The sequence below is a fragment of the Siphateles boraxobius genome, unplaced genomic scaffold (assembly GCF_051911475.1).
Source record: "Siphateles boraxobius isolate OS27281-9 unplaced genomic scaffold, OSU_SipBor_1 6, whole genome shotgun sequence".
In the NCBI taxonomy this organism is placed as follows: Eukaryota; Metazoa; Chordata; class Actinopteri; order Cypriniformes; family Leuciscidae; genus Siphateles; species Siphateles boraxobius.
Window position 1 is genome coordinate 11,343,844 of NW_027509186.1, and position 61,157 is coordinate 11,405,000.

Sequence of the window (61,157 nt, forward strand, 5' to 3'; positions counted from 1 at the left end):
AATTGGTTGGGTTCAATGTTTAAAATTAAACTGATATTGAAGTTTTCCAGGTATAAATGATTGTCCTGGCCCAGAGACGGGGTCATGTGATACATGTTATTTTTCTCAGCACTGGCCAGAATGGACCAATCTCATTTGCAGTTAATCAGTAGGCCTACTTGAGAGGTAGGTAGTATTTCCAATTGTTGGTCATGTACCAATTTATTGAGTAATATATTATTTAATATATTGGTTTTAGTGTTAGAATATCTCAAATAAAGAAAACATTTTAATTCGGTTTTTGAAACGGCAGGTGCTCCCTAGTCTCAGATTTAAAAAAAAAAAGATTTTTTTTAATTATTATTGTTTTTTTTACTTACAGAGAATTCACAACAACAACAAAATATTTATTTTATATTTAATGGTCAGTGGCTCGTAACTTTAAAATGGGTGCGTCAAACTAGTTGATGATCGACGTGCGCGTTCTCGTCTTTTAAAATAAGACGACGTGCTCGCGCTCCAGACACAGACAGTACACACTAACCGGAACGTCACTAACGAACTTCGCGTAATTCGAAACACCAAAAGTGTGTTCATCCAAAAAACGACCATAAAATGAAGAGCTGAAAGTCTTTTCCCAATGTCTTTATTTGTTCGGGAAGGATTATTGATCAATACAGCGTTTTCAACATCTGCGGCTGCGGTTTTCGAGCGCCTTCGTTTCATTTGAGGTAAGTTTAATAACGTAACGTTAGCTCTCGACAGAATAAAGAGAGCAAGTTAGGTCTGAAACAAACTCTGCTCTCGTTCACTTAACGTTATACTCACACTAATATAACTCTTGAAAGTTTTGAACGATGTAACATAAACGTTTTCCCTGTACTTTACGCGATTCAACTTTTAGTCTTGTTTTATGCGCTCGTGACCGCTTGTGAATGTGTCGCATGATACTCCCAGTCTATGATGATACTTCAAAAAATATAAAACTAGTCTAAAGTTCAGATTACTAACGTTATACTAATACTGTGACTTGGTGAAAGTTTGTTTTAGTCACTATAGCTTGAACTATAATCCTGATTATATTAATAAGTATACACACTTTGAGTAAGTGTATAAAGACTACTATATCATTCTAATACTCTACGTAACGTTATTGTGAAAATGTTTATACGCTCTTTATACTTTTCTACGGCACCATTTGGTCTTGGTGAACAATTGCTTTCCTGTTTTAAAGAGGAAGCTTCAGAGAGATCTGACACACGGATGTTTGAGGTTGCGAAGTCATTGTGTGAGCTTTGAGTTGCGACGTAGATTTGCAAACAGAGAGGAAGGTGTGATCCATATTCTCCATTGCTTCTTGCGTAAAAGGAGAATGTGTACCAGCAAATCCAGTAAATGTTACTCATAAACGTGTTACTGTGCTGTTTCCTTTTCTCTTTATAGATGGCAACGGCTTGGATTATATATCATTGAACGTCACAGTATACACTTCACTTACTCCTTTTCAAGGTATGAACAGTAATTCAACGTTTACTGATGCTGTTTTATCCTAAAAGTACATTAAAAGTGCTATTCATACATGCAATTACTTTAATAGACCTTTTTGTTTAAAAGACAATGGTTTTATTCGCTGAATTAAAATAATATATTTTTCCAAGAGCATAGTGTACAAAAAATAAACTCAGGGTTGTACAGTTGTCCTGAAATCATAATGAATGGGGGAAAAGCCTCATTAAACTTACTAAACTAATGAAATTCTTCAAAAGAAAACCAAATGGCATACTATTTTATGATGATTTATTATATTATATACAGACAAATTGGAAATGCAATCATGCTATCGGCGCCTCATTACTGTAATTTTTTTAAATATCAGAAAATTTGACCTTTATATGAAAAGGCAAGTTTAGTTCAAGCCAAGGTATAAAATCCCTTAAAATGGGTTGACTCCTCAAAAACATAATTGTGTTTATGAATTAATAATTTATGATATTTAAAAATATATACTTTTGTTGAAAAATAATACTTTTTGAAAACGGTGAGATGATGTTTTGTTCATGGCTGATTCCTTTTTTTTTTTTTTACAAGCAAATTGGCCGAATACCAGTTGCCATTTTTTCCTTTAAGCAAAAGTTGTTGTTTATTTGCTCTACAGGCCAAACTGACCTAAATATATTTAACCATTTGAAATTGACCCTTCGCAGGGAGCTTGATTGACAGGTGATCTGACCAATCATACTTCGCCGTCCGCCATTTTGTCCGACAAAGCAGTCAGGAGAGTTAGTAGATTAACATGGGAGGATTTGAACTTGAAAAACTGAATATACTGACGCCTTTCCGCGGTTAAAACAACATTCCTTCTTATGTTCATTCATGTTTATTTGATGCTATAAATTAACTAGAAGGAAGAGATTATCGGTTCACGAGCATCTTTAACTGAGGCTCTACAGCGATCTGTCACGACACATTAAAGAGCCACAAAACGGTATTTATTGTTTAAATTTCTTTTTAAAAATGACCAAATTTGAAAGGTGAGACTTTGTTTATTATGTTTCATATCAAAAGTAACCGAAAAGTAACCTGGTCTTTCCTGTCTGTCAGCGTATTATCAGTATCCGCTCTGATCCGTGATGTATTTTTCACTGCGTGAGAACATGGTGTGTGCGTGAGAGCGGCGTAGCTTGTCGGACATAGCGACAGTAACTAAGGGGGGCGGGTCTTTGCGAAGGGTCAATTGGAGGCAAACACTGAATTGAATCATGATCCAAACAAAGATGCTACACGTGTATGATTTAAAGGGTCATGAAACCCTAAAACACATTTTTGAGATGTGAACAGCTGCAGTATGTAAGGCTACAGCCTGCACATCACTGAAAACACTAAAGCCTGGAACACGCCAAGCTGTCGGGCAGTTTTTGTGCGTCGGCCGACTAAGTTTTCTCAGTTTGTTCCCCACCGTTGGCTGAAATTGGTATTCGTCGGCTTTGTTTCGGGCCGATTCGACATGTTGAATCGCCGTCGGGGAAAGAGGGAACTCTGATTGGCTGTTCCGCTTATTGAACGAGTCAGTGCACGAGAATAATAGCAAAACAGCGAGCAAAGAAGTCAAAACGCTACAGATAAAAGGCTGTTCTTATGTTACATCTTACCTAGTGTTCCTTGGCAAATATTTAAATATTAACATGAGCGGAGTGGAATAAAGAAAGTGTTTAGCAGGATTGATATTCAAAACGGTAAGCACACACTGCTTTGTTTACGGTATGTGTATCTGCAGCCTGCATCTTCGGTTTCCCTTTTTGAATGACGAATATAGACCCATATATCTGCAGAAATAGACAGTTGTCTCATTTACACACAGGCGCAGAACGCGCATTCTAATCAACAGTCGGCAGTAGTTCTCTTGGTGTGTTCAAGTACAGCTTTTTACCGCAACGCGAGGCGACAACACAGTCGGCTTTCATCAGCGATAGTTGGTCGGCGTCGGTTTGGTGTGTTCCAGCCTTAAAAGCATAAATTTGATCAACAAATTGAAATTGGTTATTTTTGCATTTTTCAGAGCAATTTCGTTCTTCCGATTTATCAATGTCACAGAATGTAAGTGATTGGCTGCTGGTGTTACGAGATTTTTGGATTTTGAGATTTTCGGTTTCAGTGGGCGGAGCTTACATGAATATTCATGAGTTTCCCAGTAGGGGTGGGAATCTCTAGGCACCTCACGATTCGATTCAATGCTAAACCGATTATCGATTATCTGAGTGTGTGTGTGTGTGTGTGTGTTTGTGTGAATATAAATACTTTGCTTTAAAAGTACAAAGTAATGACCCATAAAGAATTAACGTACAATATATTTTATTAACATTGCAAAGAACCAACAGGAAAATAAATGTTTGCCTGAACTAGCAGCATACTTGTAGTAAATTAATAATATAACAACGACCCGTGTTACAGCCGAGTGTTTTTCCTCCTCTGGGTGGAAACGTGTCATATGGCTTCTCATATTTGTTGTGTTTCCGAAATATTTTAGTTTTATTCTACAAAGCTTACAACTAGTGTGGCTCTTGTCCAGCTCCTTTCCCCCTTCAACTTCATAGAAGCCAAAATATTTCCACACGTCAGCTTTTAACGAGGAGGGTGTTTGGATTTCGTGCTCAGCCATCGCGTCTCTTTTATGTGCACACGCCACAGACAGACGGTCTTGGCACTGCACTTCCGCGCTTCAGAGTTCCGTCTTTGCGTTCCGTCAATATTACGTTATTATAAATGTATATCTAAAAAAATGATTTTTTTTTTGAATATCGATTTTTGACATTAGTGAATCGATTCAGAATCGTCCACGTCCGCATCGCGATGCATCTAAGAATCGATTTTTTCCCCCCACCCTTATTTCCCAGACATGCGCGTGGAGTTGAGAATTTTAGTTCACGCTCCTTGTATCTCAGCAAGTTTAACGGATTATAAAAAAAAGTAAATAGTTTCATTGTCGTCGTGCAAACTAATCCATGAACTTTCATTGTTTACCGTTTCATAACCGTGATAGCCTATTGTTTTTATTAGTTTGCATGTTTTGTGCATTCGCCCCTGTCTGAATGATTGCAGGCATTCACTTTGTTTATAGGATAAATCACAGCAAACTTCAACTTGTATAGATTGTATACACCTTTATAACCTGCGATGTTTCCTCTAGGATTTTTTTCAGGGGGGGTGGTAGACCCCGAAACTACTAGTGTCGCAGAGCGGTGCGTTACGGATACGTGGTGTTGTCATAGCCTTCAGAAGCTGAGTAATAAAGCTCTCTGCCAGACCTGTTTTACACCATAAAATTAAAGAGCATGTCTAATTAATTGAAATCATGAAACTTAAACCATTATTAAACTTATAAGACATTTTAAAAAAAATTATATAATGTTTTTTTTCTTCATGTTTTTTTTTTCAATGTTGTTTATTCTGGTAATCAAATGAAGAAATAAAATATTAATTTAATTTATTTTATTCATATGAAATTAAACAAATGTGTGCTTTACTGTTAAAATTAAAACATGGAAGAAATTTTTTGATTATTCCTTAAAAAATTAAGTTTTGAGGCATAAAAAAAAAATTTTGGTTCTGGTTTCCGACCGACTAGGGCTGTAACGATACGCGATATAAAATCGAAATCGCGATACTCAGGTCCACGATCCTGTATCGCGATGTGAGAAGGCAGAATCGCGATCACACCCCTTCCAACTCCCAGAGTTATCCTTCCTGTCCAGAACCAGGGCTCGAATTTCGGCGCGGGTATTGCGCATAATTCTAATCATTCCCGCAGGTCTCCCATTTATAATGTGGGAAATTCCCGCAATCGTAATCCACACAGATAATAAAATAAAATCATTCTTTTAACAACTATCTTCCAGACGCAATTTCACAAACAGCGTGAGTGTTCAGCGGTGCCGCTCGTCTTCTATCTCTTCTCATAATGTTTTGTGCAAGGCAGGCATCAAGCGCTGCGGCGATAATACACACTCGCGTTTTGGAGTCGGGACCATAGACTGTAAGGTCGGGACATGACGGAATATTCACTTGCACAATCGGGCCAGCAGTGCATCGTGACTGAAGTCTTTTTAAGTCTTACCAGTTTAAACATTCAAGCGATTTTAAACTAATCAGTGCTCGCGCGCTCTCTGAGATTATTTTCTATGCGCACATTCATAGAAAATCCGCCTCAAAAACAGCTGGCTAGTAACTATTTTTCGCGGATTATATTGCTTTAACACGCAAAATTGTCAATTTCGGTCTTTGTGAGTAGGCTATACTCTAAATAGGCTATAGTCGGTTTTGTCTTTAATAAACATAAAACGCATGCCAGTATAATGAACACAGGATCCGTGCACTAGCTCTTAAAGTGACGGCAGCCATATGTGTCTGTCATTAATTTTGTTGTCAAAACAACAAAAGATGGCTTTAAGTTAAAGGAATCAGGATTAATAGCCTATGTATTTAATTTATTCAGGACTAAAATACTACCCAGTGTTATTTTCCATTTGATTACTTTATTCAGTATCTGTATATAAATACTAGTGTTAGACCTATTCAAAAACTTTTCTCTTTAATTGTCTTTATTTGTATCTTTATTCTATTGTATTTATTTGTGCTACTTTTTTCAATTTAATTAAACAATTTAAATCAAGCTTCCTTGTGATGTGTAAATTCTTAACAACAATAGGCTATTACCCCATTGTAAAAATGCAATGAGCGCAAACATTTAGGCAAGATAAATGTAATAATTTTGTTTGGAAAAAATGCCCCCCCTTTCTCCCCTCAAACAAAAAAAATCCCCCCCATGAGAATCATCTAAAGGGTTAGATGCCCCCCCCCCTCCCCCCTCCTCCCCCCCTCCCCTCCCCTCAGGCCCATGAGAACTACCACATCTTTAAATTACTATTAGTATTATTTGAAGTTAACATTATAAAATAGCCTACGTAGACCTACACCACAAAACTAGTTGAGGATAAATTATTTAAAATTTGGCAATTTCAGCATTATGGACGTGAAATTTGCAGCCAAAACTTGAAATATAAATTCTCAGAAAGTGCATTAAATTAATCCTCAATTGACCGGCAACACGTCCAACATGCAGATGCATATTACGGCACCATCCCGAAATCAATTTAGTTGGAGTACAGAACACAGCCCAAAAGCAGCAGCCTACACTGCCGTATAGTATAATAATTTGCATAGTTATTATTGTTCTTTGGTGTTTAGATTATACAGGTTTTTCCTAATGTTATTTAATAAAAATACCGGTATTTTTTTCTTCTCTCAAAATCTCTTTTTTTCACCACAAGTCCCGCCCCCTCAAGCCCCGCCCCCGTGATAGAATCGCGATACGAATCGAATCGTGGGTCAAAAATCGTGATACGAATCGAATCGTGGGTTTGGTGTATCGTTACAGCCCTACGACCGACCCTGTCAATTTATGTGCGACCCACATTTATTTTATGAGCTTGGGGAAGAAATAATACAAATTAAATAAATACACAAATAAAAAACTTTGAGGCGAACTATAATTTATGTTTTTGTACAGCACCGTATTTGTATAGCCTGTTGTCCTGCAGCAATGCTAACAAACGAGGCAGCCACGGGCGTTCACACATCGTTGTTGTCATGTAGATGCGCGCGCACTCTCTCTGCGTAGCCAGGCGAAAGTATAGGCTTCACCGTCTCAAAACTAAGCACTGTCTTGCTCTTTCTCCCTCGCACATATTAATGAAAATAAATCGACACGATGGCAAGGTCGGAAGACTAAAGTTTAGCCTAATGTGGAGCATTCGGAGATTTATTTTTTCCTGAATTACCGCTGGGTGGGAATTGTGCTGAAATACGTTGTCTTATCTTCTCTGAAAAGCGTTCCACACATTCAGCTGACATTTAAACCACACTTTAAATAAACGAAAAAACTATCCAGTGATGAAATGTTTTCTGTGATGACACAAATCTTGTGGGATGTCCTTACGCCGGGATAATCACACAACGCGCACACGTCCGATAATGACACGTCCAATTCGCGAACTAATGACTCATTTGAACCGATTCGTTTTAATGAATAGTTAAAAACAACTGATCTTTCCAACGCTGAACTCACGGGACGTCTGAATCGTTGTATAACTAATCGGAAACACTTTACAATAAGGCAACCACGTTTGCCCCCGAGCACACATTTAAAATCAGCATGTGTGTGTGTGTGTGTAACATGCTGGGACACACAAGGTGGTAGAGTACATGTACAAGTAGGCTATGTTATGAAAAAATAGAGTAGCTTATCCATCGCTACTGTAAATTAAAATAAAAAATAATAATAATGTCCTTCCTACACCTTGCCGCCACTGGAGAGAAAAAAAAAAGTCCCTACCGACCCATGACCTCAACTTACAACCAACTGGAACCAAACTTTTTTATGCCTGATGACAATTTATTTGTATTAGTCTTAGTATTATTACATTGAGACTTATCTCAATTCTACTGTACAACAGTTATATATTTCTGTCAAGTTAAACCAAACTTTTATTTTGACGGGTTGCCATGAAGACCTTTGAGTTTCTGTGTGTTTGACATGACAATAGTTTTTCTCAAATGAAGCGGTTAAATCCTCACAAAGTGACTTTCAAAGTGGATCTAGAGTCTGGAGATGAAGTTCATGCTTTAGTGTCCTCATATAGGCAAAACAAAGTGTGTGTGTGTGATGTAAATGAAACTGCGCGTGGTCACGAGTGATTTATAGGTTATCATGACAGAATATGCTAATGGGAAACTTGAAGATAGTTAACTCCACATCAGCAACATAAATTCATCAACTAACCATTCAGGAATGTCCTCTTGCATTCTACATGTTGTCACTTCTTTTTGAGTCTCTCCATCATTGTACGACTCCAGTTTAAACATAAAAGGCAGAACAGTTTTTGACACTTTAGTGCTTGTCTGCGTGAGGTAATCCGAGCTGCTAACACACACACACACAAGCTCTTGAAGCTCCGCCCTTTGTGCTGTGAGCAGCAGCTCATTTGCATTTAAAGGGACACATGAAACGACACGTTTTTTACTGACCCTCAAAATGGGTCTATTTTAACATGGTGTAAAAAATAATTTGGGCCATTTTGAGCTAAAACTTCACATACACACTCTGGGGACAACAGAGACTTATTTTACATATTGTAAAAAGGGGCATTATACCACCCCTTTAAATTATTGTTAATTTCGTAAATACAAGCCAAATAACTTAAGATGAATGTGTTGCTTTAATACATTACAAGTACAATTTTGATGATACAAAATTCTATGGGCATGGTGTAAAAATTACATTTGATACAACTGGGCTACTGTAAATGAGAAATACTTCTCGTTCTTTTACAGAATAGAATAAGCAACCAATTTGATGTTCCCAAAAAATATATATATTTACAAATATGCATACTGGCAAAATAATGTAACAAATATATATATATATATATATATATATATATATATATATATTTTAAATGTTTCAATACTGTTCAAAATTTTGGTACTAGTAAGGTTCTTTATGGTCATTGGTCGCCAATAAAAAAAACTGCAATATTGTGAAATATTTTTACCAACTGTTTTCTGTTTTAATAAAAAAAAATTCTTGTGATTTTAGAGCTCATTACTCCCGTCTCTAATTGAAGCCCAGTTCATAACATAAATGTTTATGGAACTTTATGACTTGTAAAAAATGTTGAATAAGTGTTTGTGCAACAAAATAGATCATGTTTGTATCAATGATCATCATTGCGTATCATTAGGGCTGTAACGATACGCGATATAAAATCGAAATCGCGATACTCAGGTCCACGATCCTGTATCGCGATGTGAGAAGGCAGAATCGCGATCACACCCCTTCCAACTCCCAGAGTTATCCTTCCTGTCCAGAACCAGGGCTCGAATTTCGGCGCGGGTATAGCGCATAATTCTAATCATTCCCGCAGGTCTCCCATTTATAATGTGGGAAATTCCCGCAATCGTAATCCACACAGATAATAAAATAAAATCATTCTTTTAACAACTATCTTCCAGACGCAATTTCACAAACAGCGTGAGTGTTCAGCGGTGCCGCGCGTCTTCTATCTCTTCTCATAATGTTTTGTGCAAGGCAGGCATTAAGAGCTGCGGCGATAATACACACTCGGGTTTTGGAGTCGGGACCATAGACTGTAAGGTCGGGACATGACGGAATATTCACTTGCACAATCGGGCCAGCAGTGCATCGTGACTGAAGTCTTTTTAAGTCTTACCAGTTTAAACATTCAAGCGATTTTAAACTAATCAGTGCTCGCGCGCTCTCTGAGATTATTTTCTATGCGCACATTCATAGAAAATCCGCCTCAAAAACAGCTGGCTAGTAACTATTTTTCGCGGATTATATTGCTTTAACACGCAAAATTGTCAATTTCGGTCTTTGTGAGTAGGCTATACTCTAAATAGGCTATAGTCGGTTTTGTCTTTAATAAACATAAAACGCATGCCAGTATGAACACAGGATCCGTGCACTAGCTCTTAAAGTGACGGCAGCCATATGTGTCTGTCATTAATTTTGTTGTCAAAACAACAAAAGATGGCTTTAAGTTAAAGGAATCAGGATTAATAGCCTATGTATTTAATTTATTCAGGACTAAAATACTACCCAGTGTTATTTTCCATTTGATTACTTTATTCAGTATCTGTATATAAATACTAGTGTTAGACCTATTCAAAAACTTTTCTCTTTAATTGTCTTTATTTGTATCTTTATTCTATTGTATTTATTTGTGCTACTTTTTTCAATTTAATTAAACAATTTAAATCAAGCTTCCTTGTGATGTGTAAATTCTTAACAACAATAGGCTATTACCCCATTGTAAAAATGCAATGAGCGCAAACATTTAGGCAAGATAAATGTAATAATTTTGTTTGGAAAAAATGCCCCCCCTTTCTCCCCTCAAACAAAAAAAATCCCCCCCATGAGAATCATCTAAAGGGGGGATCCCCCCTCCCCCTCCTCCCCCCCTCCCCTCCCCTCAGGCCCATGAGAACTACCACATCTTTAAATTACTATTAGTATTATTTGAAGTTAACATTATAAAATAGCCTACGTAGACCTACACCACAAAACTAGTTGAGGATAAATTATTTAAAATTTGGCAATTTCAGCATTATGGACGTGAAATTTGCAGCCAAAACTTGAAATATAAATTCTCAGAAAGTGCATTAAATTAATCCTCAATTGACCGGCAACACGTCCAACATGCAGATGCATATTACGGCACCATCCCGAAATCAATTTAGTTGGAGTACAGAACACAGCCCAAAAGCAGCAGCCTACACTGCCGTATAGTATAATAATTTGCATAGTTATTATTGTTCTTTGGTGTTTAGATTATACAGGTTTTTCCTAATGTTATTTAATAAAAATAGCGGTATTTTTTTTCTTCTCTCAAAATCTCTTTTTTTCACCACAAGCCCCGCCCCCTCAAGCCCCGCCCCCGTGATAGAATCGCGATACGAATCGAATCGTGGGTCAAAAATCGTGATACGAATCGAATCGTGGGTTTGGTGTATCGTTACAGCCCTACGTATCATCCAACACAGTCAAAGAAAGAACACATGACAGAGAGAAACATCAGGTTGCAAAATGTTTATTATGCCACTGATATGGTTGTGGACTTTATTTCAGTCATCGCCACAGATGACACAGTTTCAAATTGTCGTAAGATAAAATAATATAGCAATGAATAAATTAAATGATAGTTGGTTCATGTATTTAAGAATATTCTATGTCTGCTCTTCTATTGGAAATCAGTGTAGATGTTCTGGAATTTTGGTTTCAAAGTAAAAGTGGAACCTTGTGATAACTGGAATTTGTAAATTTATATCTTTTTGTAAAATATTTAAATAATTTTTATTGGAAATAGGCCTATGAAAAATCATTGAAATTTCAGCAACACATTTTTTTTTCAGCACTATGACTTTTACAACTGCAGACCGTTCACAAGCAGAGAACTAGGAAAATGTTGCATATTGTATGTTACAAAAATATTATTTCCACAAATACATTTATTTCAGTTGTTGCGTGCAGTTACATATTCAACAAATTATAACAAAAGACACAGTTTTAAAGCATTGCAAGGTACAAAGGAAAAGCACAACAAAATTATCTAATCTATGTCTATGTCACACCTGCAAACTTGTCGCTTTTCGGCGACAATCACCGTTTTCTTGGTCAATTGGGTCATTTACGTGAATCGTGTAGAACCGGGGAGTTTTTTTTTTTTGGGTGTAGGCCATTTTTCCTGCCGACCAAAATTCCGTTCTTTCAAATGTAGCCGCGTGGTAAGCGCGCTCATAATCCGCCAGAGCCACAACAACATTGCCCAACATTAAATGGCAAACGTAATGCAAGCGGAACGAAACTGTTCGTTATTGTGTGGTTGACGGACCGTTTATCAGTTTGGACCAAAGTAGCGCGAGTCGATCTTGATCAAGCGACACTGTTACTACACAGCGCTCCAGTCTTTCCAGTACTGGAAAGAGATCCAGTAAAGGAAGCATTTGAATTTGCCACAGAAGTAATGACATCGCTGCGACTCCTGCGAGATCTAGTGAGAAACATTCACATTTCTCCGTTATTAATGGATCAAACAGCACTGACGTGGAAACCAGAAAGAAACATTGTGCCATGAATGAACTATCCAGTGTCCACAGATCAGCAACATTCACCATGGATTTACTGTAGTAACACTAACTGCAAACATGGAAGATTGGCAGGAATAATAGGCTATAATGCCTTCAAGTAATATTACGTCGGTTTTATTTTGACATTATGAATACAATTGCTGCCCTCAAACTAATCTGAATTAAAATAAACCTTTGTTTATAACTACTAAAAAATTACATTTAATTTTTTCCAAGGAGCTGTTTTGTTTGATATGCTCCTAAGAAGAGTCAATTATAGCTCCAGAATTGCTCAAAGTAAAAAAAAAAATCATACTTCATGATGTTAGTTTTAATTTAAAAAAAGACACAAAAAAATTAAATCAAGGAAATGACCTAAAACCTGGTAAACAGTAATTTCTAACAACATAGGGCTATTTAGATAAACAATCGGGCGAGCATGTTGTTTTAGGCTAATACACCAACAGCAAATTTCTGTTTAATAAAGGGCTCAGAAATGTGTCGTTTGCATATTAAAATCTCAAAAATTCAGATTTTTGGTTCAACACCTGTAAAAGGAGGTAAAAGGGAAAAAAATGCCATCAAAACTTTTCTGAAGACAGTCAGTCCCCTTCAGATATACATTAGTATAAACCCCCACCCTAAATTCTAAACGTATATTTTTTCTTCCAGTATTTCGAGCATTGCGAACAACGAGGTTGTTGTGCTGGCACGTCTTTGTTCTCCTCTCTTCGTCCGTCTTCAGCGTGTCCCGTCTCTGGCCTGTCTTAACGTCCTGTTTACAGACTTTGTAATATTTCCACACACATAACATTTAGGGAAATGATTGCAAGTCAGTTTGTGCACAAGTCCGGAATAGAGATATCTTTCTCTGTTCCCTCGGCTTCTCTGGCTTTTTTAAAATTCTTTTGCTGTCTTGCAAGCACTGGTATTTCTCTCAGAATATGCACATCTTGTTTTTACGGAGCACTGCTAGTAAGTCCTGGGTTATGTACAGGTTGGTTACTTTACTTAAGAGGCGGGTCTCAGATGCTGAACTTGTAGTGACTAATAAACCCTTGGTCAAATAAAGCGTTAAACCCAAATTCAACATTCAAACACATTATATTTAAGCATTCTATTTAAAGGCAAACAAACGATTATACATTAACACAATTCCCAACGGACACTCCAGCTCTGGAAGTGTGAAACACCGGTTTGTATAGACCTGCACCAGAAATGTTAGCTTTAAAACTTTTCAAAATATTCCTATCCTTCCCATACTTCAAATTCTTTCTCTGTGGTGGTCAAACCTAATGGGTAATTTCCAATTCCACTCTGCCCTTAACCATGTGACCCGTCACCGGTAACTCCAGGCATTACAAGCATCCTCCTGCTGTTGAGGGATTCTCAGTGTGTGTGTGTGTGTGTGTGTGTGTGTTGTCTAGCCACAGTGCAGCTATTGTTGGTCTGTTACTAGGGAGCGTTTGGGTGTACTGACACTACAGGCCTGAGGGGTTAAAGGGGGGGCTGGGGTGTTTTATGACAGCCCAGCAGTAACAATGTCCAGTCAGCTGGTCAGTGGGGACTGTGAGAGCATTTGTTGTTTTGAACTTTGCACATGTTTGCTGACACCATGTAATGTGAATTGTTTGTTTGGTTTTGGGGATTTTTTGTGTGTGTCTTTTTCAGCATGGATGCAAGTTTTGGTTTCCTATTTAAAAGTGGAAGGAATCCATAAGGTTTTATACTCATTGTATGCGTTTAAGAATTAAGTTTTTATTGTACGTGTATGGCACTATTGTGGTAAGGGCCAATGACAAACTTTAAAAAATATTTTTTTTGAATCTACTATATCAGGGCTGGGTTGACAAATATACTCCTTTTTTTAAGCAAGCTTCATTGAAATGGTATAAATTCTTAAATCAAGAATCAATCTTTTAGTCTGTTGATGTGTAAACCAAACTTCACTGATTGAACATTAGGCTATTTTTTTAGCACACATCCCATTCAATAATTGCAGTAAACGTTGTGCTTTGTTTTTTTGTTATATGAAAATAAGTCCCAGTTTGACCGATCGTCTCTTTCTCTTTACTTGTAGTTGTCACAAAATAAACATGAATGAATATCAGAAGGAATGTTGAAATAGTAACACTTACTGAAATGTATCATGTCTCGTGTGAACAGTGTCACATAACGTATGTCTCAGGAAAGCCATTCAATGACCGTAACTCGATTGTCAAATAGAAAAAAATTACTCTAGAGAGGCGTTGTTTTATTTTGACCATATTGTGTTTTTTGATTAAGTTTTATTCCATTTTAATAGTTTAATTAAATTTTAATAATCAAAAAGCATGTCTAATTAATTGAATTCATGAAAAACAATTTTAATAGGCTATACATTTTTTTAAATTATTTCTATGAAATTGTGATTATTTCCCTAGTTTTAATATAAATGTATTATTAGTAGTGTTAATGTTATTACTTTGAGACAGCAAAATTGTACTGTGCAACATTAATATATTTGTCACAATTTCTTCAAGTTAAACCGATTAGCATTTTAAGTTGTGATTTTAAAATGTTTTTTTTAACAAATGGTATGTGTGTGTGTATGTATATGTGTATATATATATATATATCAGTGTTTCCCCTACAATGTATTCAGCAGCGGCGCAGCGCGGCTGCAAAATCTTTCCATGATCAGTAATATCACGACATTCACTTCATTCACTTACACACCTAAAACACTGTCATGGCGACCGGCAGCGCTGCATGCGGTGGCTCTGAATCCCCTTGTTAACAAGGAGAAAAGAGCCACATATGGAAATATTTTCGATTAGACTAATGTCACGTTGCCATAAGGGGCCGTTAACATTGCACGTTTTTTGCGCGTGCAAATTCATTATTTCAAATGCGGCCGGCGCGCTCGTTTTTTCAAGCGCGCCTCTGTTCATGGTTGCATAGCAACGACAGACGCCACGGGAGAGCAAGCGCTTGTGGAAAGGAGAAAGCGGTACAAACTGCGCTCTCCATGAAGACGAGGAAGTATCACCTACTGCTCATAGTCCTGATAGTTAACGTTAAATCATATTTAATTTTTCAGATGAGTCTACTAAACTTGTTGGTGTCCTTCAGAAATCATTCTAATATGATGATACGTGATGCACAATATCATTCAATTACCAAAGAGCCTTAGAGATCTTCTATAAAAAGCCCAGAAAAATGAAGTGCTCACAGATTGGGTGTGGCCTTTCCCATTAAGATAACATTTTCAATACATTGTAAATAATCTTTTTCTGGGTTGTGCCGTTTCATTTTTGCCCTAAACAATTTCTACCAAGCTGAAAATGAACACAAAAGAAAACATGAACAATCCTGTCTAAAATTATAAAATGAAGGTTTCCAGAGTGGGAAATTAACTTTTTTGCCCAAATTAACCCAATTTTACCAGCCACTTATATTTTTTACCAGCCACTTTTTCCGGAATTCAAATTTATAAAAGAAAGTGCACTAGCATATTTTGAATTGCTTCAATCATTTTTTTTAATATTAATACAAAATTAATACATAATAAATAAATAAAAAGTGATGTGAAAAAAGTCACTTTAGTCTTCTTCAGAGTCATCATCATCTTCAAACGTCTCCTTCTCATCTTCAAGACACCTCAGCAATATAGTGCATGAAAACCCTGGCCTGCTTCTTGTTCTGATAAGTTTCCCCAATCACCAGTCCTTTCTGCTCATCCACTCTGAAAGGAGTTAGAATGAGAACTGTGACTTTGATAACATTGACGTCCATTACAAATATCTAATTTGTTTTATCCATTTAACAATATGAGTTGTGCTGCACTGAGGCGCCAATTTCTGTTTTCCTCCGTGGATGGTCACGGGCGCACGCCCTTTAAAAAAAAAAGCACTATTCTGCACAAACAGGGCTACCATAATATGTGAGCAACATGTATGTACATGTTTGTATTTTTGAGAGAATTTTATGCATAGTTGTTTTACAGTTTATTTTTTAATATTAGTTAAGTCTGTATGACCATAAATGATGGAGTATTTAAGTGTATTTTGCTGCTATTTGAAAAAAATCCAGCAAAACGCGCCAGCGCGTTTGCCGACCCCAGAGGGTTAACTCGATAATAAAGCCGTAAAGTAGGCTATCTTTCAACTCTGGACCACTTCTAACAAATACAGATAGGATTGGAGATGAAAAGTTTAACTGACACGTAATCGAGCTCCGGAGCACCCACGGTATCGGCTCCTATCCTCGCGGCTGCTAAAACTATCGCTAAACTAAAAAACGATAGCTATCTAGCCATCACAAAACACTTCAAGTTAGTAATTTACTTACTTGCACATCCAAACGTAGTCCCGAAAAGGTCTGCCCTTTTTGCCGATCGCATGGACGTTTCTGAATAGAATTCTCATTCGGTCCAACTGCGCGGATTGCATAGAGCAGATAGCCTTTATTGCCACACTTTGCTCCAGCTGTATGGCAGTGCACTTGATATGAGACTTGGATGACTCGTGCTCTTTTATTGACTCTATTTTAAGGTTAGTTGTTCCTCTAACGAACGAATTGTTTGCATTTTCGGACGACGCATAGGTTCAACAGTAAGTACAGTGCATGGACTGTTCGACGGGAAGGTAGGCTAACCATTCCCTCGTTTTCCCTTCGTCATCAATGCGCCACTTGTTCGAAAAGTACCTTCTCTTTTTATTTACTTCACCCTCAACAGTTTGTAGATTCATAGCTACTGCTGATTCCACGGCGGGCCTCTTAACACCGGGAATATGTCACCACATTTTTTACATTTTTCTTTCGTCTGTAGGCTACCTCAGCTCAGCTATATGTGTCACGGTCCGTTCAGCGCCGTGTCTGTGCGCTGTGTCCGTCACGCACTGCGCTGAAAACCAATCAAATTAGTTACTCGACAAAAGTGCATTATTGTTGTTACTTAGCAACAGCATTCTTTGACAAAAGCTGTCCAATCGGTTACAAGGAATGTTTTAAGTATTAACCAATAAAAATATGTTTTACAATGTACCCGCCACTGTGGCTGGTATACAAGGCAAAGTCATCCGCCACCTTGAAAAAGTTCCCGCCATTGGCTGGTGGCGGGTGCTAATTTCCCACCCTGAAGGTTTCTGTTTGTGACTGCAGTTCAAGGTACGTGCTGCAATAATCATGCCTTGAATCAGTTGATGGTATGTTATATTTGTTTTTCTCAAAATGTCCATTTCTATCCACAAAACTTGCCAGAAGTCATGGTTTAAGGGGTTATTTTAAAAAAAATCTTCCAGGGTGCATGCCCCCGGACCCCACCACGCGCGGCTTGGTAACAACCTTGGGCACATAACAGCACCGCTGCTGGAAAAATTTCTAGGGGAAACACTGTATATGTATGTATGTATATGTTTGCTCACTCATTGTATTTGTGTTTTTACAATGGGGTAATTTTGTTGCTCAAGAGTTTACACAACACAAGTTGTTTCAATCTTTGAATTAAATTAAAAAAGTAGCACAAATAAATACAATAGAATAAAGATACAAATGAAAGAGGAAAGGTTTTGGGTAGCTAACACTAGTATTCAGAAATACTACAGAAACTGAATATAGTTATCAAATCTAAAATAGTATTTTAGTCCTGTATAAATTAAATGCATAGGCTCCTGATTCCTTACCATTAAAGCAAAATTTTTTGTTTTATCAACATTAATGACAGTCTGTCACTTTAAGAGCTAGTGCATGGATCCTTATGTTTTCTTTATCAACTGCTTATGTTTATTTAAGACATAACTAGGGTTGGGTATCGTTTGAATTTGAACGATTCCGATTTCGATTCCTTGTTTCGATTCCGGTTCCTAACGATTCTCGATTCCGATTCTTTTAAGAGGCAGGGTCAAAAAAGTTTAGGATATTTTAAATGAGCTAGCTAACCAACGATCTTTCTGAAGGAAATAGTCTAACCTTCTCCATCAATTTTAATTCTATGAACTTTTTACTTTTTATGAACTTTACTATGAATTTCTCACAGGGTTGTTTTCAACTACAATATAAATATCAAATCTATGAACTTGAATATAAATATTATAAATTATGAATATATTTTCACAGGGGTACACTTTCCTCAAGAGAGCTTTATTTTTGAAAACCTCATGAAAACACATTTACACATGAGTGTATGATGCTGCAGGTACTTAAACATGTTCCCGTGTTCCCATTGATGGGCTAACCTAGTGCAGAATAGCAAATAAACAATAAGAAACAACTTGTAAAACCTTCGTCATCTGGCAAGAAGAGAGCAACCAGCGAAATAACCTGTGCTCCGAACGGCGTCGAGAGCACTTTTGGAACATATCCATGCCTTGGTTTGATGCTGCGTTCACACCAGACGCGAATAGAGCGTCTGGCGCGAGTGATTTCAATGCAAAGACGTGTTACGCGCGTAAAAAATTCCTGCGGCGCGAATGGGGACAGGCCCGCTTTTCAGTTTATAATGTCTATGTTTATATAGACGCGAATACTCCTTTTTTACGTGCGTCAATTTCGCTCTAGACGCGCAAATGGATTCAAAGTGTTCAAGCGTATGACTAGACGCGGTAGGCGCGAATTTGACGCTGTGTTTACGAGGATTCTCGCCAAGACCAGAATTTTGTCATAATTTTCTGTGTATTTGACTGTTAAAGTGCTATAATCTGTGAAAAAGTACTCAGTTTTGTTACTCGTAAGCATTTTGTGAGGCAGCTTTACTATGTGTATTGACAATTCCGTCAACTGTCCCGACTCCCGAAACGCGAGAGTCTGATATCGCCCCCTGCAGCGCGCTTGATGCTTTCCTTATGCTGATGCATTGTGGTGGTTTAATACTCACAAACACTGGTCTTTGTTATGCAGAAAAGTTCAATAAAGAAAATTGTATGACCGTTCGCGTTTTCCGCATAGAGCCCTACCTTAATTGCTTTTTCCTTTAGCTAATAAGTTGATTCAACACAATGGGCCCAAACGGTGAGAGACATAACCATGTTAGTGATACTGGATCAGAGAGCCTTTATTTGGCTTTGAGTGAGATAGGGAGTGAGAGAGAGATACAGTGTCATCCTAGTAGGAGTATTGCACAGCTCCTGTGGTTTAGACTGCACACAGCCTTTGAATAAATGATGGAAGTCCTACTTCTTCAGCTAAATGACTCCAGCTGAGCGCTTATCAGCCACCCTGACTGATGCTGGAAGAACTTTTTCATGCCGCTAATTCACTATCAAGGGTATTGATTCAAGAAGACCAATCTAGCTTTTTGAAAAAGTGCATCCGTTGTCTTCTAGGACTAAGGTGGTTTGATTCTATTTGAAGACTGAGCAGATTTAATTTATGGTGCGATTACGTGTAACTTAAGCATCTCTCTTTCTCTTGCAGTAGGTGTGTAGTATGTGGGCCAGCTGCTGCGGCTGGCTCTGTCTGGATGATGCCACTGTGGAGGACACCAGAAGTAGCACACAACATCAGACCTTCACAAACTCAGGCTTCAGCAGTTACCCATCGCCCCCTGCTCCAGAAAACACGTGCAAGGCCTGTGGAGGTCGCTTTGACAGCCTCGCCAGGAAGGTAATCCTATGACATGACTAATTTTCACACAACTGACTTACAAATCAACCTTGTAATGTTTAGCTTTAGCAGTGGTATTACATTTTTTGGTGAAGCACTGTTGTACTGTAGTTCTTGAACTGGTGATATACATTATTTGTGAGTGCATTTATTGGTGCCTTTTGGAATCCTGTTGATGCTTTGCATTTAACGTCAACCTCATGTCACTGACAGATAAGGGAAAGGCTCAAGCTACAGTTTATAGCCACCATACAAGTTGAGTTAGTGACTGGAGTCATTGTGTGGAGCGTCCTCCTCCAGTATGACTACCCTGCTCGACTCACGAGGGGAGTTGTCCAGAATGCACTTTGTAAACTGTGGCTCCAGTGACAGTACAATGGTGCATATCGATGTCATGGCCATTGTACCAGTTCCTTACAGCAGTGCTGCTATTGTCACTTCACATTCATGGAATTCCAGCACATGCACCTTACATAAGAGTAACTACAGAGAGTAACATTGGGATCAGGTTTCCAGTTTGTTTGTTTTTAATTGGATTGAAAGTTTTTGATGTTTGAAAGCAAGCAGTTTATTGACTTACTAGTGGGTAAAACATCCACAAAGTACATCCAGTATTGTTCTCTGAATAGAGCTCAATAGTGCCCACTAGGGTTGTGCCAATAGATGATAGTATCATGTAACGACAATAGTCAGAGATATCTGTTATGTGACATCACCAAATAACCACGCTTCCCGTATAAAAGCATACTATCATAATGTAATTTGAAAATCAGTAGTACTCATCCCATGACATAATTTTTACACAGAAAATTATGTTGTTGTATTTTCTTTTCAACATCCCATATTCAGACATGAAAATCATTCACCTTTCGGCGAAATTCGCCGTTTTGAAACCAAAATAGGTGACCTACATGAATCATGCAGATTCGATGAGAAAATGTTGGGAGGGGGGCGGTGTACCAGAGATTCAGTGAACTGCGATCAGGTGCGCGTAGCAGAAGGGAGCGCAAGTGCATGGAAATAGGGCCCTATGAAATCCGTTTTATTTTTTCTCAAATTCCGTTTTATTTTATTTTTCAAATTCCGTTTTTTTGGATTTATTTTTAGCCCTTTCGGATTTTTCGGATTTGCTTGTTTTCTTTTCACTTCTAAGCAGTATTGACCGTTAACAGTTTTTGTGTAACTGAATTTTTCAGTTACACAAACTCACAATTCAGCTTTTTTATTTAAACTGTTAATATATTCATTTTTAATTACTGTTAATGTAATTTGAAAATCAGTAGTACTCATCCCATGACATAATTTTTACACAGGAAATTATGTTGTTGTATTTTCTTTTCAACATCCCAAAATTCAGCCAAACCTTCAACAAATCTCTGGCCAAAAATAACAGTAACATGAAGGTAACAGTTACAAGGTAGGATTGATGAATATTAAATTAAAGATTAAATGCAGACATGCTGCAGGGAGTCAGAAACATTAAAAACACTTTTCCTAAAGTAAAAAATTCTTTATAACTACTTGCATACATCATTTATTCTTTCAAGCAGACATATTTATTTGTATGAATTAAATATAATTAATCTTTAAAGCTATTAACAAACAGTGTTGCTTGACCAATATTAAGGACACAGACCGCATTAGGTTTATTAACCACTGTCACTTTAAGATGTCGGATCATGTCCATACTATCCCAAATGCCCCCCAAATGCCCCCCCCCCCCCCCCCCCCCTCAACAGGACCGGACAATCGCCCCACATCCCATATCATTCTCACCTTTTTACCCCTGACCCGTTTTCATGCCTGCATATTAACCAATGTTGGATTTATGCTATATAACATTACCTAGCTCACCTCCACTAGCCTGCAAAAGCTTGCCACTGTGGACATTACAATGGTTCCTGTTTACACCGTAATGGAGAATTCTCTATTTATAGGACTTAATTTTATGTGTGTGGGTAGTGTTATGCTTCACCAGTAATTTGGTGCTCAAAACGGTTTCTTATAAATTAGGCTGAAATTCCATTGATGTTACGCTTGTGCAGAAGCATGTACCAGCCTCAGACCCACATCAAAGACACCGCGTCACCTGTTCAAGCCGCTGACGGGGGTCCAACTACTGCTAAGGGTGGGAGCAAACTGGAAAAACTAGGTCACCTTGTGTCATGGCCTTAAAGACTGTGTGAACCGGAAGTTGAGACCACCTTCATTAACCACCTTGTTTAGAAAAGTTTTGTTTTTTTTAATGCGTGGGTGTTATGGCCCAAAACCAACTTCAGCTCATTTAAAACATTAAAAAAGGCAAGGACCGAACATATAAGAAATCGCATGCAATTGATTAGTTTTGATGTCTAATTACTAATAAGTAGAATTTTTAATACAAGGAGAATCCAACAAGCAACAATTAATTCAAATTCACACATATAAGACAATAAACTAAATGACAATAAACTAAACTAAATAAAAGTAATCCGGTAGGGCAGCTAAAGAAAACAAACCCCTGACTACACCTAATCACCTGCAGGAGAATAACAACAGGTGAGTCTTACGTGCAGCTGCTTACCTCCTCTGATCTAACTGAATAACAAAACGTGTGCTAAAAAATAAATCCACCACCTGTTACTGAAAAAGATAGGTAGACCTGTCAAATAGATAAAATAGATCTCGCCATCAGGTTAGAGAGACCCAGCGAACAAAGAGAGGGAGCCGCCATCAACGCCCTCGCAGTTTAAATGGTAGAAATCCCTGATGACGTCACTCCACTTTAAAGGATCAGGGAAATCCCTTCTCACCCCACCTATACATGCTACAATAAATAAATCACAATTCCTCTATGTGCACACCCATGTAACAGTGGGACTTTCAATTCATTAGTGGCTATGGGTAAATAACTAGTAGAAAAACAAAGTTCTGTAAATGGTAAAACAATTTGCTATAGAAACAAGTGTGTTTGATTATGATAATGAATTAAAATAGTATGATGACGGATACCAGTTTGCAATCAAGCAGTGTAATTTACCTTTTGTACAGGTAATAACAGGGTCCCTGCCAGTCCTTAAAGTATTAAATTCAGTTTTATCATATTTAAGGCAATTTAAAAAGTCTTTGAATATCTTTAATGGTAGAAGGAAAAAAAGGTCTTAATTAAATTTGGGGACAGAAAAATCGCAATATGCTTGATGTGATTATTAAACTTCAAAAGGTGACGACTTAATGAAATTTCAATTAATCTAAATATAATAATTCCTCATTTTAACTCATCTTTTTTCTGAAGTGAAATAAAGGCTGAAATGTGAGTGTAACGATGTTCAAGGTTGGAACCAGCGAATGTTCAACATCATTTTAATGACCAAAATAAACAACAAAAGTAAAGTGGCAGTCCCTCACATAAATGTCCCAGGCCTGGTCCTCTCTCAGCCCTCACTGTCGTCACTCCTCTTGGGTTTATTTTAAAGTAATGTGTATTACTTTAAGACATTAAAGTAGGAGGAGGGAAATGAGCCACAACTCTGACTGAATGGCATTGTGACTTCCAGAACACTACAGTCAAGTTATGTTAGTCATGTGTTTATATTCCCTGAAGAAACTTCCCAGACTGCTTTGGCATTATCCGGTACAGCTCAGTGTTTATCGGATGTAATGACACAAACAGTAGATCTGCTTAGAATTGACCTACTTCTTACACCCTTTAATGCCTGTGCCAACTGCGAAATTCTTAATGGTGTTACACACTCCTTAAAAAAGATTTGAGATTGTGTTCCAGTCTTAACCTGGCTTTAAAACACACACTCCCATTGTTCATTGCAGCACATGTGCATGGACTGCAAGAAAAGCTACTGCAGCCAGTGCTCCACTCAGCAGGACCTCCAGCCGTGGCTGTGCCACACTTGCCAGCGTTTCCGCGGGATCTCGTACGAGCGAGCTGAGCTGATGAGGCTGAAGGTGAAGGATCTGAGGGAGTATCTTCACCTGCACGGGGTCCCCACACAGATGTGCCGAGAGAAGGAGGAGCTGGTCGAGCTGGTTCTCGGCCAACAGACGCCTCCGTCTGACACGCACATTCCTCCCCCAATAACCACACGCTTGGACCCGCTGGAAGACCCTTACACTCCAGTCAACACGGCAAGCCTGTCGCAGGACAACAGCACGACCGAACTGGGACCTCAGGCTCAAACAACAGAAGATGCACAGGTACAAAAAGATAAAATGGTCCTGCATAACGTTCAAAAGTTTTGTAATGTTTGAAAAGTCAAATTGTGAGACATTACAATCTAAAATAACTTTTCTGTTTGAATATCTTGTAAAATGTAATTTATTCCTGTGATGTCAAAGCTAAATTTTCAGCATCATTACTCCAGTCTTCAGTGTCACATGATCCTTCAAAAATCATTCTAATATGCTGATTTGGTGCTCAATTATTAATAATGGTTCTTATTATTATCCATATCCAAGTTTTTGCTGCTTAATATTTTTGTGGAAACTGATGCAGTTTTCAGGGTTCTTTGATGAATAGAAAGTTCAAAAGAACAGCATTTATTTGAATAGAAAACTTTTGAAGCATTATAAATGTCTTTACTGTCATTACTGATTGATTGTATGTGTCCTTGCTGAACAGAAGTATTATTTTCTCTTTCATTTTTTTTAATGGTAGTGTATCACAGTTTCCACATAAGTATTAAGCAGTTTAACGGTGTTCAACATTAATAATAAAAAAAGTTTCTTGACCACCAGATCAGCATATTAGAATGATTTCTGAAGGATCATGTGACACTGAAGACTCGAATTCAGCTTTGACAATCACAGGAATAATTTTCATTCAACTGATTTATTTTAATTGTAATAATATTTTACAATATCACAGTTTTTAGTGAGTTTTTGATCAATTCAGCCTTTGTGAGCCTCTCTACTTTTGACTGATAGTGTGCTTCAGGAAGAAAAGGCCTGAAAAAGGTTTGCTTGTATTTGTCTCTACACATAAGACTAGGTTAGGAGAAATTATTTTAAAACTGAAAGATAAAAAAACCTTTCATGTGCTTCGATAAAATCCATCTCACAGCCCCTTGCATGTGCTTCTCTTCTCGGTTTGGTTCACACGGCACTGTAAAGCACAACTTTAGAATATTGTGACTCATATTTCACACACTCCCTAGTGTGCTTAAGAGACTAAGTTAGAGAGCACAGCTGTGTTAAACTGTTGGCTGCGCCCTTTGACCCTTAGAGCTTGGCTGAGGCGACAGCTGAAAGTGAAATGGACGATGAGCTGCAGGTGGAGCAGGAGATGCAGGTACATCCTGAAACTCCTCACCCTGTCCTCTTCTTCTTTCTGCTGCGCCGTCTGGGGCGTTACATGTGGCAGAGCAAAGATCAGTGGCCCGTCGCCCTTTACAATGCCTGGGACAATGCCTTTCTGTCAGTCTTTTGCAATGAAAAGATTTGGCCTCTTGATGATTCATGCCGTCCTCAGTAGAGTCTGTTTAAAGACTCTTCCATGTCTGTGCCTTGTGCGTGGGAAAAGACTTGGATACAGGCTGGGATAAATCACTGCTTCTTTAAAAGTCTGTTTTAAGTCCACTCTTTGTCACGCCAATCCATCGTAAAGGGATAGTTCATGGATAAATGAAGATCCTGTCATTTATTCACCGTCAAACCAGTTTTCTGAACCAGATCGATCGATTCATTTGAAAGATCTAACTCAAAAGAACAATCAATCTGATGTTAAGAAACTACACACGGCAGCAGACCTGAGCGCCGTTGCTCCTTTCACATGTGAAAGGGGTGTTTCTTAAATGCGCTGTAGCCAAAAACGGACACTCTAAAGACCAGAGAGAAAGTGGAAAATGGACATGAAAAATAATGAGACCAAAAAAACTATATTAAATAATAAAATCTGTTGAATGCACTATGTGCCTTCAATGTTAATGTGTGTGTGTGATAAAGATACGTTTATGATCAAAAGATTTAAATTCAAGTTTAATTTGTACATTAATTGGCATCCATGCTGAAGTTTGTTACTTGCGGTGCTTTCTCACTTGGTTTGTGTACATCATCCAGACAAATATGAATCTCTTACTAGGAGTGTAACACAAAAATGATAGTTCGATACAAACCTTAGTTTTGAAGTCACAAAACATAAAATTGTTTATTTTTCAGCTTTTATCATACGGTGGTTCACTGAGCAAACTATTAGGCCATGTGTCCACCAAAGTGTTTTTTTCCTAGAGGCTAGTGTATTTGTTTTATTGTTTTCAATGGGAGCGCCACGTTTTTAAACCGGGAGCATTGTGACTTTGAGTGCTGCGTTTTACTTTAAGTTCAGCATTCTTCACTGTCACTTTTTACCCAGCTGTCCAATCACAGTGAAGGAGGTGTGGGCCAAATACCACACTGACCAACCGCCACATCCTGAGACAGCGAAAAATCATTGAAAATAAGAGCCAAAGCAGATACTTAAGATTCGTATTGACATTTAATATTATAACTATCTGGGAAATTCGGTACTAGTTACAGTTCCGTGGATATTTTCTATGTAGCAAATATAGCTTTTCTCTCAACTGAGAAAAAAAAAAAAAAGCGCCCACAGCAAGGCGTTTACTCCCTTCAAAAATAGTTTGTCATTTCTGCTGTTACACACTTCATGATGCAGTTTATGGTAATAACAGAATTATTGTGCTATTCTTTCTATTGCACTTCACTGAATGTGAATGCACCTAAATCTAACGGGAATTTGCAAGACCTGTCGAACTATCGCTGCGGAAAAACAGAGTAGGGGTCATTTACACAGAACTGTTCAATTGTTTTCATTTAACTTTCACACCAGTCATAATAGATTTGGTTTAATTGTGCAGGGGATTTTTTTTTTCCCCCTTATCTTAAATTTCTGTTCTAAAGATCTGTTGCTCATCAAATCCTCCGACTCTCTCGACACGTGTTCAGTGAAATCTGACACCTGCTGCATGGAGCAGAGCAGACGCTTTCAGTTTATAATTGTAGCGTCGGTTGTCCAACTGATCTAAATGTTTTTTATTTCCATGAAAAAAGCAAAACGACAGTGGAGGCGGTGCCGCAGTGGGAAAGTAATGTAATCGGTGTATGGCCGAACACCATGTGACACTGACTACCGCAGCAAGCATAATTGAGATGCACGTTCGAGTGTAACGGATTATCAAAAAGAAAAAGAAAAGTAGGACAGGGACTTGGTTCTATCCATCAGTTGTTGATTGGATTTTGAGATGTGGGTGTTTCACTCAAACTTGAATGTGACTGTCTTGACTAAATGATTGGAGAAGTCTGGCAGAAATAAGTCATTTTCACCGGAAGATTGAGTTATGACATTTTTATTAAACATTACAGAGTCGAAAAAAATGAAACCTAAACATGGATGAATAGCCTAGTTCATAATAAGATAACATTTAACATGTTATCTTAAAATTAGATAAAGTGAATTTTCATTTCATGCCAACTTAATTTTTTTGTATGGTGGATGACGGGTGATAAAATACCGTAAACTTGCATTTAAAGGAGGGTCCTCTTGGGGGTGGGCTCAGCTTTTTTGACTTTTCACTATCTGTTGTAATTGTTGTGTATATGGCACCCCTTTTTCTTTTTACATATAGCCCTGGCTAGATTTACTAAACAGAGCAAATTAATGTGAGAGCACAAACTGAGCGCCGATGGGAAAGTTCAGCGCATGATCTACTGAAGATGAATTCAAATTAATGAACAGACGCAGCCGGATCATTTCCATGACCAACACAATCTACGAAGAGCAGCGTTAACGTCTGGTTTAAGATATACAATGGTGCAAATACCAGTAAATTGACTAGTGCAAGCCTTAGTAAATCACCTTGATTTAAAAACTCTCCTCCCATAAATGTTGTGTCTGAAAGGGAAACTCCTACAAATGCATATGCAATAAGGTCAGCAAAAATAACCGTCCACGTCTTTTCAGCGCTATTTTTGCACTGTGTGTCTTTAGTAAGGATTTGTTTTTGTTTTTTAATGCTATGATGGTCATCTGCCCTTCAAGTGATGCATTCATCTAAATAAGTGCAGTGTTTACCATGTGGTGGAAGGCCAACATTAACACACAGTACCACTCCTTAACTTCTAAACTTCAGCCTTTTTATTAAGCTATCTACACGGGACCTTTAAACCGTAGATGTTAATGAACCACTCCGCATGTTATCTCTACCCTAGCATTAGCATATAGTGTTTGCATAATAGCAGGATGTGGAGTTCATCAAACTTGTAGTAATCCTTGTGTGTTTTTGTAATCTCCCTTTGCATCTATCTTAGCATGTTCTGTTTGTGTTGTGTCTGTTCGTGTTTATGTTGGCCAAGCTTTTTCTGGCTAACCTAATCTAGACCACAGCTCTAGATAGTGGTGTAGTCGGGGCTTTAGGTGGCACACCGTTTAACATGTTTCTAAATCAGTCAAATGTTTTCTGACACACTTTAATTTTCTAGAATTTAATTTCCATCAATCTGTGGAATGATGTTTTTGGTTTGCCAAGAGATCAGCCGAAGAAAAAGCGTTGTTTGCGTACTCACTCTGTCTCTTGTTCTGTCAGTCTTCAGACTCTGAAGAAGTGTTGGCTCCCGGGCGACGGGCGTCCCTCTCAGACCTCAGATCAGTGGATGATATTGAGGCGTTGAGTGTCCGGCGGTTGAAGGAGATTCTGGCCAGGAACTTTGTCGATTACAAGGGCTGCTGTGAGAAATGGGAACTGATGGAGAGAGTCACGCGTCTCTACCACGACCAGAAGGACCTGCAGAACATGGGTAAAGAGTTTGATGTGATTGGACGGACAACAGGATGAGGGCTCAGGGTTTTTTTGTTGTTAGATTGAAAAATATCACAAACCAAACATGTAGTTGGGTAATAAGTGGTATTTTAGTTGGTATCCTGACCTCATTTTCTAAAGTAAATATAAAAGTTGAATGTATCTTGTCTGTTGATTACATTAACGTGGGCTATTTTATTTTTACAGTGTCTACCGCCATAGAAGGCACAGGTGGGTTTATTTCTTATGATTTCAAAAGTTAGGAATAGATTTTGTTTTATTTAACTTTCAAGAGTTTTAATGTCCATTTTATTGTGAAAAACTGAATAATTTAATCAGTCAACAGTTCCCATAATTGGTAACTTTGCAGTTGGATTTCACAAACATGCATATTACGGTTTAAATCAGTGAATTTAATTTTTGTCAATGACAAATTAGTGTTCAAGTTTAAGAAAAGGGAAAATCGAGTTTAAAATGCACATGCCAAATAATGTTTCCTTTTTCTTTTCTTTTTTCTTTCACAGACTCTGGATCTGGGACGGCGGTGGAGGACAGCCTGTGTAAGATCTGTATGGACTCGCCCATCGACTGCGTCCTGTTGGAGTGCGGGCACATGGTCACATGCACAAAGTGCGGCAAACGCATGAGCGAATGTCCCATCTGCCGACAGTATGTGGTGCGGGCAGTGCACGTGTTCAGATCCTGAGTGACATTTCCATTTACACGGTCCTTCTTGAACAACGGATACTGAATAAAACCGTCAGGAGGCCTTTAATTCTTGAACATTTATCTTGCGGCACTTTAAACGATTGCGCAAATCTCCAAGCAATAACTGTACTGGTTTCAGTTTCAGTTTCTTAAAAGTGTGCCTTCTGGATGTTTTGAATTGAAAGCTTTATTTTTTTGATCATGTGATCCTGTCACATGTGTAGATGACTTAAAATCAATGCAGCAAAAATGGCCATTTCTGCCTCCGCCCCTATTAATAAACACTGAGAGGATCATGTATATGCACACATGCTGCGTTACTTCCTCTGAAAGTGCCTCGAATGTCACTGCCCTGCTGCTTTTCTACTCCTCCTTTTTAAATAATCTCTTCTTTAAGAACCCACATATTGGATCTCAGGTTTGATCTAGCGTCAACATCCAGGCTGACACTGTACAAATGTACTAACAAGAATTAGACTGGTCACACAAGTCTTGTGAGATCTTAAATCTGTCGGTTCATCTCCTACGAGCGACAGTTAATAGTCTAAATGGCTGACTATGTGCGAGATGGACACGAGTGGAACCCAGAGAAAGAGTCGTTTGATCAAACCGGTTCTCATTCTGACTTTGCCTCGGTGAATCTCACGAAAACTGAACCCGATCAAAATCGTATGAAAAGAAACCGTCGAGTTTTAATGCAGAAAAATCTTAATGGCCTTTTTCTTTATAAAAAAAAAGAAAAGAAGTCTAGCACACTGACACAATAGTAGACCAATAGAGCTTTAACCCATTCGGTCCTCGTTAGTCTACTATTAAAAAGGCGCAGTGTGCTATACTTTTGTTCCTTTTTAAAGTCCTTGGATGTTATTTTGGTCGTGCACATACCATTCAATTTTCTTTATGCAGAAATGTTGTTGTTAAAGATACATATTCTGGTTTCTTGAGGATTTCATGCGTTTGATACCCCTTGTAATGAAGGTTTAGTCTGAACCGACCCCCCTCCTAAAGAATGTTTATGATTATGTAACAAACATCCCATGTGAACAGTCAGTGTGTGTCAGCTCTTTTTGTTGTGTGGTTGAAGAAGCCTCTCTGGTGTGACAGTCAAACTGCTGATGGCCCTAAAAAAGCAATGTGTGTTACAACGCAGGGCTGGATTTAGCATTCGGGACCCTCACGGTGCTGCCAGTGAGCCGTTTGGAGGTGTTGTTTGAGGTAGATCTCTTGCAGGAATTCGATTAGCAGCACTTTAGCCCTCTACATCAGCCGTCAACAGAGGAAATATCAGATGGACAAGCCTCAACACTCCTGCTGTTGGTGCCTCGCAGGTCACAGGACAAGTAAAGGCCTGCTAACACACTCCATTCCCTCAAGCTCTTCACATTCAGTTAGCATCGACTTGCGCTATTCTTAGGAAGCCGTGTGGAAACAACAACATAAAGGAATGCGTTCAGCTTCTGAATTCACTCAGAAATGGTCCTTTTGCCCCTTATTCACCCTCATGTCGTGTTTTTATATACTGTTAGTCTCCACAAAACAACACGAAGGGCCATACTTCTCTTTTGGAGTCCACAAATTTGTTTAAATTCCAGAAAGGGTGGCGTTAGATGCCTCGCACCTGATCTGACATCGTTCATCAAACAAATTTATTGCAAATGTTGTGTCCAATACCATGGGAAGTTTCAATGTGGTGGATTGTTGGGTATTTTGTGACCAATCACGTTGGACGTTTCGATATATGACTGCAAATGGGATTCCCAAAATGGGAAAATCCTATGGTTTCAGATGACTTGGAATATCTCACATAATATTCAGTCATATTGACTATAGTGATACAAGTATGGTGTGTTTTTGTTCTTTTGTGGAGCTTAATGAGTATAAATCACCATCGACTTTCATTTGTATGGAAACGGGCAGATTGAACGCTCTTCCAAACATCTACTTTTGGTTTCCAGCTGAGGAAGGAAAATAATACAGGGTTGGAACATCATTAGGGTGAATAACATCAATTTTACATTTTTGGAGAAGTACTCCTTTAAATAGAAAGGTTCAATTGGTTGCAAATTTCATTTTTCTGAATGTAAGGCTTGCCAACTGTTAAATGTTTTATTGCCAGGGTTGCCTTAAGGTTTACTTTCGACAGGAATCACTGTCACAAAGAGAAAAGTGATATAAATATAGTCTCAGAAATAATAAATCAAAGCATCTGCATTCAAATTTCAAGACGAGCTAATACAAAATCGTGTTGTTCAAAGCAACTTTGTGTGACTTAAACTTGATTTCCTGCCACTGTGAAGTAATAAGAGAATAATCATTCTAAGGACCAGGTTTGGATCAGTAATGTTGTCATGAGTTAGATGTGTAAATATAAAGAGGCAACAGTTTCATTTTTATTACAAATGTGTTTTAATGGTAATGGTTTGAAGCAGATGACTTAATTTCTTAATATGAACTGATGAGATATATTTTAAAAACGTACTAAGCCACCAAAGTAGACTTTGTGTGTTTGTTCGTTGAAGAATTTTGTATTAAAATATATTTCCAACATGTTTTGTCTGCTTGTTTTTTCTTTTCGAGTGCAGTGTCATTAGTGTATGCGATCGAGCTGAACCGGTCCCGCCGGTCTGACTGTTCACGCTGCCAGCTCGTGCTGCTTATCTCCAGCTGAGCCTATCAGATGCGCAGACAACACCGTATCCTCGCGAGGGTGGAGGGTGTTATTGAGTTACAGGTTATTGTTAGCGCTCTCTTTCTGACTGTGCACCTCCTGAGGGTTCAAACGAGTTGCGTTATAAAGCAAATTAGCATTTCACGTAGAAGCATTCCAGAGATATTTCACAACATGGATTACACAAAGACAAGATATATTTATCGTTTAAAATATACGTGTGTGTGTATATATATATATAATTTATAGGGGTTACAACAGGGCGGGTTGATTTGTTTCAACGGCGTATCTGACGTTTCGTCTTCCAATTACTTGCAAAACTTATTCTTTACATTTATTTTAATTTGAAGCGAACACCGACAAGTAAAATAAAACAATCAGGAAATCATTTCAAATACCAGCACAAGGGTTTACCAGAACACTAAATATGGCATAATCCTGTGCACCGTTTTCTTTTTGTGGTGGTGGTGGGGGACTGTATTTCACACGCATCTTGTCAGTTTTAATTGCTTATATAGACACGTTTCAATTGTAACCGTTTTACCTCTTGCACTATAGACTAGGCTACCTTAATTTTTTAGAAGTTACTGCATTTACAACAACAACAAAATATTTGCAATATTACGCACTTTATATTAAACAAGGCATCTTGAGAAGCCACATCTGAGATCTATGGCGCACAGTTGAGGTTATTTTTTATTAACAATCACAAATACTGTTTTGACTCAAGTTTTATTTTTAAAACTTTATTTTAAAATACAGTATTATGGCACCAGACCAGATTCTGAATGAGAAAGACTTTATAAGCTTCATGTACACAGTGACCCCTTGTGGATAAAAGTGAACTGTGTTTCAAGTGGACAAATTTAATAAGTATAAAATAAATGAATTAGCTTCACAAAAATTAACACTAATTTTGCCATTTGATCCCATTTAACTCTTTTAATATCCAGTAGCCTACATTGAAATCTCGTTTTTTTCCCTTTTGTGTTTCAGAGAATAACGAAAGTCATACAGGTTTGTAATGACACGAGATTGAGTAGCCTATAAATGAACAGTTTGGGATAAATGTCTATACGAGTTATGATTAGGTGCTCAGAAATATATATTATAAGATCTGGGATATATTACAGTTTATAGTTTCTATAGTTTAGACACGGGAAAGATTGATTACATGTGTGGAATTGTATGTGTAATCAACACCTTCCTTTAGAATTAAAAACAAGAATGGACAAATGTTAAACGCAGCGAGTCAGAGGGAGAGATCGCTTTCATTGTGGCAGCAATAGTTTGCGATGGAATAATAAAAAAAGAGACAAAGACCGGCATGTCAAAGGGTTTGGTTGATGAGCAGAGAACAGCCTGATCTTTCTATTCTTCAGAAACAACTCAAAAATTGTGTGTGTGCTGTAAGTACTACTGTATACTAAACTGTGAACACTGAAGCTTTACCAGAAGTCTCACACTCATATTTTTAGAAAAATATACTTGAAGTGAAAATTCTGTTGATTTCTTAAAATTATTTATGTTCACTTTATTAAAAATATAATTGAGGTATATTTTAACTGTGTGCTGGAAATGATCATTGTAACAATGCATTGAAAGTATACTTTCAAAATGCATTATAGTATACGCTAGTATTTTGTACAAAGTATAGCTAAGTTTTATTTGTCTATTGCAGTTGTTATTGAAGAAAAAGTTTGTAATTTTTGAAATACGCCAAAGGTATTAATGAGCCTATACTTTTTATTCAAATATATCACACCACGATAGACATTGTGCTTCGGGAGACCAGTCTCTCTCTCTCTCTCTCTCTCTCTCTCTCTCTCTCTCTCTCTCTCTCTCTCTCTCTCTCTCTCTCTCTCTCTCTCTCTCTCTCTCTCTCTCTCTCTCTCTCTCTCTCTCTCTCTCTCTCTCTCTCTCTCTCTCTCTCTCTCCACCTCACTTCCTGTCTAGTGTTCTATCCTGATAAAAGGCGAAAACGCCCCCAAAAATATAATATATCGCTTCTTTCTAAGACACTTACTTACTTGTAACACAAATAAAGTACACTTTAATGCCACTAATAAAGCATGTATGCATACTTTATAGCCTACCGGTATACTATACTTGAAGTTGGTCCAGTTTAATACACAAACGTAGCCTGCACTAAATACACTTAAAGTTATGCTTTGCTACATTTTAAATTTTAATTACAACTAAAATATGCTTAGTACAAAATTAGTTGTTTCAAAATAGCGCACGTCAAGTTAACTAATCATTAACACGTTGAATTATACAATTAGTCTGTCTGCAAGTATACTTAGCATTTGTTTTTCACCAGGGTATGACCATACAATTGTCATTGTATTGTTGAGGTGAAGCGACTGTCTGCTTTTGTCTGTGTTTCAGTACGCATCAAAACATTGCGTTACTCCCTAAAAATTAACTAATTTTGAGTTAATTACCGTAGTTACTTTTTTTGGAAAGTAAACCTTTCATTATACTTCTTCTGTGTTACTTTATCCTCATCTGGGCTAGGCTTACTTGTTTGTTTTTAAATAATAATTATAGTAATAACACTAAAACTATTTTGGGGCAAATGTAAAAGCCGTTTATTAGCAGTAAAAAGTGCAAATGCAGATCCACGGCTGTACAGTAGAGGGCGCCGCTCAAACGAAGCTCGGTCCTCAGGACAACAGAAGAAACTTCAACACTCTTACTTCAGCAAATTAAACAAATGTGATAAAGTCATTTTTGCTTAGAATGGTTGAACTGGAACAACGAAGGTTAGCAGCTAAACCATTGGTTAATAAAGTGAGCTTAAATTGTTTCACAGACAGGGCTTAGACTAAACCATTAGGGCATATTAGTAGGTTATACGTGCCTTTGGGGAAAAAAAACCATTTGCCTACTGTTGTGCATCTTGATTTATAATTGTGCATAGCAATGTAGTAGGCCTATTATTTTGTTGTAAGTTCAAAAGTAATGCGTTACTTTACTAATTACTTGTGGTAAGTAATATCTAAGGTGGCCCAATAGTGCACAACACAACGAAATTTAAAAAGCAAACATAAGTTCACAACACAACGAAATTAATCCACAACGGAAATGAGCCACAACACAACAGAAATGCTCCCGACCACTATAGAACTCTCGAAGCGCGATAAAGGTAGTTATCCTGCCATTGTTCTGAGTCGGCAGGCTAAATATATCAATACCACGATTAGTTTTAACAGTATGCATTGTATATCGACATAAAATATTACTTCAAAATCACCTACATGAATTATAGCTGCTCGAGAAGGCTCGCTACCACAGCGCATGATCCCGAAGGGAACTGTGGCAAATCCACCAAGTGGTTAAAACGTATAATTTATTATAATATAATTTGATAAATAAAAATAAAAATTTGTTGAATTGCAGAATTATAGGAAGGCATTGGCACAATTTAACCTGTAATGAGTCATTCTGGTCACGGAACCTACCACAAGCTTTGGGACATGAACAAAAAAAAATGAGTTGAATTACAGTATAAAACAAATTGTGTATTGTGCATACTGGGAGCTATTGGCAAAATTACACCTGTTGTAAGTCAGTCTGGTTAATAGGAACTACAACCTTTGAAACATGATTAAAAAAATATATAACTTTTATTATATTACAGCAATTTCCTAAAAAAACTATTTGTTTACTGTAGGCTAAATTGAAGGGAGGTACTGGAAAATAGTAAGTCAGTCTACTACCAATACATTCAAGCTTTTGATTTTGAACATGTATGTTTTTGAATGTTAAAAGTAATTTTAATTAATACAAATTATACGTTTTAATAACTTCAAACAGCGTCAAAGCATTCTGGAGTATAAATATGCAGCTATAATGCACGTAGGTGATTTTTAATATTAAATGTCGATATACAATGGTTAGCTACATAGGTACAGTTAAAACTAATCTTGGTTTTGATATATTTTTTAGACTGCTGACCGTTGTGTTGTGGATTAATTTCATTGTGTCGTGGCTTAATTTCATTGTGTCGTGAACTTGTGTTTGCTTTTAAAATTTCGTAAATTTCATTACGGCCCTGTGAGAGTGATGCAGTTGCCCAAGACAGACATTTTGTTTGTGTGTAAGTACTTCAGCATTTTAAGAGCCCTGCAATCTATAATATGATGAAATATTTCTGGTGTAAAGCACTATGTAAAAGTCTAAGGTATGGTAGATGATAAACAAAAATATTTACTTTGTCGACATGAAACGAAAGTTCCGAAAGTGTTTTCTTCCCTATTGCAAACTCACCTAAAGGATTATTAGGAACACCTGTTCAATTTCTCATTAATGCAATTATCTAATCAACCAATCACATGGCAGTTGCTTCAATGGATTTAGGGGTGTGGTCCTGGTCAAGACAATCTCCAGAACTCCAAACTGAATGTCAGAATGGGAAAGAAAGGTGATTTAAGCAATTTTGAGCGTGGCATGGTTGTTGGTGCCGGACGGGCCGGTCTGAGTATTTCACAATCTGCTCAGTTACTGGGATTTTCACGCACAACCATTTCTAGGGTTTACAAAGAATGGTGTGAAAAGGGAAAAACATCCAGTATGCGGCAGTCCTGTGGGCGAAAATGCCTTGTTGATGCTAGAGGTCAGAGGAGAATGGGCCGACTGATTCAAGCTGATAGAAGAGCAACTTTGACTGAAATAACCACTCGTTACAACCGAGGTATGCAGCAAAGCATTTGTGAAGCCACAACATGCACAACCTTGAGGCGGATGGGCTACAACAGCAGAAGACCCCACCGGGTACCACTCATCTCCACTACAAATAGGAAAAAGAGGCTACAGTTTGCAAGAGCTCACCAAAATTGGACAGTTGAAGACTGGAAAAATGTTGCCTGGTCTGATGAATCTCGATTTCTGTTGAGACATCCAGATGGTAGAGTCAGAATTTGGCGTAAACAGAATGAGAACATGGATCCATCATGCCTTGTTACCACTGTGCAGGCTGGTGGTGGTGGTGTAATGTTGTGGGCGATGGTTTTTTTGGCACACTTTAGGCCCCTTAGTGCCAATTGGGCATCGATTAAATGCCACGGCCTACCTGAGCATTGTTTCTGACATGTCCATCCCTTTATGGCCACCATGTACCCATCCTCTGATGGCTACTTCCAGCAGGATAATGCACCATGTCACAAAGCTCGAATTCTTTCAAAATGGGTTCTTGAACATGACAATGAGTTCACCGTACTAAAATGACCCCCACAGTCACCAGATCCATGATGACAACCCAATAGAGCATCTTTAGGATGTGGTGGAACGGGAGCTTCGTGCCCTGGATGTGCATCCCACAAATCTCCATCAACTGCAAGATGCTATCCTATCAATATGGGCCAACATTTCTAAAGAATTTGATTGATTCAACCTTGTTGAATCAATGCCACGTAGAATTAAGGCAGTTCTGAAGGCGAAAGGGGGTCAAACACAGTATTAGTATATGGTTCCTAATAATCCTTTAGGTGAGTGTATATCCGAGTGAAACGTTTTCTCAGACAGGAAAAAAAATGTGGGCGGGGCTTGAATTTCGTCAAGCAATGAAGAATTGAGGTTTTCTTTTTTTATTATTTTTTATTTGCCTTGTTCAACAGGGTTTTGGTCTACTAAATATGAAAATATTGACTGGAAAAGAGTATGGTCTATAACAAATATTTTTTTTATTAATAATAAAATTAGAGAGGTATCTTATAAAATTGTACACAGAATTTAACCTGCCAAGGAGTTACTTATTGAACGTTTCCACTTGAATATTGAAAACTTATGTGAATTTTATGGCAATGCCAAAGAATATTTGACTCATCTTTTTTTTATTGTATATATTCAAAAATGTTTTTTTTTATGTTTCAAAATGCATTTCTAGGCTGTTTGAAACATGTTTACAAATTGATCTATATGATGTAGTATTTTTTTTCTTTTCTGTGCTGGACAATGTTGATTTCAAAAGTACGATGTGCTTCCTTATATACAACTTTTTATTTTACTTGGAAAATATCATATTCATGTGAAAAAATGGACTAAAGCTAAGCCAAGCTGTGAGCACTTTATAAAAGAGATTAAACTATATGGTAATACATTAGATAAAATTAAGAACAAAAAATCAAAAAAGACTTATGAGGCTTTTTGTTACTTTAAATTATTGTAATTTCACCCCTGGCATGACCTATTTTATTTATTTGTTTTTTTTTACATATTCTTATGTATGTTTTTCTACTTGTTGTGAGGTGTATATTCATGTACAAATTTGTGTATATTTTTTTGTTTCAATAAAAAAAAATCTATCTTTGCCATGCAGATGTGGCACAGACGCTGCATCTGAAGTTGCATTTATATCAGACTTGGGATAGTCATTCACAGGTGGGCTTGTTTATATACCTCTATGTTTGCATATATGGCAGTATGTTGCAGTTGACTAGGACTGGTAATGTAGTACACAAGCCCTTGTTTCTGCACTGTTGTACAGATGTGTTTTGGCTCATCTCACTTCCTCTCTTTATCGCTGCTGGGTAACAGTAGCATGAACTGTAAAGTTATTGCACCTGCACAATAACGTTATTTAAGTCAAGAGTTGGTTTAATGTGACTCAGAGGTTACTTATCTTGCTTTTCTGAACTTACATAAAAATACCATCGAATTCACTCTTAATCTCACGGGTTGTGTTTAGGGCACTTCAAGACCAACTTTATGATCAATTTGTGGTGTTTTTGTGTCCTTTTTGAAGCTTGATGCTTCAGAGCCCATTCACTGAAACTGTATCTTTAAAATGTCTTCTTTTGTGTTTCACAGCAGACGAAGTCATGGGGATTTGGGTTGGAATGAAGTGAGGGTGTGTAAATGATGACAAAACTGTCATTTCGGAGTGAACTATACCTTTAACTCGCTCTTTTTTGCTGATGTGTTGGTGGACAGAGGTTTATGCTCAGACTGGATGGGCAGGATTGTCAAGTCCTAGTCAAGTCTAGTCAGTGGTCAGACGTGTCACCGGGCTAAATAACAGATATCCCAAAAACAACATGTGCCAAAGAACATTTAATTTTAGTTGCATGTATCATCTTAAAGGGACAGTTCGCCCAAAAAAAAAAATTATCCTATGATTTACTCACCCTCAAGCCATCCTAGGTGTATGGACTTTTTATTCAGACGAATACAATCAGAGTTGTATTAAATATCCTGGCTCTTCCAAGCTTTATAATGGCAGTGAATGGGAGATTTTGAAACCCAAATAAAGTGCATCCATCCATCAAAGAATTAATTCACACAACTCGAGGGGATTAATAAAGGGGCTCTGAAGAGAATCGAAATGTCCATATTTATAACTATATATAAACTATAATCCCTGGCTTCTGGTAACGGCCGTAGATCTTGCATTTATCTCAAAGTTGGCTAAGGATTAATGTGCTTCATCATGACAGGTCTTTCTCACTTACACAGGGCCATCAAAGATCAGCATCACAATGCAAATAGTAATAAGTAGAAATAAATCAAACGTGTGCAGTAATCAGTATTCCATAGGGAAATCTATAACATTTTATAGTTAATATGCTGTTTTTATTCATTGCTTTGCCATGTCTGACTGCATGGTTCAATTTTAATAATAGAACAATTGGCAATTTTATTGACTCTAATAAAGTAGGACTACATGTAAACATGTAACATTTGTCACAGTTCTGCTCTGATAGGAGTCTATGGCAAGCTGTTTAAACATTTAATACCTCTGGCTCTACTAATAGTAATTTAGTTTTGACAAGTAAAAAATTACTATTCCATATATATATATATATATATATATATATATATATATATATATATTCTGCAATTTTGATTGTTCATGATTGAAATTAAGATATCTACAATGTTATTTTGACTAGTCATATTCTTCCATTGACTTCCACTGGAAAACAAATGAGTTATCTACAAATGAGTTTTGACTAGTAGAAATTGTAATTAAAGATATCTGGAATTGATTTTGTTGGCATAATTCTAATCAGAGATATCTGCAATTATAACTGCACTAGTAAGAAATTAAATTAGAGATATCTCTAAATATGCTTTGACTAGTCTAAGCTCCATTTAAGATATCTGTAATGACGTCATAGATATCTTCAATGACGCGTCACACATATGCAAAGGTAATTAGAGATATCTCTAATTCAGTTTCGACTAGTTCAAATTATGTTTTCAGATATCTGAATTGTACTTGCTCCTATAGTCGAATCTGCTGTTGTATGATGTGGGACTGGATTTACTCAGCAAAAAACGATCAATCGGTCGACCTCTAGTATTGCATTATAGCAAGAGATCCGTGATGGTGAAATTATGCTGTTTTCAGTGATGAGAGCCAGTGCATTGAATAGTTCTTTTTAAATTATAGCAAAAGTTGCACCAGACTTGAGGCAAATACGTACTTAAATGTGTTTGTTTGGGGATGAAGGCTAAAACAGTGTAATCCACAGCATGCATTAGGGCTGGGTAAAAATATTGATTCATCAATGCATTGCAATTATTTGTTTCTCAATTCAATATCGATTCATCAAATCCTATGAATAGATTCAGCCCACCGGCCAGTGGCGGCGCTGTGGGCAACACTCTAATGAGAGCGTTCAGCGCTTTACCTAAACTGCAAGATGACGGACAGTAGCTGCACTCCGTTCAAGCCTGCACCACCAACCAGGGACGTCGTTAGGCCTATTTTAGGGGGGCTGAAGCTACCCCAAAATGTTCCTAAGCCCCCCTAAATGATAATAAGAACAACAATATGTCTCCGGGAGTCTCCCGCATATTGATAGCGGCTACGTGATGTACGCAAATTAGTTCAAATCTCCCGAAATCTAGAGCTCGCGAGCTTCAAACCGCGTAGCGCGTGCACGACAGAGGAAGAGAGTGAGAGTCCTTGCGTGTGTGTGCAAATGTGCGCGTGTGTGCCTCACGAAGCGCTTTTTTTATGAGTATGCACATTTTGTGTCTCTGTTTACATTTCTTTTACAACTTGAATGTATAGGCAGAAAGAAATATACTTTCTATTACAGTTACATGCACTAGAGGTGCGTTAATAAAGCACCTGTTTGTTACAGTTGTGGTTTATTCAACACATGTACAATATTGTACAGTTTGTTCTGCTAAATAAACCATGACAATACCCAGTCCTAGCATGCACATCTCAACATTATCCTACTTTACCATTTAGAATAGCAAAACCTGATGTCCTCTCTGCATATCTTATTTCACTTTAACACGCGCCCCAGCTACATTTTTATTTTCATACTTTTGACTTACTTCTGTATAAAAGAGTTTAAAATTACCTAAACATACAGGGCAAATTTCTTAGACAAAATGGCAGTTTCCAAGGTAGGATTGGTTAATACAATATTTAAGGTGGGGCTTAGCAAATGTGTGTAGATATCAGAAAAAAAATTCCAATGGAAGTCATTGGAAGAATATAACTAGTCAAAATAGCATTGCAGATATCTCAAATGTATATTATGACTAGTCATAATCACATTGTATATATCTGTAATGCCACGCCAACAGTATAGACTGTGTACCGCTCCCTCTGCTTCTACTTGCATTTCCTGTTTGAACAGTATTTAAGAAGAGATTGTGTGTTTGCACTTTGCGAAGCGAAGCTTACCGTTTCCATTGTTTTCTGCCTGATTATCTTGTGTATGATTATATCAAAGTAAATGATTATATATGTATGATGAACAACATCACAGTGAAATTCCCCTATCCCCTTCCATTGGTTCCCTCAGCCCAGGAACAGCTCCGGGAAGCCACCATCTACACTAAACTTGACCTACAGAGTGCCAATAACTTGATCAGAATCAAAGAGGGTGATGAATGGAAAACTGCCTTCACCACTAGAGGGCACCATGAGTACCAGGTTATGCCATATGGACTCTCCAGCTGTTTTCTAGTCGTTCATTAATGAGATCTTCCGAGACCTTCTGAACCAGTATGTAATAGCTTACATTGACGATATTTTAATTTACTCAAAATCTGAGGATGAACATATCATCCATGTCAAGGGATCTCTTCTACTCTCAAACCAACTAGACGTCAAGGTCAAGAAATGTGAATTTCACGTCAGACAGACTTCATTCGTGGGTTACCACATCAGTTACCAAGGTGTAAAAATGGATGAATCCAAGGTCAAAGCAGTCACAGAATGGCCACAATCATCCACCCTGAAAGAGTTTCAACGGTTTCTGGGGTTTGCAGACTTTTATAGACGCTTCATCAGAAATGACAGTATGATTGGTTCACCCCTGACATCCCTCTTGAAAGGGAGACCTTCGAAGCTGAAATGGACTGAAGAGCCCATCCAAGCATACAATACTTTAAAGGAAATGTTTACAACAGCCCCCATCTTAAAACATCCTGCCTCAGATCTCCCGTTTGTGGTGGAGGTGGACGCTTCAGACTGTGGAATTGGAGCTGTACTCTCCCAAGGTCACGGCCAACCCGGTAAACTATATCCATGCACATTCTTCTCAAGAAAGTTAACCGCAGCAGAAAGGAATTATGATGTTGGGAACAAAGAACTTTTGTCCATGAATGTAGCCATTGAGGAGTGGAGATACTGGCTCAAAGGAGCAGTCCACCCCTTTCAAGTAATAACTGACCACAAGAATCTAGAATACATCAAGAGTGCCAAACGACGCCATGTTTGCTGGTCCCTGTTTTTCACACGGTTCCAGTTTACAGTGACATATCGACCAGTCAGTAAGAATGGCAAGGCAGATCTAGATCTAAGCCCTATCTAGGCAGTACAATCTTCCCACTGAAACCCTTACACCAAAATGCATTCTCCTACCTTCTATTGTCATCGCTCCAGTCACCTGGGACATAATGGAGGAGATACAAAGGGAACAACTACAAGAGCCCGCACCTGACAACTTCCCTCCTGACAAACAGTATGTTCCACAAAATCTACGTCACAGAGTAACGCAATGGGTCCACACTTCTGTCAGCTCTGGCCATCCAGGTATATCTCGCACTCTTCACTTACTGAAAAACTCATTCTGGTGGCCCACGATGACCAAGGATGTCACTACTTGCGTCAAAGCCTGCCAAATCTGTGCCCAATCTAAAACCCCCAAAGAGTTACCTTTTGGTCTTCTTCAACCACTACCTATCCCACAACGTCCTTGGTCCCATCTTTCCATTGACGTTGTGACGGATCTACCACTCTCCAATGGCTTCACTGCTATCCTTGTCATAATTGACCGCTTCTCCAAGTCCTGTTGTTTGGTCCCTCTAAAGGGTCTCCCTACAGCCATGGAAACTGCTCAAGCACTTTTTCATCATGTCTTTCGAATTTGTGGTATACCTGATGATAGAGGAACTCCGTTTACGTCCCAAGTTTGGATAGCTTTCTGTAAGCAACACATTAACATCAGTCTCACGTCAGGATACCACCCTCAGTCTAATGGACAAATTAAACGATTAAACCAAAAAATAGGCAGATATCTTCAATCATTCTGCAGCCGAGAACAACACCACTGGTCGGAATTCCTCTCATGGGCAGAATACACACAAAATTCCCTAACTCACTCCTCAACTGGCCTGACCCCCTTCCAGTGCGCCCTTGGGTATCAACCTTCTTTGTTCCCTTGGTCTGGCGAACCCTCGTCGGTCCCTGCAGTGTACGATTGGATCCGGCGTAGTGAGAGGGTGTGGAACAGTGCACACATCCGTCTTCAGAGAGGTGTAAGAGTACAAGAACTCCAGGCCAACAGACGACGTCGCCTACACCCTCCCTACCAACCAGAACAACGGGTCTGGCTTTCTAGCAGGGACCTGAAGCTGCGGCTGCCCAGAAGGAAGCTCAGTCCAAGGTATGTTGGTCCATTCAAAATTCTAAAAAGAATAAATGATGTCACATACCAATTAGAGCTTCCTGCTAATTTATACTTTGCACCTGACGTCACAATTGCTGGCTGGCGAGCAATAACGTCGTTCTCTAGCAAGGAAACCCAGTAAAAGCCGCTGATTATAGCAGCCATGGTAGCATCTTGTTACCGAAGCACATTCCTTGTGTGTGAAAGCACTACTTGGCAATAAAGTGATTCTGATTCTGATTCTAAACTAATCAAGGATCTTGCCAGGACGTCGGCAGTTTTAATATACAAAAGTTGGTGTTTTGAGGTGTAAACGACATGCCAGATAGTTGTTGTAGTATTGGTTGCACTATTATTCAGCATAAACGGGGTTAAGACCGTGCATGTAAATGCGCTCATTCCCTTAAAGTGAAAGTAGAAACGGACTGAGCTTTCAGCATCTGTCGCTGCATTAACGCCGCATTCGACGACGATGGATATAACGGTATAGCGACTATCTTAATTTACTGGCTTAATATTTCTCTTGTGGACCTACATTGATGGCATTAAAAAATTAGAAGAATATTTCTTTTTAAACAAGTTTTTGAAGCTGAAGTTTTTAAGGTGACTTGACTTGTATGATTCTGCCTGATTTTCTGATTTACGTCTGTTGGATTACCCCTCTGCTTTGGTAGCCTGTTTTAGACTGATGACTGTGTTTGGACCTCCTGCCTGTTTGCTCACCTCTGCCTTTTGGATTACCCTTGTGTATGTCGCTAGATTGGACTGCTATTGTGGTTTTTGCCTGGCCTAACATTTCTGACTCTAAAACCTGCTGCTAATAAACATCCGCAAATGGATTCTAACGCCGCCTCAGTGTCATCATTACAATATCTCAAAACTACAAAATAGATATCTGGAATTGGAATTTTTACTAGTCAAAATTAAATTACGACTAGTAGAGCCAGGGGCATTAAATGCTAAAATTTGTGATTTACATACACCCCTGTCATAGTTCATTTCAGTTTCCAGTGTTCGAGGGCCCTATAACTAAAACAAGTATCAAAACTGTGCGAAAATCTAACACTAAAACAGCCGTAACCACAGTATCCATACATTCTACTACTTTACATTTGGCAAATGTGGTAATTTTCCCCACTATCTGAATTTACCTCTACCCTGATCATTTCCTTGTGCCTCTCTTATTATATTTGAAGGGGAACTTGGTAAATCTAGCCATTTCTTTGCTGATTTTCACTTTTGTTGTCGCATATTTTCTCAACGAGTTCCCCCTACAGCTGTGGGGCGTATATTTCACAACACTGTCGTAAAAAAACGGACTTGCGGCCCCTCCTCCCCCTTTCTACCGCTGCTCATGTGCATTTGTTATTATCGGAGCCGGCCAACTTTATCGTGTGGAACTGTGTCTACCGAGGTGGGTAATGCATCATACACATTGAGGGCGGTGTGTGTTTAGTCCCCATGTTGCAAGGTTGGTTTTCCGCCTGGAAGGAAACGTGTGGGGGAGCGGGGAAAGTCACCATTTTCACCAGAACAGGTTATTTAACCATCTAAATGATTTCTAAATGGTTTTATTAAGTTGAAATAGTTGCCAAGTTCCCCTTTAACATTGTGACTGGTGTGACTTTTTTTTCTGCTATTTTTTTGTTCTTCAGGTCAAGTTTAAGCCACAGACTAAACCACAAGTTCTGTCTGTACATGCATTGCAGTTTTATGCTGGGAAGGCAATGTATTCTAATCCAGTGCATTAACAACAAGCAGGATATAACAATATGTGCACACACATGATGTGCAGTATGCATCGCTGACAGAGCTAAAGAATTTAAAATCCCCTGAAGTCACAAACTGGCCAGTCACATAAAGACCGTGTGAGAAAACGGCTACGTGTCAGCAAACTCAGCATTGCTGCATCAATGTTCCACACCCTGTGAAGATCAGCGCTTGGCGTTATGATCGTCTTCACAGGAAATCCTCTCCACAATGAATTATGGGTCGGCCTGTTAAAGAGATGAAGTGCTGCTGTTATAGCTGGTCCCGTGAGGTTTTGCCTTATCTTTCCCTGTTTACATCCTGCTTTTTTTAGTCGCAAATAAACCTCACCGATGGCCCCTGCAATTCATCTGAATGAATTTCACAAAATCAACTGTGAAAATGAGTGAATTACCAAGTGTTTTACCTCAAATGTATTCCAAGAAGTGGAATTGATATTGTATCATTAGTGCTGCTGACAGTATGATGGTGGTTGTTGTAACAGCTTGTGCAGATGTGCAGCTTGAGCAGGCGCTGAGGACTTGTCATGGCATCTTTCCTTTTCACAGTCTTATCTGCACTCTGTTTTGTAGGTCTTGCTTATTCAAATAAGCAACTGCCACTTCATTTTTAAACTTGATAGGTTTTATAGTTCTATGCATTTTTTTTACAATATATGTAATATATAGTATACAGTATATATTTATATCATACATACCACAAAACATGCATAGTATATATGAAGACCTCTGATGCAAAAGCCTCGAGCCACCTCTGTCAAAAGAATTAGATAATAATATTGAGTGAATGCTCTCCGTACATAGTATACGTTCATCAAATACTTTCACTTCAAACTCACTAAATCCCAGCCTCAGCCCATTCAGAAATGCAGATACTTGGGTAGAAACCTATAGCCTGATACAAATGTTAATATTAAACAAAACCTTTACACTCTGTCCTAACGGAATAAAAAGATAAGTTGTCTCTCGCCATTGACTACCATACATATTTTTTCCGAAATAAGGTCCCATGAGCCGGAAGCGGAGGGGAGGGACTTAGGTTCTCTAGAGACTTAAAAGGTTACAACTTATCTTTTTATTCCGTCTGAACTGTGCCCTGAATTACACATATGAGGTTTGTCAATTTAAAAGATAATTATGAAAGTCAAGAAAGTCTCAGTTTGTCATAAAACAGAAGAGTAACATTTAGTTTTATGTGAAAATCGCTCAATGAACTACATCTCTCGTCTCGCACTATGTACGTCACCAAGCTCGTATGTGTGACGGCGTAACGTTACGATTATAACGTTAGACTATAGAAAAATGACAGACGTTAGCTTCAGTAAAGTTAGCTTCATTCATTGAGAGAAAAGGTATGAGGTCACATGGGCGCCTTTTGGGTTTGTGGTCTTTGTAATTACGTATTTTCACAGTCTTATACCTCAACAGTTCAACATCAAACTGCGACTTTCTTGACTTTAAAATGCATCTTTTAAATTGACAAACATCATATGTGTAATTCAGGGCACAATTCAAACGGGATCCAAATATTTGTTGTCTCTCGCCATTGACTACCATACAATATTTTTCCGAAATAAGGTCCCATGGTGGTCCACCGGAAGGGGAGGGACTTAGGCTCTCTATTCTTCAAATGCGGCCTACCGACTGTGTTGCCAAGTCCGAGGTTTCCCCGTGGAATTGGGCTACTTTTAAGTTGTTGACGGGGGTAAACTTTTTTCCGCGGGTTGATTTCCACCCCCGTAAGTACGATTTTGGAGCTCCAACACCCCCAAAACATCCCTCAGACACACAAATCCAGGGAAGAATTCGGCTGCCCGATGGAGAAAAGGCGATGGGCTTTTTGGGCTACTTTTGTTGCACAGACCTGGCAACCCTCCTACCGTCCTCCTTTCCCGGGCCGTGAAGGATAGAATGAGGAACCAGCAGTACCAGCCAAGAGAAACGAGACCGAGAGGATGAGCTGATCGAGATATTTAGTTTATAATTATTCAGTCAAGAGCAATGAGTGAATATTCTCTGTCTATTGTTGTTTGATTAACAGAAAGCAGCATAAATATTAAGCTGCTGTCACTTTAAGAGCTGCACAGATCCAATATACTGATACAGATGCATTTTCTTTCTCAACTGTTTACGGCCACTTAAAGTCCTCATGTGGTATAAAAAATCAAGCTTTTAATGTTGTTTATATGTGGTGTTTTTAATATGCTTTAAGACAAACCATGTGCAAATTCATAAGTCAACACCATTGGTGACAATCTCAAAAACGCGGTTTGAAATCGCTGCTGTTTCTGACGTCACAAACTACCTTGCAATCCATCAGGTCAACGTGTGATCGTCAACGTCAACGCATTTTGACATTTTTATTTGAATATGTCTGTTCAAGCCCAAGAAGACGTGAAAGAAAGCTCAATTCAGTATTCGCATGCTGTCTGGGACACAGATTTCTGGGCACAAATTTCAGATGTCTGCCCCGTTTGTTCAAGTTCATGAACCAACTGGCAAGTTACACAGTTTCATAGACTCGCCAACACTGATTTTTTCTCACATTTGAATTTAGCTTTCTATATATGTATAGTGTAAAGTCACAAATCTGTATCTCTTGCAATGCTTTTTTTTGTAACTTGCCTTGAGAAATATCATAAAATATGTCAAAAAGCTCTGGTCTCCCTTGAACTCCTACATTTTATAGAAGTGTGACCTATACAAAACTATACTAAATGTGAACTATATAAGCATACAATTCATGTTAATTTGATCTAAGGTTAAGACTGTCAAGTAACTAAACTCTTTTAGAAACATTTTAGGGATATAAAGCTGTTGCTGCAACGCCTTCCAGTCATTTAGTTTGTTATGGACCATTTGTGATGTAACAAGTGCAATAATGTGCAATATGACCTTTTGATGTCTTTGGTTTAGGAACAAAACTTTCCACAGGAAATCGCCCATCGCTTGTTTCAATAATAATTGAGCAACTTTCAAAAAGGTTGTTGCATTTTGCAGCCAAACCGGGAAATGGCCTCACTGAGCTTTTTTTTATTTTTTTAAACAACGTCTCTATTGTTTTTAATGAAGCATACATATTCAATATTTAAAAGTTAAATTAATATGCGTCATCAACATGTGATTAACTACCAGATGGCGCACCACGCCAAAATAGAACAGTACCACCCATTGTTTTTTTCTTTTGTCTGCATACACTAATTAAAATCACCATAAAGCCTTTTAAATTACTTTATTCATCTGATTAAGCCCGCATAGCATGCAGCCTTTATGTGGAGCCTGCTTTACATGTCGCTCAGGATAGCCAATCATCTTCCATCTGGCATGTGACGTCACGAACAGGTGTGACCAATCAGAGGCGACGTCTGACTGCCACCGCCAAGCTTGTGTGCGGAGTTCATCACTCAGGAAGTGCAAGAGGAGTTACTGGTTGCGCTTTCACTCTCATACATTAACAAGTTGTTTGGTTTCCACTTTTGACAGACCATTTCTACACATTTCAGCCCGAAATCCAAGGTAAGGCGTGACTTTGCTGCATTTAGAATAAATTGAGAATATATGAATATACACATTGAATTTTGAGAGTGTCATGATGTGAATTGTGGATAAATATTTCATATTTTGACAGCAGCGTTGGTTGTTTATGTGTTCAGATACAGGCGATCATTAAACGAGTTTATAATTCATTTTCAGAAGTATGTTTGAGTTAACAATTAACAATTAGTAAATCTTACAGCGTTTAATTGTTTTATTATTAACTTAGCTTGCAGCTAGCTGTATTTGGTTATTTGAACAAGTGCAATTTCATCAAATTAACAGTGCCGTCCAGCTTCGATGACGTCTCACGGTAATTTCTGCCTAGCCCTATTTTTATCCTCTTAAATTGAACTTAAATTCTAATAATGCTGTTATATTAACTTATAATGGGTCGAGAGTGAAAGTAAACGTTAGAAGTGCTAGAGTTGAGCTGTCACAGGGAGCGGCTCGTACAGTAATTATATCGTCGGTTTGTTCTGCAGCTTTTGCACATTTCCGCTGCTCTGAGGACTCGGTTCTGGCGAGCTTGTCGTCGCGTTTCGGTGAGAAGTTCCTCATATTCCCACACATTAATTGCCTGACATCTTCTATCTTCTCATGTTAAAGTTATAGGAATAGACCGCTAGTTTATTCTCGGGTTGACTAATAAAACTTTGGCCTTGAGGCGATAATGTCACATTATAGGCTCAAGCCTCTGAGCAGATTTTACCTCAGCTCGCGCGCACAGTGTTGCATACTGTAAGCTATATTCCTGTCAGTTTTACGATTTGAACTTGTTTATGTATACAACAATCATAAAGAACAAGAGTGTTGTCAGAATCCTGTAAATAACCAGCTGGAACACACAGAAAAGTGGAACACACAGCTGTAATTTTACTATGGTACAGTCGTGGTGTCAGGTGTGGATACTGTGAGCTTTTGATACACACCATGGTAAGTTACTGAGTGATTGCCATTATTTTACAATTCTACCATAGTCAATATAATATATTGTTACAATTGTACCATGTCTTAAAATCATTGTAATTATAAACAAAATACAATTTTATTGCCATGAGGGTATTTCCAAAACGTAGTAACCAAGGTACTTTTGTATTTATTTATTTATTATTTATTTCATGTCTTTTATTTCTTTTCTTTTCTAATATTACAATTTTTGAGGAATGTTTGCCAATATGTTTCTCTTGAATTATTATTAATTTATTTTTGTCTGTGGGTTCCTTCCCCGTTGAGTGTCTATTTTTGTTGTGCTTTGCACGGTTTTGTGGAGAAACACCTGTGCTTTGTTATTAAGGTTTGTTCACTTGTGAAGTAAACATTCAAGAAAATAGAGAAAGATAGATATATAAAGAGGTTTAAAGTCAGCATGAAATGGAAGGTGCGATTTGTCTTTTCTTCTCTATTGTGATTCATATCCAAGTAAAACTCGGACAAGAACAAATGTAAGCCGGGACTTGATTTTGTCAATCAGGAATTGATTGGATGGTTGTGGTTTGCTATTGGTGGATCTCATGTGAGTGACAGGTTGCTCCGCCCTCACGCCAGTAAACGCATCATCAGAGAAGAGATGTTGTTGCAAGTTATTTTGATTAAAGATTATGAGCCACATGAATTAAAAAAATAATGATAAAATAATAAATTATTTTTAATAAATACTATGAAATTCCCAAACAATTCTAAGAATTGTGAGTGTAGTTTAGGCAGAGATGTATTTCGGAGTGAGTTTAGTGTGGTAATTGGAAAAGAAAGCTGTGGAGTGTGAGGTCATGGGGTTTTTGTTGGCTTAGTGTCCTGAGATTGCAGGCCAGGCTGTGTCAGATTTGAGGCAGACATCTGTTGGTCCCGCACAAACGGTCTGGATATTTAATCCTTCCAGTGGAGCGGAGGAGGAGGGAAATGAGACCCCCGGCCCAGATCTCACAGCTTTTGTGACAGGTGTCCCCCTGCTATTCAGCACCTCAAGCAACTTTTCCCATGTGTGTGTGCGTATTTTGGTGGCTCTTTTGAGGCTTTATTTTGCTGTCTTTGCTGGTGTATTAGAGAAAAAGCCTCGCGTCAGCTAGTTTAACAGCCACGCTTATTGAATGTAAAGTTCAGATGTATTGATCTGTTGACCTAACGCTGCATTGTTGTGATGCAGCTGTCACGTGAGAGGCCGCAGTCTGTCTTTGTGTGTTTGTATTTGCACATGCACAAAAGAGAGCGAAAGGACAGAGAAAACACACACCACGGATCCTTTTTGGCGCTATTTCCCAGCTGTCTTGCTCAGTGTCACTGTAACATGCCCCACGGGACACGCTCGCGTACAGTTAGCACTCCGCCGCCTGCGAGTGTAAACAGACCGTAGGGGTGTGTGTTTGTGCGTCTTGCTGTGTATGTTAGCCTTCTCCTCCTGGTAGACTAAACTTAACCTTCTCCATTCATGTCGCAACTTTCCATTCTAGGCAGCGGGAGATCTAGCATCAGGTTTCTGTATTGCTCAAAGTATGTGTTTAATCACAGCAAGTAATTTACACTTTGGATTTAGCGACGTTTTCATATCAGAATTTACCCTTTAAAAAACCTGTCCTGTTGACCCCCCACTGCACATTTTGTATGTTTCCCTCGTCTAGCGCACCAGATTCAACTCACCAGCTCATTACTAGATGGGCTGAATCCGAAATCATCTCCTAAACCCTCATTCCCTATTGCCTACGTTAGTCCACTAATACTGTTCACTTGAAGCAGCGAATGAAAACGAGTGAGTGAATTCGGACGGCTGTTGAGCGTACATCTTTGGTACACTCGTTATTGCAGTGCATTGTGGGATTGAATGAGTGCACTCGATAACGTCCACTATGGTTTTGGACACCATTACAAATGGCTGCTCCCTCAAATAATGAAATAACGCCCTATTTGAGGGTATTGGGGGTGATTTCAGATTCAGTCATGGTCTTGTTTTGGAGATACGAGGGTCCCAGGCTCTACCAATCGAGAACTTGGGTCACTTGTGCCTTGATAACCAATCACATCACAGCCTTGACGTCACTGATTTTCATTCAGAGTTGAGTAACAGTCAATCACTGTTAGTGGATTGCATTGAAATGAACGAGAGGTGAAAATGAAAATGAAATGAATTGTTGTAAACTGAATCATACCAGTTGCGTAATTTTCCGTGACATTGTCTCTTATAAAACAGCGCTTTTCTTCTGTGTAAACTCTAAACATAGATCAATCCAAAACTAATGTTTAGGAGCAGACATGTTGAAGATTAGCCGATGGGCTGTCAATTCATTAATAAGCTATTTCCTCAGAAAAGAGGTTTATTCAGTGTAGTGAAGCCTCTCCTCCATTGATGACCATAACAAAATTGCCTCTGGTCTCCTTCCCTGCGTACCTCAGCGTTAGCAGGTATTACACCTTTTTTGGTGTATTTTTGGTTTGCCTTCAAGTGGCTTTGTGCAAGATTTGAATTGGGTGTGTCCGATGAGGGTCGTCCAGGACAGGTTTGAGAAACACATCAGCTCTTCATGTGAAGCTTGACTAGTCACTCAGAACAAGGATGTGCTTCTCTCAGTCCCTTTTGATTCGAAGGCCTCTGTTGTCCAGCACAATATTTTAAAGCCCCCATCCTCATATAAGCTCAGATATCAAAGCTGTTTGTTTTCAAACGTTTTTATTAACAAAAACCGAGAGTATTGATTAATAAAGTATATACATTAATTAATCACAATTAATTTTGTGATTCCAGAAGCTTCAAGAGCTGGATGTTCATCAATAAAAACAATAGGTATTGAGGGGGATTTGTTTTTTAGCATTTTATTTGAAATATTAAGTAGGTTATTAGTTAAAATACTTTGAAGTCATCATGCAGCTGCCTTGGAAGTTTGTGGAGAGCTGGTTGAGAACCACTAGAGTAAGGACTGATTATGCATCTCATCAGATTGTCATTTCACATAAGCATGTTGCATCTCGTAATGACATTACCTGGTTTATTCTTGTGGACCATTTTAGGAAGAATAGCTCATCCACATTTGAAAATTTGGCTATGTGCTCTTACACCATGACTGACTGACTTGCGTCTGTAGAACATCTAAGTTCATTGCGTCTGTAGAACATCTATCTTTCCATTGCGTTTATAAATTTGTTGTTTTGTTTTCGGATTTGTGTTTTGTTTTGCACTTCTCGACCACCGTAGTTTATTTCACCCAAAAACAATGAGGTCCATTCTCGCGTGTCAAGCAAGTATGGTTGAACTCTTTATATGTTTGCTGATCAAAATATGAATAACAGCCTAAATTAAAAATCTATTCATCATGTCTCTTAGGCAAGACTAAGATTAAACCCCTTGATTCAGATGGATTTATTTTAAGCTCTCTTTATGAATATTTTGAAACATCAGAGTTTTGGGTGAATAGACTTAGAAATCTCTCAGGTTTCATTAAAAACATCTTCATTGATGTTCTGAAGATGAACGAAAGTCTAATGGGTTTGGAACAACATGAGAGTAAAGGATGACTGATTTAAAATTTTTGTGTGAACTATCTATGGTGGCCCAGTAGTGCACAACACAACGACATTTAGAAAGCAAACATAAGTTCACAACACAACGAAATTAAGCCACAACACAGCGGATATGCTCCCGACCACTAGAGGGCTCTTGGAGCGCGATAAAGTTAATTAGTCGGCAGTCTGAAAAATATATGAACACCACGATTATTTTTAACAGTATACAATTGTATATCGACATAAAATGTTACTTCAAATTTACCTACATGAATTATAGCTGCGCATTTATACTCGAGAATGCTTTGACGCGCTTCCACAGCGCATGATTTGTTTTATTTTGACCACGTTCTCGTAAGGCTGGACGTTTGAACATCTGTTTATGTTCCTTGATCAATGTTTATACGTGAATAAAAGCCTAAATTCAATCAGTTCATCATATAAAGTGATCGAGTCTCTTCAGACATTTTCGACTAAAGCTCTCGATTCATATGGATTAGTTTCACAATCTCTTTTTATTCACTTTTTGAGGCGTCAAAGTGGTAGTTGCCCAGACTGTCAATGGAGGGACAGAAGTGGCTCAGATTTTTAAAATATCTTCATTTGTGTTCTGAAAAGGAATGAAAGACTTACAGGTTTGGAAAGACATGAGGGTGAGTAAATGATGACAACATTTTTTTAGGTGAACTAGCCTATCCCTTTAAACTGTATGAAACTCTGCCATTATGGTAGTTGGCATGAAAGACAAAAACTGACACTAGAAGACGACAGTTTACAGTGATGCTGCTATCATGGCAACAGCTCTGAGAAAGCAACACGTACTTGTATTGTTTTGAATTGTGTTCTTGCACATTTCGTAAAACAGCAGTGTGAAATTGAGCTAGTTGTAGAACGCCCATAGTTATTTTTTCATCTTCAATAATAGAGAAGGCAAGTGCCCAGGTGTGACCTGTGCAACTTCGTTCTCAGCATTGAATATAGCGTCACACTGTTTTTTGAACACTTTTGTGTAGACTTCCTCTTTTCAGTGACCTTAAATGACAACATGAGCCGGGCTGTTTGTATTTCAGACACGCACGCACACACACACACACACACACACACGGATACGCTCCCTCAGAAGACCAAATGTCACCCGCCTCCTCCTCCTCTCGTCCTCTGTGTAGCCCACGCTAATCAGTTTGGCTATAGTAGCAGAGGCCTCCTGTAGAGTGTGGCTCCTTATAGCTTTGACAGAAGGAGTGATGGGGGGATGCTGATCCAAAGGCTCTTAAAGCCTCAGATCTGCAGTGTCAAACTTATTTTATGCTTCGGACGTTAATATCATCTTGCTTAGCTGCTGTGCACCTCTCAGCCCCTGTCCCACAATTAATGGTAGATGACCTCGCTGTTGCCATGGAGATGGACTGAGCCGCACAAGTGACAGATGGAGGGGGTTACAGAAAGACGAGGGAGTGGGCTGTCTTCGAGGACACCAAACCCCCACCATGCCATTGGAAAGTCCTGCGAAGTGGATCCCTGTAACTTGCAGCTCGGGCTGATGGATAACAGCTCACCAGCTTCTACCAGCCAGCAGATCTCATAACTGAATTCACTTGAACAATAAACGACTAATTAATCTAATTAAAGTACTTTTAATACCATCAGCACAACATATTGTGACTTGCACTGTCCCGGTCCTAAAAGAGTAAGGCCTGTTGCAATGTTAAGTCCAGCCTTGAGCAGAACTGCAGGGTCTGAGCGGGCATTTGAAGTTTGAAGCCCAAACCCGCCTTGTGTAAGATTTAATTACAAATATTACCAAACCGCTTGTTATTTCCTACCATATCTCACAGGCTTGTTACGCTCAAAGTAAAATGTTTATAATGCACCAATGTATTGGCCAATAATCTCTATCGGCCGATAAAACAAAGACGGTTCACTCCTATTACTTATGAATGGGAGAAACTGCAACGCGCAATATGGAGGAATACGTCCCGCCTTCTAAAGTAAAAGAGCCAATCGCTGATTGGTAAAGTCATGACGTCACTGCAGCTGCCGTTCGAAGCTCTGGTTCGGCTAAGGACTCCACATCTGATTGGCTCGTCTAGCCTATTTAAACATAAGAAACCACATTTATGTGACACTTCATGTCAGATTTTGTTGTTAATTTGAAATGTTATTTAATTGTGAGTTTGGCAAAGGAGTTTTTGAGATTTCAGGATTCCCCCATTCAAATAGATAGGACTTGGTCTTGGATGCCCGGAATTGCTGTCCGGAGACGTTGCAAATATGGCCGCCGACTTTCCTTGAAAGGGGCTTTGGATAAAAAACACTGTTTGGATTTAACTTGGCAAATGCTCAAGAGGCTATGATTAGATCATTATATTGCAGTGATTATTATGTTTCTAGCATGTTATAGCCTATGTTTGGAAACAGTACTTTTAACCCTAACTAATGGAGTGTGTAGTTTATTTCTTTAAAAAACATAGGAAGACACATCATGACCATATTCCAGGATGACAATGTCAAGATTCATCAGGGTCAAATTGTGAAAGAATGGTTGGGAGGATCATGGAGAATAATTGAATTCACTGAAAGTCTTTGGGATGTGCTGTAGGAGACTTCACAGAGTGCTGGACTCTTGCTTTGACAATACAAGATCTTGACAAAAAATGTATGCACCTCTTGACTGGAATACCACCAAATTTATTTCCATCAAGATGTCATTATCATTCAACAGATATCATTCTGAATAATCGGCTATCGTATTGGTGGAGAAGTTTAGTATCTCTAGTTTACAATAATAATCTCTTTTTTTTAGATCGATCCCAAAATCGCTTTGTACATTTATTTCCTCTGACCATTATAATTAAACCAAAGAATATTTATAATAATTGAATACCAATTTTTTTTAAAAATATCTCTCTGAGCAAGTTAATTAGAATATAAGAATAATGCAAGCTTTCAAAAATGAATACGTTTTGTTAAAATTGTGAGTTTTATCAAATCGTTGGAAATTAAATTATTTCCAAACAAGCTGAGCAAATTAGGAAAAATGTAGAATCTACGTTTAAGTAGCAAGAAAGGTAAAATTTTAAATATTTCAAATTTGTTATTGTTAATTTACAAACTCAAACCCTCATTTATCTGGTACCATTGGGCTCTGGGTAGCAGATGGGACACCCATAAATACCCTGGTTCAGGATGAAAACCAAAGTACAGCTCAACTGTTTTTTTGTTTGTTTGTTTGTTTGTTTGTTCTACTTAATAAACCTCATAATTTTGAATCGATGACCCCCCCCCCCCCCCCAACTACCCTAAAATGATCAGGGTCGGCCTGCACCCACCCCATTACTGTGTCAGCCTCAGACTGCAGTAGAATCACCTCTTCCAGGTCAGTGCTCTTCAGTCTATCGATGATGGAGATTGAGAGAAGGAAGAGAGAATAGTGATGAGCAGAGAGAGAGAAGAAAGGGGGAAATAAAGATGGGGGAGAGAATGGGAGGTCAGGCTGACAGACGAAGATCTTGGGGATTTATGGCAGGCCAACTGAAGGACGGAAGAGAATGACAATAGAGAGGAGTAAGGGAGGGTTACGGCAGGGCGACTGTGTCTTAAGACCACATACAAGGATAAAAGCTCACATGTAATGGGAAGACAACTAGAAGGTGAGCCATAATAACCATGATTTAATGCCTATAAAATGCTGTAGACTGCCTTAAGCTTTTTTAGGTGTTGCTATGTGGTCTGAAATTGGTCTCATTAATTAGCCTGGTCAAGGTTTACTGGTAAGTAAAATGACCCTGACAGTGACGGTAAGAATGTAATAGATGTCCTTGAGTTCCTCTGTGGTTTGTGTGCATTATCGATGTGGATTTTGCATTCCACCAGTGAGCTCTGAACGGCTCGCCACTGAAGAGCAATGATGCATATGCATGTTTACATTTAAAACGCCGCCTCATCTGTTTAGTGTTGTTGTGCTTTCAATGCATCACGCTGCCCTGCACACAACCGTTTTGTTGCTGCGCGTTCAAGCATGTGAAAACCACAGCATGACTGTGCTAAAATCAGCACAACAGTGCAAAAAGATCCATTACGTAAGACTAAGTTCATCTCACTTATGGTTAGTTAATACCTAATTCATCAATAAATTATTAAAACATCAAAGCTTGAATAAAGAGCAATATCAATTCATTACAATGTGATTTTCCTTTATATTCTGTGCCCAGCTGCAAAAAACACCCTATGTGAAGAAAACCCATAGTTATAATTGTTAAAGGAATAGTTCACTTAAAAAGGAAAATGCTGTCATCATTTACTGACCCCTTTACAGTTGTTTCAAACCTGTATGAATTTCTTTCTTCTGCTGAAAAATAAAGAATATATTTTGAAGAATGTCGGTAACCAAACAGTTAATGGACCCAGAATCCGATGCTTTATTAATTATCTGAGTTGTATAAAGTCTGTTGCATAATCCCACATTGTTGAAAGAAAGTATCCTTTCTTAGTAACGAGTATCCTTCTAATCATAGTCGGTTAGCTATGTCTTAAATGAATGTAAATGGTTTAGAGAAATAAAACACTTGTGTACCAGTATATTGGATCCGTGCAGCTCTTAAAGTGACAGCAGCCTCACGCCTCGTTTCCTCTGACAGTACGATATGCAAGTTTTGATTTCCATTATCAGAAGTTGTGAATGGTATCCTAATTCTGAACCGTACCGTACCACCTTTTTGGGACCCTCCCACTGGGGTATTTAACACAGGGTTTACTGTCCCGAATCGTATTGAACTGTCCTGTCCTGTCCTGTACCGCTCGGTGGAAACGAGGCATGATATTCCTGCTGCTCTCCTATCTGTGTTTTAATGTTAATCAAACAACAAAAGACAAAAAATCACTAATTACTAAATTACTTTTAATTTAAACAATAGGGAATAAGTTTTAAATTTGATTAGGCCTACTTTATTTCTGTACCCGAAAACTACTGTTCGACCTGAAAAGCACTTTTTATTTCATATGCATTTTGTTCGGTTGTATTTATTTTGACTTACTGAATGTTAAATGGGTCCAATCTATGTTCACTGGGAATTATTTTATGATGCAGGAATAAACTAGTTAATGCATGTGTTTTTAAACGTTGCTAATTTAAAACATGACCAAAACACTAATCTATTTTAATGACAAAATTACAAATAAGAGAGCAAATGACCAATATTGGTATCAAAATCAGCTAATAGCTGTTTGGTAAAATCGGTATAGGCCCAAAAATGTCTGTGCATCCCTAATTATCACTTAAGATTTTCATACCTTAAGGGGTTTTGCATGTCTTTAGATATGACTCTGATCCCTTCTTCACTGTGGTTTTTGGGATGTTAAGTTTAATACCTAGGGTTGGGAATTTGTACAATCCCCCAACTTAGCTATGAGTATTATAAATAGCAAGGGCCGCCAATTAGACGAACAGACCTTTTGTCGTGATTGAGAACAATCACATAAGTGTACGTAAATGGAGGTCAATAAAGCCCATTGTGAAATGCCCTCAACAAGTTGCCTATGATCTCAAGAGGCTTTTTAAAGGACTGTCCTGCAAACAGGTAACAAAGCATGACAACAGACTTGATTTACAGTGCATAAATGACATCTTTTGTCATCATGTGGTCGCTGTGCTGTCTCGCTCCATTCTTGTCTACTCTTACTCAGCAACAAGTTGTCTCTTTAGTGTCATGTCACCAGTGCAGTGCGTCAAGCCACGGTGACCCGAGTTCCCTTACATTTACTGGGTGGCCTCTCCCTCACCCAGGAAAAGAGGAATCGAGATTGGGGGGAGGGCAAGTGACATAGAAAAGGAGAGAGAGAATAGAAGGAGAGACCTCCAGCCACTTTGAAGCTTCTCTCTGGTTCCTGTGTCGGCCTTCTCCCCAGTGGGACAAAAGGCCTTTATGTGTGGCTCAGGCGGGGGGCTGTGGGGGGGTATTGTGGGACCGGGGCGGTGGGCGGCAGGGCTAGATCCCCCCGTCTATTGATTTTCTCTGTATATTCTGCCTCACCCCCTCCACCCCAGCCAGGCTCACCAGCTGTCTGCTCTACACCTCTCCCAGCCTCCTCCGAAAGCCCCGGCCACAAAGACACACACAGATCATATGGGCAACGGCATTAGCATACTTATTGGACCCGAGGCTTAAAGGAACTACATGGAGACACGCTCAAGAAAATATTGATTTGCTCAAGTATAGACCTGTTTTGAGCGCACATGTAGCATGACAAGTACATCAGTGCCGTCTAAGTGGATGACCTTCAATTTGTGGTGTGACCTTTACGCACTTGCATATGTTGGGTTACGTCCGTCAGTATGTTTACGCAAACATTCTTGGCAATTGTGCAAGTCATAAATATTATGCAAATCTCTATATAGGCATGTTTTTATTTCAGTTAGGCTAATAGCTGGTTTGATTTGCATTGAGAGATGCTCTTATGGAAAGTACCCCATGCCAATCTCTAGGTATGGTGAAGGGAATGTGATGATGTGGGGATTTTTTAATTCCAAAGGCCAAGGGAACTTTATCAGGATGCATATTATCCTGGATCCATGAAATAGCTGGCCTTCAAAAATAAAAATCTGCCTGTCTCTATGGGAATTTAACATAGGGGTGTCCTGACTTATGCAACCTGTATTTTAAGGAAGAACATTTATTTATTTACGGTACATTATTCATTCACAAAGAAAATTGGTGTCCTTAAAGGTTGTTTTTTTCCCTCATTTTTTAAATTAAGTCATTAAGATCAATTCCCAAAAGAAGATTTTTTTTATTCCTCTTTTAGTCAACTTTAGGGTGTGTTCACTTATGCTAAGCACCGTTTATATCTTGAAGTGTGACATTTTATTGTGGTTGTTGTATCACTGTGCTGGAATTTATTTTCAAGGAAGTATCGTGTCTATTAATGGGTAAATCTACAGTAACGTCTTCAGCTAGTCAGCCTGAGATCCTTTCCATACAAACTGGTTATATCTCTTATAAGCCTAGTAGTGAATGCCTTATGAGCAGTAAGATAATCACATTCATCTGAACACGCAGAGCTGAAGAACATCCAAAACAATGTTCATGCGCAAAATACATGCAGTTTTGTTTTTTTAGCCGCTAGAGGGACTAAAGTTACATAGTGTACCTTGAACATAATGATAGCTTGCCACCTAGTTAAATGAAAAGTGCATATTTAGTAGAAAGAGTTGCCTCGGTTTACTCTGTCCATGTGATTATTGTTCTGTAGATAGATGGATGGATGGATAGATAGAGGAGTAGAAGAATAGAAAGGGAATGACCCCCCCTTACACACACACACACACACACACACACACACACACGGTTACGTTCTGTGGGGCTCCTGATAGGATCCTCCTCCATCCTTTCTGTCGTCTCCTCTCACCGTCCCTTTTGTCATCTCTGGTCATCAGTGTAACCTCCATCATCATCATCATCATCGAGATCATTCATAAGGACAGGCTGAGTGTGTGTTTGTCAGTGCACACACACCTGATGACTGTGATGTGTGTGTGTCTACAGGGGCTGTGCAGCTGTGAGCGTGAGGGGATCTGACC

General features: G+C 38.5%; 2 protein-coding genes across 8 annotated transcripts in view; both read left to right on the top strand.

Moving 5' to 3' along the window:
* Window positions 1–467: 467 nt before the first annotated feature.
* On the top strand, window positions 468–31,802 carry rffl (ring finger and FYVE-like domain containing E3 ubiquitin protein ligase). Of its 7 annotated transcripts, none has more exons than XM_077207672.1 (9): window positions 505–710; window positions 1,214–1,310; window positions 1,423–1,488; window positions 19,576–19,764; window positions 23,572–23,955; window positions 24,983–25,048; window positions 28,335–28,545; window positions 28,755–28,778; window positions 29,072–31,802. In XM_077207672.1, exons 4-9 carry the CDS (start codon window positions 19,588–19,590, stop codon window positions 29,251–29,253), a joined length of 1,044 nt encoding a protein of 347 aa, XP_077063787.1. In that variant the 5' UTR covers window positions 505–710; window positions 1,214–1,310; window positions 1,423–1,488; window positions 19,576–19,587; the 3' UTR covers window positions 29,254–31,802. The 7 variants fall into 7 exon arrangements, with proteins under 7 accessions (XP_077063786.1, XP_077063790.1, XP_077063792.1 ...); XM_077207674.1 differs by having other exon boundaries at window positions 571–710; window positions 19,579–19,764; XM_077207671.1 differs by lacking the exon at window positions 1,214–1,310 and having other exon boundaries at window positions 468–710.
* Window positions 31,803–48,926: 17,124 nt separating this feature from the next.
* Window positions 48,927–61,157, top strand: part of tfdp2 (transcription factor Dp-2) — a 47,242-nt gene continuing 35,011 nt past the window's right edge. Inside the window, exons 1-2 of the mRNA XM_077207678.1 lie at window positions 48,927–49,075; window positions 61,123–61,157. The exon at window positions 61,123–61,157 is cut by the window's right edge and continues 39 nt beyond it. The gene's annotated coding sequence lies outside the window, so the exon portion shown is untranslated. The remainder of the gene's footprint in view (window positions 49,076–61,122) is intronic.

Coding starts and splice junctions, on each gene's coding strand:
- rffl (XM_077207671.1), top strand. CDS start 19,588: ATGTGGGCCAGCTGCTGCGGCTGGCTCTGTCTGGATGATGCCACTGTG. Junction 23,956..24,982: donor AAACAACAGAAGATGCACAG/GTACAAAAAGAT, acceptor TTTGACCCTTAG/AGCTTGGCTGAGGCGACAGC. Junction 25,049..28,334: donor AGGTGGAGCAGGAGATGCAG/GTACATCCTGAA, acceptor TTGTTCTGTCAG/TCTTCAGACTCTGAAGAAGT.